Source organism: Aegilops tauschii, chromosome 2, assembly GCF_002575655.3.
Source record: "Aegilops tauschii subsp. strangulata cultivar AL8/78 chromosome 2, Aet v6.0, whole genome shotgun sequence".
NCBI classification, from domain to species: Eukaryota; Viridiplantae; Streptophyta; class Magnoliopsida; order Poales; family Poaceae; genus Aegilops; species Aegilops tauschii.
Window position 1 is genome coordinate 632,409,313 of NC_053036.3, and position 72,089 is coordinate 632,481,401.

At 46.6% G+C, this 72,089-nt stretch overlaps 1 protein-coding gene and 1 pseudogene across 1 annotated transcript; both read right to left on the minus strand.

Moving 5' to 3' along the window:
- Window positions 1-17,338: 17,338 nt before the first annotated feature.
- Window positions 17,339-19,438, minus strand: LOC109734816 (F-box/FBD/LRR-repeat protein At5g22660-like; annotated as a pseudogene).
- A 633-nt stretch (window positions 19,439-20,071) lies between these two features.
- Window positions 20,072-27,533, minus strand: LOC109734814 (uncharacterized). Its single transcript, XM_020293996.3, has 12 exons — window positions 27,402-27,533; window positions 27,245-27,298; window positions 24,980-25,144; window positions 24,733-24,873; window positions 24,336-24,475; window positions 24,082-24,168; window positions 23,815-23,946; window positions 22,395-22,547; window positions 21,304-21,405; window positions 20,888-21,055; window positions 20,711-20,790; window positions 20,072-20,519 (listed from the first exon to the last, which is right to left on the minus strand). The coding sequence occupies exons 1-12, from the start codon at window positions 27,445-27,447 to the stop codon at window positions 20,474-20,476; spliced, it is 1,314 nt and encodes a 437-aa protein (XP_020149585.1). The 5' UTR covers window positions 27,448-27,533; the 3' UTR covers window positions 20,072-20,473.
- Between the last annotated feature and the right edge of the window lie 44,556 nt (window positions 27,534-72,089).

Genomic DNA, 72,089 nt, shown 5'->3' on the forward strand with positions numbered 1-72,089 from the left:
AGTGCACCTTTATAGCCACCTAGTTACGTTGTGACGTTTGGTACACCCAAAGCATTCCTACGGTATCCAGGAGTTGCACGATCTCATGGTCTAAGGAAATGATACTTGACATTAGAAAAGCTTTAGCAAACAAACTACACGATCTAGTGCTATGCTTGGGATTGGGTCTTGTCCATCACATCATTCTCCTAATGATGTGATCCCGTTATCAATGACATCCAATGTCCATGGTCAGGAAACCGTAACCATCTATTGATCAATGAGCTAGTCAACTAGAGGCTCACTAGGGACATGTTACGGTCTATGTGTTCACACATGTATTATGATTTCCGGATAACACAATTATAGCATGAACAATAGACAATTATCATGAACAAGGAAATATAATAATAACCATTTTATTATTGCCTCTAGGGCATATTTCCAACAGTATATATACTTAAAAAAGACGTGTGGTTCCCTGATAACCCACAAGTATAGGGGATCACAACAGTTTTCGTGGGTAAAGTATTCAACCCAAATTTATTAATTCGACACAAGGGGAGCCAAAGAATATCCTCGAGTATTAGCAGTTGAGTTGTCAATTCAACCACACCTGAAAGACTTAATATCTGCAGCAAAGTTTTAGTAGCAAAGTAATATGGAAGTAACGGTAACGGTGGTAACAGTAGCAGTAGTGATTTTGTGTAGCAAGCGTAACAGTAGCAACAGAAAAGTAACTTAGCAAAGATCAATATATGAAAAGCTCGTAGGCACCGGATCAGCGATGGATAATTATGTCGGATGGCATTCATCATGCAACAGTTATAACATAGGGTGATATGGAACTAGCTCCAATTCATCAATGTAATGTAGGGATGTATTCCGTATAAAGTCATACGTGCTTATGGAAAAGAACTTGCATGACATCTTTTGTCCTACCCTCCCATGGCAGCGGGGTCCTAATGGAAACTAAGGGATATTAAGGCCTCTTTTTAATAGAGAACCGGACCAAAGCATTAGCACTTAGTGAATACATGGAATCCTCATACTACGGTCATCAACGGGAGTGGTACTGACTATTGTCACTCCGGGGTTGCCGGATCATAACGCATAGTATGTGACTACAACTTGCAAGATAGGATCAAGAACACACTTATATTGATGAAAATATAATAGGTTCAGATCTGAGTTCATGGCACTCGGGCCCTAGTGACAAGCATTAAGCATAGCAAAGTCGTAGCAACATCAATCTCAGAACATAGTGGATACTAGGGATCAAACCCTATCAAAACTAACTCGATTACATGATATATCTCATCCAACCCATCACCGTCCGGCAAGCCTACGATGAGATTACTCATGGACGATGGAGAGCATCATGGAATTGGCGATGGAGGATGGTTGATGATGAAGATGGCGTCGATTTCCCCTCTCCGGAGCCCAGAACGGACTCCAAATCTTCTCTCCAGGGAAGAACAGGAGGTGGCGGCGGCTCCGTCTCATGAAACGCGATGAACTCGATCTTCTCTCTGATTTTTTTTCTCTGCGGATGTGAATATATGGAGTTGGAGTTGAGGTCGAAGGAGCCATGAGGGGCCCACGAGCCTGCTAGGCGCGCCCTGGGGGGCGCGCCTATAGGGCTGGTGACCCCGTGGCAACTTATTTCCAGGTAATTCTTTCGCCAGTATTTTTTATATATTCCATAAAAATTCTCCGTAAGTTTTCAGGTCATTCCGAGAACTTTTATTTATGCACAAAAACAACACCAAGGTAGTTCTGCTGAAAACAACGTCAGTCCGGGTTAGTTTCATTCAAATCATGCAAATTAGAGTCCAAAACAAGGGCAAAAAAATTTGGAAAAGTAGATACGACGGAGACGTATCAACTCCCCCAAGCTTAAAGCATTGCTTGTCCTCAAGCACTTCAGTTGACAAACTGAAAGAGACAAAGAAAAAGTTTTACGAACTCTGTTTGATCTTGTTGTTGTAATTATGTCTAACTCATATTCAGGTTTTCAACAAAGATCATAGGCTAACCACATTGCAATAACATTTAGGTCTCATGATGTACTTATATCAATGGCATAATCAACCAGCGAGCAATAATAATAAGTTTCAAATGTCAACACTTGAATCAAAACAATCATGATACAATTTGAATAGATGGTATCTCACTAGCCCTTTCTGAGACCGCAAAACATAAATGCAGAGCACCTCTGAAGAACAAGGGCTGACTGGAAATTGTAATTCATGGCAAAGAAGGGGCGACGACGGCGGCGGGGCTCCTCCTCGCGACGGCGGAACCGGAACACGATGTGCCAATGCATCCAATCGTCGTACACAAGTATGATGGTGGCGAGCACGCCGGTGATGCTGCCCCAGATCTTGGCGCCGGGACCTGAAGAGCCCCCGCCGTCACCCGTGGAGGTGGTGGCCGCTGGAGGAAGTGCGGCCGCCGTGCACGGCCCTGCCGTGTAGTTGACGGAGGGGCAATCAGACCCCTTCTGAGAACAGGAGCAGACACAGCAAGCCTGCGTTGTGGTGGCGGCAGGGTCAGTGGTGGTGGTGGTGGCATTGGGTTTCATGGGGGGAGCCGACAAGGAAGGGGCTGGACGAGGCCGCCTCGTTGTTGTTGTTGTTGGTGGTGGTGGTGGTAGTGGTGTAGAAGATGACGGCACACGGTGCCGACGCCGGGCAGAAGGCAAGGCAGGGCAGGCGCTCTGCGGCGGGCAGTTGCAGGGCGGGCACAGGTAGTTGCAGTACTGTTGCGGCTGCCTTTTGGGCCAGGGGCGATGTAAAATAATTGTTTTTCATATTAAACTTTTATACTTATTTAAACTATGTGTATCATATTATATTTGTAATTAATATATTTTTCGTATTATTAAGCCACATAAAAATGTTTTTAAATAGTAGTTATATTATTCATTGGTATTCAGTTATAATGTATATTATTGAAAATTTTAATTCTATAAAATGAAAAATTTATGATTTAACAAAAAAATTCTTTATTGTTATAAAATAATTTTTCTGATTTATTTTTCTAATATTGCATAAATGATGTAGTGTATATGCATTTGCATATCTATGTGTGTTTTTATGTATATTTTAATATTAGTGAATATTACAGTAGAGATTTCTAAATCATATACACATTAATAGTGGTTAAATCATATATATAAAGATATATTAACAAATATTTTAATAGTGGTTTCTAATGTATATTAGGCAGTCATATTGCTAGAAACTTCTAGGGCATAGAAATTTGGACTTGCAAGCTGGTTCAGTAATAAAGTCATTGAAGAAGAAAAAATATTTGTTTTTTATTATACTTTTACGTTTGGTTCGACTACATAACATGTTTGTCAAGATTTAAATGGTTTGATTTGATACAAATGAGATGTCCTACGCGTTTATCAAATTAAAAATTGTGTGTTGGTTTAAACATTGAATCTATAATTTTCATTATGATATTAAGACATCCATATTGTAAAGAGAGACTAGTGTATTTGAACTCAATTTCGTCGGTCGGATTGGTTTGCATATGCAAGGTATAACTTATTAGCATGTGGTGTGAACTTATGCTTCTGCGTACATTGCTTAGAAATGTAAGTTTTAGTTGGGCCCTCCCATATTGGGGCCCGGGGCAGTCACCCCTTTTGCCCGGCCCCGGCCCTAACCGCGCCGAGGAGGAAGATCGCCCTAGAGAGTTTCATCGATCCGGAGGGCAAACAAGCGATTGCTTGCAGCGACCTACAAGTAGGTGGGAGTGGCTCAAGAAGAACAGGGCATGGAGACGGAGAGCCGCCAGAAAGAAGAGGCCAGTGATCGGCTCGGCAGGCTAGCTATCTACTAGTAGTATGCGGCTAGAGGAACCGCGTGGTCGGTGCGAGGAGCAGAGCAGAGCAGTGGTCGTCGATTCCCTCCCTCCCTCCCTGTGAGTGTGTGTGAGGGGCCGGGAGTTGCCAACGACTCCGGTCTGATAGACAGCGATGGATGGAGAGGGAGGTAGCTTCGTCGATCGGGGTTCCCATTCCATTTTCTCTCGGACTCATAATATTTTCCTTCCTATTTGGTATAATTTTTATACCCAAAGAATAAAAGACGCATGGATCGACCGGTGGCCAGCCGGTCCGGTCCGTTCTCTCCAACATACCGCCGGTCGTATGCCCACCCCCTCCCACTGCGTCCCTCCCTCCCTCTCTATGAAGCTGCCGGAGAAACTTCGATTCGGCGGCTCCGGGAGGCGCGCCGGCGAGGCAGGCGGCGGGGGACGGGGGAGAAGTCGCGGCGGGCCTGGCGGCGTCGATTTGAAGTGGATTTGGCCGGCGGCGGATAGGCGGCGGCGGCCGATCGCGCAGAAGGGGTGGGAAGTGGTGGTTCGCGGGCGGACGTGATTTTACATCTCCTGGAATTGGAGATGCAAATCTACACCGCAAAGTGGTATAGAATACCTCTCCGGGAGGTGGAGATGTTTTTTTTTTTTTTTGCATCTACATCATATGTTGGAGCAGCGTTTTTGGGCCTCGGACATGCAAAAGATAGTTATTTTTACATCTACATCTTTTATTGGAGATGCTCTTAGTGGTCTAAACGCTTTTATATTCTTTTACAGAGGGAATACTATGTATCCACATCCCCGGAAACCCAAGCCTTGCCAGACCTTCCTTTGCAGCTCCAGCCAAATGAAATTATAGCTTTTCATCCTCAAACCTCTCTAATCAGTTTCCTCTCAAAGCACCAAGTTTCAACAAATTTTGGCTATCTCAAGCGTTTGCCTCCACCTTCCGATGCCAAAATCCGTCCACCCGCAGCCCCGTCTTCCCCTCCCCAAATATTTCCTCCCTCGCGTCTGCCAAAACACCCCCCCCCCCCGCCCCGCGCGCGCCAGCCTCGCCTCCCTCTCCCCCATCTTGTCCTCCCTAGCCAACACCGGAATCGAGAGCTCTGGCGGCCTCATGTCGTCAGCAACGACCACGACACTACTGCATGTGACGGTGCTCCCATTAGCCACCGTGGGTAACCATCATGTGTACTCAATTACTTAACGAGCGGGGGCGGTGAGATTTTATTTTCTTTGATTCTTTTCCTTTTTTAATCTATTTTTATTTCAAAATAAATAAATGATTCATTATTTTTGGAAACATTTTTTGTATTACCTACCCCATATGAGTGTTGTTCGCACATTTTCAAAAAAATTCATGATATTTTGAAATACTTCACCTATTTTAATTAATGTTCATAAAATGCAAAAGTGTGCGAGCTTCTTAAGGAAATGTTCATGCTTCTTGAAGAAAGTACATATAATTTCAAGAGGTGTTCATGCATTTTGGAAAACAAATGCTCATATAAATTTTGTAAAATGTATTCGTACAAAGTGTTCACATTGAAAAACCGTTCATGTAATTTTAAAAAAGAAAATAAAAAGTAGATGAAAAACAGAAGTTTCAACCACTGGAAAGTGTAATATAATCTAAATTTATGCTATTAGATTATATGACATTTGAAATTGCTAATGATATACTTCTTTGTGATGTATGCTAACGGCCTGGATTCAATTTCATGTTTTGTTATCCTATCGGACCACTGGAAAGTATCACATTTCAATGTATTGAATTTCACATTTGCCACCAGGTATGTCACATCTAATTATAGTGCCATACAATACATGTTTCAATATATGTATTCCACATTTCAATATCACCTAGTACAATTTCAAATATCATTCCAATGCATATGACTCAAACTCAAACTAAGAATTGCGAAATATGTATTACAATGTCAGATCTCAACGTGAATGGGATGTGATTCAAAAGTTGGAATGTGAAATATGGATATCAATGTGAAATGTGGATTCCGGTGTCTTATATAACAACATGCCATTGGAATAAGCATTCCACCTTTTGTCAGCAATGCCATATTACAATGTCAACAGTTACAATTAACAAAATAGAACTGGCATCTAAGTCATTAAGTCTAGAATGTGATTTATACTAATTTATGCCATACCAATGACAATTAAAAAATTTGTACACACATCGTAATGTCATTGAACTAGCGGTTCACCTAGTTAAATAGCACATTTCCTATTGTAGCATCCGGCAACCGTAAATAATTTTGTGTTGGTAACGTTGTCAACTGAAAGCAACTCTCGGGTGGAGCAAAGCCGGGGAGCTTGAGAAATCAGCCAGAGTTTGTGTTGGTAACCGTAAAGGTGCATGCACGAGAGACCATTGTAGCATCAGGCAACCGTAAATAATTTTGTAGTGTCCGGCTCGCTCAATCAATGGGGGGCACTATGTGAAGTTGGACCCAAAAACCTGCTGCAGCAGTTGTATCTGGTCCTCGACCACACTTTTCTTAAACATGACTTGATTTTTTTAAGCAAGAACGCCAGCATATATATGCACATTGCTGGGCAATAATTATACAAACCGCATGCGCTCAGAGTGAATTATAAAAAACCACCATATTGACGTCTACATTTACAGAAAATACTCATTTACGAATTTCTGCCACCAACCACTGATTTTCGGTCTAATCTTTTGCAGAAAACACTGATCGGTCTCTTTGGACATTTTAACCTCGATTATGGCATGTGGGCCCCGCAAAAGTTGACCTAGGCCACGACGGCGGTGCAGTTGGGCGGCGAGCACCTTGGCCCCAGGCCGCGGCGGCGGTGCAGTTGGGCGGCGAGCACCTTGGCCCAGGCCGCGGCGGCGGTGCAGTTGGGCGGCGAGCAGCTCAACGCTCGGCAGGAAAGAGCCAAGCGGCCCTTCGGTGCACGCGACGCGCTTTGCCATGTCCAGCGTACAACAGAGCACACGCACGACGACGGCAGCTGGGCAGGAGGAGGGAATGGTCGATCTCGATCTGGATCGGGGTAGGGGAGGCGGGAGGGAGTATTTTTTAGGGAGGGTTTTCTGGGGAAAAGGCCAGTCCAACGTCGTCGATTGTTTACCGTTACGCCACATCTCAAATGCGGCCCCACGTCATAGTTGAGGTTAGAATGCCTAAAAAGAAAGAATCAGTGTTTTCTGCAAAAGATTAGATCGATAATTAGTGATAAGTGGCAAAAATTCGTAAACGGATGATTTGTACAAAATTAGGCGTCAATGCGGTGCCTTTGGGCAATCTAATCCACGCGGTGAAGCTAGCGCACCACCGGTGCAAGCAGGCTCATGAGTAGAGCTAGCCAGCAAGGTCAATGAACCACCACCGGCTTCTAAAAAAAGCACGAGGGAGGGAGGGATGGAGGGAATCGCGTCTATCAGCAGATGACGCAAGGGTCGTCCTGGGCATGTGGTAGCGTGCTCGGGCTCTTGTGGTCGCCATCCAACATGTCTACATCCAAGATTGGATTACTACTCTAGTAGTACTACTTGTTGTCCCATTGCAAGCATCATTACTCTACTCTACTGTACAAACCAATTTAACCAGATGAGTTGAATCCCAGCAGCACAACACAGCACAGCACAGCACAGCAGGGCGTATCGATACATGCATGGAATTGGGCGGCGGTACATGTTGCATGCTCCGGCGGCCGCGCCACCATGGTGCGCGCGCACGGCGAGCAGAGCGACCGGTGTGGATGTCGCCGCTGTCGCTGTCGTTCATGTGTCCGTTTCATGCAAATAGAGTTGGGTATGTGTTGCACCGCCTCGTCTCGCAGCTCCTGTACATCCACCGGCATAGATCAGTATTGCGACGCGGCGAGCGCTCGTGAGAACCTGTAGACTCCACGGGCTGCATGGCGAGGTAGTGGTGGGACTTGGGCATGTACACGACTGCAATGCGTAGGTGTTGCGTACACCCATGAGGGCGAGTGTGCACAGGTGCGTGCTGCGTGCTTCTGTATTAAAAAAATCACTATGCACATGAACACTAAAATGTTTCTGTTAAGATGGCCTGCACGTGGAGCTGCCGCCATGAGATCTCAGGTTCGATCCTCATTGGTGCATTTTCCTCTTGATTTACTTAGGCCATCTTCAATGCTGACCCTCAAAAACCTCATGCAACTGTCCGAATCACTTCACGTCGTCTGGACCGTAAAAGTCATCCAACGTGGGCCTGTATCGGTCTACGGGGCGGTTCGAACGCTATTTCTCAGAGCGTCAGTGCCCGCATTCATGTCCGGTCAGAGCGGACACGACCGCTCACTGACGCTGACATTGAAGTGACTTGCCGGCCGAGAGAGCGCCGCTTCCCGGTGCACGCGAGTGCCGCACGTTCAAACGGCATGACAACCGCCCGTCGGTCCATCTGCCGCCCACATTGCTGGTACGCAGTTGCCGAGGCATCTCCTCCGGCGCCGCCCGTCCGTCCCTCTGCCGCCCACCATTACTATATAAACCGCAGCCACGGCCATAGCCACAGTCATCCACCTCCAATCCCTCTCCACACCACTCCCACCATGGATCCCTCCCATTGCTGTCGCCGGCTGGCGGGACGGCAGGCAGCCGGAGGACGCTGCCGACGATGAACCTCCTCCTCTGCGCTACCCTCGTTGGTGCATTGCACCATGATCATCGGCGAGGCCCGTTTTCATTACAGGGACATTATGCGGGAGGAGCGGGAGGCAGGCCGGTAGTGATACGGGCGGCACGCCTCGCCCGAATCTCCTCCTCCACCTGGAACCGGTGCTCCGGCATTAGCATAGCATAGCATATGTGGTATTCTTTTGCGGAGCCGGAGGACATGGGAAGGGCGGCGGAGCAGGAGAGAGGCCGATGGGCTCGGGCTGTACTGTAATACCCTGTATGCGTTGTTACACGGCCATAAGAATTATACACACAAAGCACGCGGTGAAGACCACCGGTTGCAGGAAGGTACTGAGCAGAGTAGCCATCAAGTAATCCAGTAGCTAAAGAAGCGGGGGATGGAATCGCGTCGCAGTAGGGCGGCAGCTAAAAAAGCACAAGGAATCTGCGTGGATGAGGGGAGCAGAGCAGATGACCACGTAGGCAGATCGGGTATGGCTCCTCCTCCTCCTCCTCCTCCTCCTCCTGGATCGGCACGGTCGGGGGCAAGTAGCATGCATGTGCTGGTTTGGCTTGCTCGCGGCCTTGTTGTGATGGCCATCCCACACGTCCACATCCATCTGGTAGGTGTCACGCTCCTCGCATCGCGCGCATGGAGCCATCAGCCATGGACCGTCCGACTCGGCCTCGGCTACACAAAAATTGTACTCCCTCTGTAAACTAATATAAAAGCGTTTAGAATACTAAAATAGTAATCTAAACGCTTTTATATTAGTTTACGGAGGGAGTAAGTACTAGACAGTACACGCACCATTTGTGAGGCAGGCAGGGTTTCCTGGTCCCATCGCATCTGAGGAGGCGCCCATCCATGCATGATACTCCCTCCGTTTTTAAATATAAATCTTTGTAGAGATTTCACTAGATGAACTACATACGAAACAAAATGAATAAATCTACACTTAAAATGTATCTATATACATTCGTATGTGGTTCATAGTGAAATCTTTTTTTGCATTGACTTATATTTAGAAACAAAGGAAGTAGATGTCGCCTCTGATCGACTTGTGGGGCAGCCGATCGAGGAGGAGTCGAGTCGAGTCGAGTCTCGAACGATTGATTATACTGTTATTACTGCCAATGACTTGCGAGGCAGGCAGGGCCGGAGCCTTTTTTTTTGGGTCCGTTGGTGGTCCCCTAGCTATCTTAGCTTGATGGCTTTTGCATGATGGTGTGTCTTGGTTTGCATCTTCATCTGCAGAGAAAAAGAGGGAGAGGCGACGTACGGGGAAGACAAGACCAACCGACACAAGTGCCTCCTTTCTTCCTTTCTCAGGCCCGGGCGCAAGCGCAGGCGCAGCAGAGGACCATGCGAATATGCGATGCATGCATGTACACGCGGGGAGGTGCTAGCTCGCTCCTTGTCACTTCCTTCCTTTTTAGTACAATCAATCCACCTCACAATTATAATTATACGACGACCGATCGAGTACTAGTACTACTACTTAAGGGCGTGACATCTTCGTCCACGTACGTGATACCGTCTCGCCTCTCCATCCAGGATCCTCATTTTGACAAGCCCAAGTTTGATTCATGTCTGCGAGGTTCTACTAATAATTTCCTACTTGTTGTTTGATGGTGTACTCGCATATCCCTTTAATTTCGTTATTTTCATCATCATTCACACAATTACATATTAATTGTGCTTCAATATCTAAGTTAAGTCCTCTAGAGTCTAGAGAATAATATGAATCTAGTTACGAGACATGACAAGAAAATTACAAGGAGTCGTACATAAGTTGATTATAGTTAGATTTTTCCACTAGTGAAATGCCGCATTTTAAAGTTTGGCATGGGGCCCTGAATTTTGTCGGCCCAACCATGCTCCCTCCTTCCTTCCTTCAGGTAACACCACTGGTCCCTGCCTCCTCCGACGACTGGAGGGGGTGGGGATCCCGGGGTTTTGCTCCGAGTGCAGATAGGGTAAGCTTCATGTGTGGGACAGCGATGCTTCTGACGGTGACAACAACACCGCATACAAGAATAATGCCTCAGCTCCAGTTTCGCCTCGACAGCGGTGTCGACAAGCCGATGGGCTTTGTCTCCTGTAGACCCTTTCGGTCTGTGGGTTTAGGTCTTCACCCGATGGCCGTCGTCCCAGGCGGTGTCACTGGTGGGCGAGCGAGAATGGCGGTTTCAGATGTGGGATATTGGATTGATGGCGGCACATCTGACGTTTGGCCTTGTGTGCATACTACGTTTGCGAGAACATTCGCATGATGGCGTCCGAAAGGAGCAGATCTGATAGACAGGACTGGGTACGTTTGCTAGAACACTATTCACAAATCTTACATGATTGTCGATATCTAGTCACACAACTAATACACATGCATATTGATCTCCTTCTTAACAGTTCAAAGAGGTGCGGGATAAGCTCCTATCAGAGGAGCGCATACGAGCACTTCAAGAGGAAATAGCGGGATTTTTGCTCGACCAGGTCATAGATCCCAAAGGAGAATACTATTACCAGCTACCGCCCCCATGAACCACTTGTCATCGTGCTCCGAAGGCACCAAGGCAACATGTAGGAGAAATTGTATATATATATACATGTGTATGTGTGAATAATTAATGGTGGTCGTGAGACATTCGATTATATATATATGATCAGTTCTACGAGAAAATCTATTTATATATATGCATAACGTGTACAATATGTAGTATCGTAAAATACCAGCAAACAAAAAAGAATTAAAGGAAAACACAAAATTAATGGAAAAATAAAAATTAAAACCAAACCCCCCCCCCCCAAACATTTAGTACCGGTTGGTGCTACCAACCGATACTAATGGTCTACCAGCACCTGGGCCTGGCTCGTGCCACGTGGTGGCACTTTAGCGCCGGTTCGTGCCGAACCGGTACTAAAGGGGGGGGCTTTAGTCTCCACTCCATAGTGCCGGTTGCAGAACCGGCACTAAAGGCCCTTACGAACCGGTGATAAAGGCCTGTTCTGCACTAGTGCCATGCTCCCTCCTTCCTTCCTTCAGGTAACACCACTGGTCCCTGCCTCCTCCGACGACTGGAGGGGGTGGGGATCCCGGGGTTTTGCTCCGAGTGCAGATAGAGTAAGCTTCATGTGTGGGGCAGCGATGCTTCTGACGGTGACAACAACACCGCATACAAGAATAATGCCTCAGCTCCAGTTTCGCCTCGACAGCGGTGTCGACAAGCCGATGGGCTTTGTCTCCTGTAGACCCTTTCGGTCTGTGGGTTTAGGTCTTCACCCGGTGGCCGTCGTCCCAGGCGGTGTCACTGGTGGGCGAGCGAGAATGGCGGTTTCAGATGTGGGATTGAGGATTGATGGCGGCAGATTTGACGTTTGGCCTCGACGGCGTCAACGGCTAACGGTGGCTCCGGGACTCGAGGAGGGTGCGGACGATCCCCAGTCGACGCACCACCACGACAAAGGCCATCCCGACCACGGGCTTCTTCATCGACTCACAACGCGTTTCTGGGCTATGGCTTTTCCTACGAGTCCGGTGATGGTTAGCGGCACAATGGTAGTTGCAGGAGTACCTGAGTTTCTTCTGCAAAGTTCTATGACCACATGTTGTCTTTCGACCCATTCTGGTCGGTTCCATGTGTGCGCTTGTATTCACCTGATTTGTGATTAATCATACATGCAGTTAACATTAAAAAAATCATTGCAAAAGGCTAGTGTATTGCTGCTATGCACTCTTATTTATTTTTTTCTCTCCCATGCACTAGCTAGTACTAGGACTACAGGTAACAGGACAAGACCGATACTCTAAAAGAATGACACCACCATTACTCGCATGAACTCAACTAGGGAAGTCAAAAAAAATGAGCAGTGGTACTAGTTGCCAAATCATCTTGAAAATGTTGTGTACCATGTGTGTGTGTGTGTGTGTTGTTGCGACCACTTTGGAGTGTCTGCCACAACATTGCTCCATGTTGCAAGTGCTTGCAACAATTGATTTTTTGGTTTGAATATTGCATGCGTAGAATATCATTGTTCTTGACGTTTTTTCTGCAAAGCAGGATTGTCATACTGCATGGTTGTGTGATGGTGCATGCTGCAAGGCAGGGCCAGACACACGATGTTGCGATGCTCCGAAGCCAACCACGCGACACTACATGATGCAAGTAGGAGTGTAGGACACACAACGCTGTAGGGTCGAACATCTCTTCTTCTTTTTTTTTTGCTGCAACAAAGCCTACCGCCCAATGCTGCAATGTTGTCCAGCGCCGGTTCAGGTCCAGGATATACCAAATTAATACACACTATAGGTTCGCCAAGGACAAGATTTAAACGAAAAGACAAAGAGGCCTAAGCTAAAGATGGGCAAGGAATACACACTATAGGCTCGCAGCACCGGTTGCGGGAAAGGTACTGAGCAGAGTTGGTAGCCACCAAGTCAGTCAGCACACCAGTAGCTAAAAAAGCGGATGGAATCACGTCGCGGTAGGCCGGCGGCTAAAAATGCACAAGGGAGGGGAGGGGAAGGGAAGGGAAGGAGGGATGGAATCTGCGTCGATCAGGGGAGCGGAGCAGATGACGCACGTACGCAGATGGGCTGCTCCCTCCTGGATCCATCTGGTAGTGGTAGGCGTCTCTGTAAGTGTGTGTCACGCTGAGTGAGATACGGACGGGTCCGCTAGCTAGAGAATACATAGTATGAATCTAGTTATGTACGAGGCATGACAGGAAAATTAGAATTACAGGGTTTAATTCAATGTATCATAAAGGGGTTGTGGATAAGTTGATTATAGTTTGGAGATTTTTTCTACTAGTGAAACAGGCCGCATTTTAGAGTTTGGCACAGGGTCCCGAATTCTTTTGTCGGCCCGTCCCTGCTCCTTCCTTCCTTCCTTCCTTTGGGCAAAGCCGTTGGTCCCCGCCTCCTCCAGCGACCAGAGGGGTGGGGACCCCGGGGTTTTGCTCCGACCGTAGATAGGGCAGGCTTCATGTGTGGGGCGGCATTGCTTCTGACGGTGACAGCAATGCCGCATCCAAGAATAATGCCTCGGCTCCAATTTCGTCTCGACGGCATCCATAGCGGCGTCAAGGAGCGAGCCGATGGGCGGCTCAATCTCCTATAGACCCTTTCGGTATGTGGGTTTGGGTCTTCACCCGGTGGTCGTCGTCCCAGGCGGTGTCATTGGTGGTCTCTTGTAGACCCTTCCGGTCTGTGGGTTTAGGCCTTCATCTGACGTTTGGCCTTGACGACATCGACGCCTGATGGTGGCTCTGGGACACGAGGAGGGTGGGAACAGTCCCCGGTCGACGCACCAGCACGACAAAGGTCGTGCCGACGGCGGGCTTCTTCATCAACTCACAACGTCTTTCTGGACTATGGCTTTCCTACGAGTCCAATGATGGTTACCGGCAGCAATGGCAGTTGCAGGAGTACCTCAGTTTTTTCTGCAAAGTTCTGTGACCACATGTTGTCTTTCGACCTATTCTGGTCGGTTCCGCGTGTGTGCTTGTATTCACCTTATTTGTGATTAATGATACATGCGGTTAACTTAAAAAAAAACTACAAAGGCTAGTGTATTGCGGACAAGGATCCCCTGACGTAGCCCATCCTGCCATTGAGACACTGATACATGGGTCCCATCAAGCACGGGGCCCACCTGTCAGCGACCAAAAGGCAGGGTTAGCTACGTAAGAGGATCTGTGTCCGTGTATTGCTGCTATGAACTCTCTTTTTTTTCTCTCCCATGCACTAGCTAGTACTAGGACTACTGGTAGCTACAGGATAAGACCGATACTCTAGAAAAATGACACCACCATTACTCGCATGAACTCAACAAGGGAAGGCAAAAAAAAAAGAGCAGTGGTAATAGTTGCCAAATCGTTTTTAAAATGTTGTGTACCGTGTGTGTGTGTGTTGCGACCACTTTGGAGTGTCTGCTACAACATTGCTCCATGCTGCAAGCGCTTGCAACAATTGATTCGGTTCGAATGTTGCGTGCATAGAATATTTTTGTTCCTGACGGTTTTGCTGCAATGCCGGATGGTCATACTGCACGGTTGTGTGACGGTGCATGCTGCAAGGTAGGTGCTTCACGATGCAGGGTCTGCTGCAAACCGAGACACAATGTTGCAATGGCGGCCAATCAAAGCTTTCGCAAACTGGACCGACAATGCTGCAATGCAAGAAGTTTTATTTACTGCTCCGAAGCCGACCGCACGACACTACATGATGCAAGTCGGATACACAATGTTGTATGGTCGAACGTCATTTTTTTGCTGCAACAAAGCCTACCGCCCAACGCTGTCCAGCGCCGCAACAAACCAGACATACGACACTGCAATGCCAACAACCATTGTTTTTGTAGCTCATAGCGACAAGGTTCAGGTCCAGGATATACCAAATACACACTATAGGTTCGCCAAGGACAAGATTTAAACGAAAAGACAAAGAGGCCTAAGCTAAAGATGGGCAACGATTGGAAAACGAAAAACAGGATATCATGAACCTGAGGATCCAAAAATAGCAGTCTTCGGTCGATGCCTTCATTGATCACTTGGGCTCTGAGATTAGGCACAGGTTGGTTGTACTGAGGAGATATATCCATCTTCATTTCATGTTCAAAACAGCATGCGGAGACTTGATGGACAAGTTCGCTTAAATTTTCTTCAGAGGGTAAGAGGATAGGCTCGGCAAAAACTCCTGTAGCATAGTGTAAGATTTCTATCTATACAGGCCCAAGAGAGGAAGTAATCAGAATAGATCCTGCATGAAGAGCATTAAGGATCCTGCTTGAAGCAATGGCAAAAGCAGTGCCAGCCAAAGTTACCGCAATAGCTGGAGAGGACAGCGGTGGTCGAATAAGGTGCAGATCCTCTATGATAACCTTCTCAGATGCTCTGATCTCCTTAATAGCGTTGACGAAGCCAGCATCAGAGTCTTTCAAGCCAACGGATGTGTCAGCAGTCTGTTCTTCAGAGATGTAAATGGAAGCAGGGGCAAGCATAGGCTCCGGCTGAACAGCAACAGTCATATCAACTTTTCCAGGATAAGGAGGGAGTTCAGGGTTGACAGGGGATTTAACTACTATCATTTTGACATCAAGAAAATGTACATGAGCTCCAAAGAGAGTTAAAATTGAGCTTCTCCCTACAGAACCAGCGATCATCCTTCGGACCACGAATAGAAAAGAACAAAAAGGCACACATAAACACTTCATAATTACTATGGGAAGCATGACGTAGTACACCAGAGGTAGAGGCAACACATACAGGCAAGCAATAGGCAACAAAACATCAGTATCAAATATTTCTACTGGTATTCAAAGACCAAACGTCCTCTAAATCCAAAAAAAAAAAATCATGTATTGTTCAGCTCTCAGAGAAGGTTCATTGGCACCAAACACTACATATGTAAAGCAAATCATTACTGAAACAGATCTGCGTTTACATGTAGAGAAAATGCAAGAAGAAAAACATGCACCACTAAACACTCGCGAGGAAAGCAGAAGCAGCCTCTCTAGTAGCAACTTACCAAATAACGCGCAAAGTGGCAAATCTGCATAAAGAACTAATTTCAGTGTAAAGGCAGATTTTTCAATGACAAAGAACACAAGAGAATCAAGTAATGTAGTTGGATCGATCAATAAACATGTGTAATTTGAAGATGCGCCTCAGTGAGAAGTGGCGTTTCCTGGTAATCTATACCACAACAATGACAAAGCTGGGTAATAGCGGAGGCACGTGATTAAACTGAAATTACACGGGAAACAAATCACAGGGAACTAATGGTCAATACTGAAAAATGACACTCCTGCAGATCCACACAAAATGGTGAAACCCCTTAATGTGGCCAGTGCCACTATAACCTCACTAAGTTCACAATCAAGTCAATTCCATGGTATCCATCAACTAACTATATTTCAACACCAAGAAAGATACGTGCAAGGAATATGTAATATATAGAGAAAACAGAGAAAACAAAGTGAATCATACCTGAGATAGATGTTAGTTTCCATCAAGATACCCTAGATAACTGCTACCTTCTTCATGTAAAAAAAAACATATAAATACCTCACTGGAATACAATAACTCCTACCTTCTTCATGTAAAATGGCAACGGCATAAGAGTTTGAGCATAATTCTAAATCCATTTAATTGGTTCAAACCCTAGATGCCCTAATCCAGAGGCCTTGTATGAGATCGGAGAAACGCAAAAGGAATTCAGAGGATTGTGCCTGCGAGGTTCGAACTCCTAGTTTCGAAACAGGACCAGGTGACCACAAATCAAACCAACTCCAATAGCTGGATAACATAATTGATTTGCAGCTCAACAGATCAGAAATGCAGGCTCAGACTATCAGTCTCTCTCGCTCTCTGATTTCTGTTGACACACGCACGCAGTTTTCAGAACGATGGCTGCTTCAGAGTTTCAGAGAAAAAACAGAGGAGACAGTAGTATTTGGTTCCGGACAACACATGCCCTTTTCTTCTTCTTTTTCAATTAGCCGAATGACTAAACATGTACGCCTAAACTGACTTAAACACTGAACTGAACCGCCGCACCCAGCTGGTTCAACTCACCAGGACAGAAACACATTCTGTCACCTGTGCAAGTTGGCTTCAATTGCAGGCAAACCACAACACGCCGCTGCACTTCGGACCACGGAGTTGTGCCATTCACACTAGATAATCAGGATTCATTTGCGATAATCAGGATTATTCAACTCAATGACACAACAACTAGTTTAACTCTAACAAGAAGAACATACTAGATAATCAGGATTCACGCACACGAACAGCAAACAGAATAATAAGCTAAAGACAGCCAACATTCCAACGACCACCTTGTAGCATGATACTGGTACTGGTACATATTTAGCGCAAGTTTTGTGATGTAACATCACGGAAGCAACTTGCTAGAGAAATGACATGAACTGCAAATAGATAGATACTCCCTCCGTCCGGAAATACTTGTCATAGAAATGGATACAAATGAGTATATCTAGAACTAAAATACATCTAGATACATTCATTCCTTGGACAAGTATTTCCGGACGGAGGGAGTACAAGTTGTCTGATAACAATCAGATCTAAGTACCTGCCAGAATGCCTTCTAACAGAGGAACAATGCTACTAATTATTAACCTTACAGCAGCGATTCATAATAGTCTTTCAAGTCAAAAGGGTCAGCGGGCAAAACCTCTGATGCCAGCCTGACGCCATAAACCGGACGTGACCCGTCGCTGTATATGCTCTTGTATACTTGGAGTTTGCAAGCTCCATTTGCCCATTTTGCACAAGTCAGAGGCTTCAGCATGGCACTCACGTCAACCTCCGAAGACAAGTAGACCACAACCACCATCTTCTCCAGCACCCGAGCCTTCTCAGCGATGAACTTAAGGAAAGCAACTTCATTTGTCGACCCTCGGAACTCACGGAATATTAACTTCTTCAATTGCTGCCGGATACACGTTATAGGACCGCCCTCCAGCCAAAACTTGAGACCGACCTTGCCGGTAGGCTCCTCACACGCCTTTTCAGACTGCAAAAAAAGAAGGTATCAAATTGGATCATAAAGCAATTAATCTAGCAAAGCACGCTACGTATATAGATAGTGGTAATGTAAAATGGTCTTTGGATACCTGGATATGGAGCGTCTCAACGTTGGGAAAACATCGGAGGAAGTTAGGCACTTTCTTGAGGTCACTGCGGACTTGGAATTTAAGTTCCAAGGCCAGGATCTTGACACTCGGGACAAGGGTGCTGGTGCTGGTGCTCAACTTAGTCCCAGCCTGCAATGCAAATGTTGAAGAAGATCATATTTTGGATGGCATGGCACACATGTTACTGACAAATGTATACATATGAAGTTATGAACTAGTAACTACTAGTACAATGTAATGACCTTGATAGCGGTGTTGCCAATCTCCAAGTCATGCTCTCCTGGCTCAAGGTATCCAATAACACGCAGCTTGGGCGCATGGCCAACCTTAACCCTGCAGCACCTCCGGGACTTACTGCCGAGGCGGAGGCCCCATGACTGCAAGAGGCTCTCCAGGCGAGGGGCGTCCACCACCAAGACCTCCGCCACGATGGAATAGCAGAGCTGGACGCAGCGCACGCTGTGGCTGACGAGGCGGAGGCGCACTGGGACCTGTGACAGGATGATGGTGAGGATCTCCAGGACGGGGCTTCTGTCCAGCAGGAAGGCGAGGTCGCGGTCCTCCATGGCGACGACGGAGAGGCCGAGCTCCTGGAGGTTGGGGAAGGCGCCGGAGCGCGGGACGGCGGCCGTGTCGGGAGCCTCCAGGCGCTGAGGAAGAGGCGGGTGAGGGGGGCGCAGCGGAAGAGCGTGGCGGGGAGGCGGATGTCGAGCGGCCACGGGCGGTTGATAAAGGCGAGCTCTTGGACGCCCTTGGCGGCGAGGACGTCGAGCCAGCGCGCGATCTCGCCCCGGTGCGCGTCCATGGCGGTGCGTGTGAGGTGGACGCAGCGGAGGAAGGGGCCCGGGTGCGCCGCGAGCACGCGGGTGACGAGGTCGGCGACCCCGGGCGAATCCTCCTCGCCGACACCGGGGATCCACCGGCCGTTGGGGAGGAAGTGGGCGTCGGCGACGACGAGGGGCGCCGAGCGCCAGAGGGGGCGCCAGCGCGAGGCGAGCGCCGCGGTGCGCGCGCCGTCCGCGGCGGGGAGGCGGGAGATGATGTCGCGGAGGAGGCGGTCGGGGAGGGCGCTGATGCGGTCGGCGCCGCCGGGGAGCCAGGCCGCGCCGGCAAGCGAGAGAGGGGCGGCAGGGGAGACGGGCGGCATGGGGAGAGAGCATTGGACGACGGTCCTCACCATGTCCATGCCGGGCCCCAGCGACCCGGGTCCAAGGCCGTCGCTCTCCAGGTTGGCCTCCAACCGCTCCATGCTGACGCCGATGAACGGCTCCGGCGGCGAGACGCGGCGATTTGACATGGCCGGCGAAGTGGTGTGGACTGTGGAGGCGGTAGTGGCTAGCGAGTGGAGTGAGCTCGTGCCAGCTTAGGTTGGGCATGTTCTTCTTGGGTTGGGCCAAATGTTGGAAGCAGGCTGGTCGTGGCCCAAAATATGTGAACATATTCAAAAAAAAAATTCAAAATACATTTACATCTTTTTTCCATAGAAGATACATTTACGTTCACCATTTATAGGAAACACATCAACCTTTGCAAAATCAAATAAATACAATTTGAGAATTTATTTGATGGATGGATCTAATGATGAAAGATATTTACTTCAGCTACTCTTTTTTCAATTACCAGTCATCAACAAGAATGTGCTAACCTGCACATTTTGGAGAGCCTAAAGTGGCTTTGGCAGGGCAAGAATAAATCCCTGGCATGTGTTTAATTAGCCCTAAAGAGATGTACAGTAATAAGCGACTTAGGCACCCTGTTTCGAACCTAGAGTCTGTCCCTGGCCTCTAGATATTTATTTACTCCTCTAGATTAGCAGTTTGTCAGATTCTTCTGAATTTCTTTGGAATCTCTCCATTTTCATACAAGGCCTCCAGATTAGGGCTCCAAGGGTTTGCACCGATCGACTGAGTGAAGATCTCCGATCAAACACGAGGCAAATGATAGTGTTCGTAAATGTATTACAAATTTACAATTGAAATGATCAGCGAGCAACATTGTTGAACAGAACTTCTCATGCATGTTCAGAGAGTGACTGAATGACCCCTAATAAACTGTTAGAAGATGCAAATGGGAGGGTGTCCGAAAAATCAGCAAATATTCAACAGATAGGGCATTTGTGCTAGATCCAACGACTCTAGAGTTAGATTTTAAGGTTAGGTACAGCACATTTTCACACCAAATCCTCTCAGCATGCACTCAACAAGTAGCAGTGGTAAGAACTCTAGAAATTCAACGACTCTAGAGTTAGACTTTAAGTTAGGTACCACCAGCACGTAAGTACCATCACATTCAGTTGATCAACTACTCTAATAATCCAAGCCAAAAAAGAGCATTTCCCTAACAAAGCATGCTTCACTTATCAGCCTCACCGTGAGCTTTCATTAATTCCCTGGCCTTCCTGTACAGAGTTAACCAAAATGAAACAAATTTCAGCTGAAATCCCAGCACCATCAGATATATGGAAGGATGTCACTCGGCAGTCGGCACGCTGGTCCAGCGTGCAGCTGCTGGTCATTAGTATGGAAGTATATGTCGTTCATGCACGCTAGACGTATACTGAAAAGAGATGAATACAAGACAGTAGATTACCGTAGCTCTCTCTCGACATCTGTGTTTCCAGGATCTAACTTTTGGGCGTCCAGGAGAGCATCACAAGCTTGTTTATACTCCTAGGCATAGAGCACGTCAAAGGAGGAACATGAGCGACTATATAGACTGAACAGAGTGGGGAAACACAATGGCAAGCTGGACCATGTAGTAACTCACCTTGAGTAGCATGTGAGCTGCAGCCTGACGGTAGCAAGCTTTCACCCAGTTAGGTCGCAGCATTCTGCATCTGAGAGCATCTGACAGAGCACCTTCACCATCATCCAACAGCAGTTTGCAAAGACTCCTGTTCGCGTACAATGTTGCACTCGGCGCGACAGCTATTGCCTATGGTCAAACATAACAGGTTATACGATTATCATCTGTGGCAGGTTAAGATTAGTCCCGCGGATTTAATATTAATCCAATAGGAATACATATTAATGGCAAATTAACACCTAATAAGCAGGAAACTAGAGAACAATAGTAGAAAACTGGTTAGCAAACAAACAATGTTCTGCTATTGGTTCCCTGTTAATAGAAAAAGGTTACCTTCTAAACCACCATACTCCATAGACAAGGTTTAAGGGGCTTACCACACCATATGCTTTTGATGCCAACTTATAGTCCTTGAGCCTGAATGCCTGATCTGCATGTGACTTGAGTACAGCTTTTGTTTGTTCAAGGTGCCTTCCACCCTGAATGATAGAACATTGGAAGAAAAAAATGTAGGAATGAAGCGTCATTTCAAAGATATTCCAACTAAATAGAAACTTAACAACTCTGTTAGACATTCTTTATAGCTTTGTATCTAGATATGCTTATACAGCAATGCAAAGTGCACATTTGGTAACTTCTCAAGTATACTAACATAACAAATGGCAGAAGTTGCTCACACAACAAGATTTTAATCACAAGAGGAAAAGGTCCGACATTATTTATAATTAATATGTCAAATTATTACTATATCTACTCCCTCCTTTTCGGTTTATAGGGCTTATCTCAAAATTTTAGATTTCTCATTTTATAAGTCTCAATTTGATGGTTCTCTACCACATGTTCAGATTTCAAGGTGCATTAAATCATTGCATGCAAGTATTAAGAGAAAATTAACCAATGCATGGACTTCATGCATGCATGCATTGCAATTGATGCATTAGTAAACATAATTTTTTGAGGAAAACGAGTGCATTAATTGAGTGTTTTTGCAAACTACAAAAATTATTCCACCACTCACCATCTACCTTGGTTGATGAGATTTTTGAATTGAGCCCTATAAACCGGAAAGGAGGTAGTATATCTATACCAAAAAAAAGACCCAAAGGGGCAGATCCAACTAATCTCGGCCCATCAATTCATGTCAATCCAACGACCAAGATTGCTTCAATGACAAATGCTCTACATGTTTAACATGCAATAAATGTTATACCAAATATCAATATCAGCGATAATCACATAATTACAGTGCAATTAATATCTTACCTAATACCAATGTGCAATTAATATTCTACCAAATATCTCTACAAATTATATTCTACCAAATATGAATGTGCATTGCACGTACGCTTACTAGTATTACTAAAAGAGCATATACATGGGTGTATTTCACAGTTCAAAACTTCACATCCACAATATAGGAGACATGCTTTGGACTATGTACAAGCATTATCCAGAATAAATAACGTACCAGTGGCTTTGCACGTTCCAATTTTGCATGCGAGATGATTCCATCTATACTCCAGTTTGGGATGGTTGGAATTGGGGATGTCAAAGGAAACAACATTTCAACTTCTTCCATGCAGTCACGTCTAGCAGCAAGCTCTATCGGTAACCTACCATACTGTGCAACAAAAGGAAAAATGTCAACTTTTTTGAAATTAACTACTCCCTCCATTCCAAAATTATTGTCGTTCTGAACTAAAACCACAACAACAATGTGGAACAGAGGGAGTACATAATTAAAGGACCCTTTAGAATGCAGTAACAAAATTTGAACATTATGAAAAGATCAAAAGATATAAACCATATAGGGAACTATAATAACCATGGGAGAGGACCAGGGTCTACATAATACTGGTACCAAATGTCTCAACAAGGATTCATCCCAGCAAGCATTTCTAAATTCTAGTAGCAATTCAAACAGTCAACGTACACCGACAGCATACCAAAAGGCCTTCCTTCAGCAAGGGATTAAAAACAGGTATTTCAGCAATAGTTGAGATTGAGAGGTAACAGGGATTTTTAGTGCCATACCTTTTATGAATCCCCATGAATTATATAGATAAAACTATAGGAGAAAGTAGCTACATATGAATTTTAAAATTGTTCCATGATTATTTAAAGCACGAATATAATTTGACACTTCAGAGTAAATGAATGAATACCAACAATTGGGATGAAGAAAACAACATAAAGTAAGCTGAATACATACATCCAAACACAGCCTAAGAGAATTCAAGTTATTTTGGTGATTGCTGGGTGAGTACATTTGACAAATGTGGCTACCCTGGATGCTGTATTATGAGATCTCAGTATCTCATCAAATGTTAAGCACCGACCTCATATTAAATAGGGAAACACTTGGTATATCTTGGGTACTTTTGGGTTCAAAATAAGGACATTCACCGTCTTCAAAACCATTTCACGCTAATGATATACAAATATACAAAGAACAGAGCATGTAGTTCACTTGTTCTACAAGAACTCAAAATGTGCTACTCCCACTGATTCAAATTTGAACTAAAACCACGACACTTATTGGATCAGAGGGATATTTGATGATATCCTTTTCTCCTAAGTCAGATTTCTTTAAGTGCAATTTGGTTTGATAGATGTTGGTAAATTTATTATAATTTGATGAAACTTACAGAATTTGACAAAACTAGAACGTCAAATATTTCCGAACAGACGGAATAGTCAGCAACGAAGATATGCATCGTTGATATGAACAGTTAAATGGAAGCTCACACACATACCTTTTGCCTACACATGCAATATTTTGGTAGGTGTGTGCAACTTCTCATGGCATAGTCAAAGCCTAAAATCAGCTTAAATTCATATCAGCATAAGTTCGAATAGCATAGATCTAGAAAATATAGAGAACATACAGCATCAGGAATATTAGGATCCGCTCCTGCCTTTAACAGAAACTTCACAAAGTTGGTATAGCCTCCCCACCCTGTAGTGAACACTAACGGAGTCATCCGAAGGGAGCCCCCTCGATTGACATCAGCACCAGCCTGTAAAAAGGATTGTGGAATAGAATGTTTCACGGCTCCCTCTCCATGTAGACCGACACAAAGGCATGGCAAAGATGGTAGATTAAGCAAAATCGGAACAAAGCAATGAAAAGATATAGAAAATAGAATACTGGCCTTAATCAGCAGCTTCATGCACTTCAAAGAACGATACAATAAAGCACCCATCAGGGCAGTACCCAATCCGATGACAGTGGTGTTAGGCTGCGAAGAGTAATAATTGTTATAAAACACAAAGGAACACAAAAATAGAATATGAGCTGTCAAATGTAAGTTGTCAATCCAAGTAGCCGACAGAATAAAACAAGCTACCTATGCAAATCAACTCTGAAAACGAAAAATGAAAATAAGAAATGGTAAGGGTTATATACATCTGCATGGTGTTCCAACAAAATCTTCACTGTTTTATCATGTTCATTGGTAGCAGCTTGATGGAGTGGTGTACCACGGCCACAGTCTATGTCAACAGGTACTCCTTTTGAGAGTAGGAACTCGGTAACCTTACAGCTTCCTGCGGTGAATAACATAATTACACAAGTCATGTGGCTACACATAAGAGTGTACAGCAGCAAATAACTGCTACTATAGTGACCACCATCACCATGGTGTAAATCATAAATGGGGCAAATTTATCCATATGAAAAATGATCACAAATATATTTTCTTCTTCTACGATATTATTGGAGTAAGCATACCCATAGTGTCTTACACAGAGATACGCATGGTAATATAAAACAAATTGCATGGGTGAGGGGCCAGGGGAGCTACCTGTGCATGCCGCATGGTGGAGAACTGTGCGTCCTTTAGCATCTGATTTTGTTAGATCACCACCATGATCAAGCAAATACTTCACAGTAGAAACATCGCCAGACTGAGCAGATAACATAAAGGGTGTCACGCCTGCAAAGTCTGCAATCAAAAAGCACAACAACGCAATTCAGACATCTCATGGTGCAAAACATAGACATGACAGGTGCCAATTTCCAGAAAAAATAAGGAAGAGTTAGAGAAAGACCTACTACTCCAGGAGCAGGAGCATTCACATCTCCCCCGAGTTCCTCCACCAAGTATTTGCAAACCTCAAGATGCCCTTCGGCGGCTGCGATGTGCAGCACACCAAGGCCATAACCCATGTCGAAAGAGAAGATCACCCTTGGGTCGTCGAGGCTCTTTACAGTACCTTCTCCCAAAGTAAACACCCGAGCATCAATACACTGATGAATCAAACTGCCAAATCATAACTAGCTAGACAACCAAACGAAAAGGAACCCACATGTGTTGTATATATGGACAGGAACCTCACTAAGTCCAGCAGGGATGCAATCATGCAAAGTGGTGAGCTTTAGAGTACCCTTCATCCCTCCTTGGTTCAATCAAATGAAGTATATTTGTGATTTCGGAAATTCAGTTGACTAGATCGAACTAAAGAGGGTTGGAGGGTACCCTAAAGGCTTCCCATCTCCACTCATGTCAAGGGACTGGTTCACGTCCTGGACACACAGTCAATCAGTGCATAGACATGACAGAAAGAATAGTGATCTGATTGTAAAGTCATAAGATGTGCCCCGCCCGTGCAAGCACTTGTTTTGACCAAATTCTGAATAACTCGCCTTTCCCTTTGAACAGTCCAAAAGACCACAATCGCAGACAAAGATTATTTAATGCAGAGAATTATTACCAGATTTCACACTTAATCGACTAGAATGCAAAAGCTGACACCAAATTAACAAGACAATCATAGTACTAGTCTACATGCAGCATAATAATAATAATAAGATGACCCACCATCATACTGCTCCACACAAGTGCAGAAACGCTCCCCAATTCAGAGAGCAATTTTTGTTTTCATAATTCAGAGAAAAATCGCAGCGTGCACCTAATTTTACACTTAATTGCGCGCAATACAGAATAATAACAAGATAGCCTGCCATCATAGCACTCCACGCAAGCGCAGGAGGAAACCTAAATTACGATAACAAGGGGTCATTCCTAGTGTCCTGCAAATTAAATAGGACCCAAATTGGTGCGGCTAAGGAACAATGGTGGCATTCACATAATCTAGCCGCCGGAGATTGGACGGCCACCGTCATACTGCTCCACACAAGTGCAGCACACCAAGGCCACCCATGTCGAAAGAGAAGATCACCCTTGGGTCGTCGAGACTCTTTACAGTACCTTTCTCCCAAAGTAAACACCCGAGCATTAATACACTGATGAATCAAACTGCCAAATCATCATAACTAGCCGGACAACCAAAAGAAAAGGAGCCCACATGTGTTGTATATATGGACAGGAACCTCACTTAGTCCAGCAGGGACGCAATCATGCAAAGTGGTGAGCTTTAGCGTAACCTTCATCCCTCCTTAGTTCAATCAACTGAACTGTATTTGTGATTTTGGAAATTCAGTTGACTTGACGGAACCACAGAGGGTTGGAGCGTACCCTAAAGGCTTCCAATTTGCACTCAAGTCAAGGGACTTGTTCACGTCTTGGAAATGTTGGCGTACAAAGACTTTGATCAGCCAATTTCCACTCAGTCAGTGCATAGACTTGACAAAAGGAATAGTGATCTGATCGTAAAGTCATAAGATGTGCCCCATGCAAGGACTTGTTTTAACCAAATTCTCAATAACTCGCCTTTCCCTCTGAACAGTCCACAAGACCACAATCGCACAAGAAGATTTCATAATTCGGAGAATAATTACTATATACACCAAATTTTACACTTGATTGACTAGAATGCGAGAGCTGACATCAAATTAACAAGACAATCACAACACTGTTCCACACAAGTGCAGAAAGAAAATTGCGCCAACAAGTCCCCCACCCCAATTCAGAGAACAATTCTTGCTTTCATAATTCAGAGAACAATTACAGTACACACCTAATTTTGAACAATTCTTGCTTTCATGATTCAGAGAACAATTACAGCATACACCTAATTTTACAGCTAATTGCCTACAATACAGCATAACAAGATAACCCACCATCATAGTGCTCCACACAAGTGCAGGAGGAAAGGAAAATTAAATTACGCTGACACGGGAGGGGTCATTCCTAGTGCCCTGCAAATTGGTGCGGCTAAGGAACAATGGTGGCATTCGCATCATCTTTCAACAACATTATGTCATGTAGCCGCCGGGGATTCGACCGCCGCGGCAGCCGGAAGCAAAACCCTAGCCCGACCGAACAGATTACGGCCTCTCGAGGCGGGGAAAAGCTCAGGAACGTGGAAGGGGACGGAGGGGGGGGGGGGGGGGGGGGGGGAGGAGAGGCTGACCTCTGAGGCGCCGGAGGTCGCCGTCGAACGCCGCCCGCATGGCCGCGTCCTGGCCTGCACACACAAAGCGCCCATACTTAGAGAGAGAGAGAGAGAGAGAGAGAGAGAGAGAGAGAGAGGAGGAGGAGGAGGAGGAGCTGGGGGAGGCTGGCCGTACTGGTGCCGTTGCCGGAGCTGCGGGTGTAGACGAAGGGCGCAGCCATGGGCGGCCGTCTCGCTCTGGCGCCGGCAGAGCCAGCAGCAGCAGCAGGGAGGCTTCCGGAAGAAGGGAAGGCTTTGCCAATTGCGAACGAGTTTTTTCTTTCCTTTTCTTTTGAATGGACTAGACTGGAATGCAAGCGGGGTTTTGGGCTTTTGGCCAGCGCTCTGCTTGGTTTGGGGCTCGCTGGAGGCTGGACCCGGTGCACGGCTGTGGCTGAGGCCGCGGGACCGACGCCAGCTCCTGGGCGTACGCGGACCCGGTTCACGGCTAGGGTGTGTTCAAGTAACTGGGGCTGATTATTCTGTACGCAAGGTCGATGACATGGGTGGCCCACATGCGCGTTTGGAATCTCAGCAGACGGGGGAATGCTGGTCGCTGGGTGGCGGCGGGCAGGAGCATCTCCACCCGTTTGGCCCCCGACGCAATCGGCAAAAGGAATTTGCGCCGGCAGTTTTTTTTAAACATCGGTACAAACACAAGCGCTCATATACACGCGCATGCATTCATCTCTATGAACACATATATGCACACTCTACCTCTATAAGCATCTTTGAAAGACTGAGCCGGCATATCATCTTGAGATTTTTGAAGTCACCGTAGGCGCCAACGGTTTTTTCGCCTTGTGGGCGATCGAGTTACCAGCTGCGCCCCCAGATTTCGGCCCCAGACGCCCAAAAATTCAAACTTGTCTTTCCTGCTGCCAAAAAAGGCCAAAAGTTCGGCGATCATCATGCCACAAGTCGGCGATCATCATGCCATAGTTCGGCAATCAAACACACCCAAAAGTTCGGCAATCAAAAAGGAAGGAATCATAGACATGGAACACATCAAACGGCAAGCTCCTCTGACGTGGGACTGGTCGGGGTCAGCGTGGGTGTAGTCGGGCTCGGCGTCGGCGTGGCTTCTGTGCTCGGGCTGGTCGTCAGCGTTGGTGTCGCCGTGGGCATAGGGGCGATGGTCGCCGTTAGCCTGGGCATCTGGTTCAAGATGAGGTCGCGCTCCACCAGGTACCATGCCTTCACCTGCTCGTCCGTTGTCGACATGTCTGCCACCATCAAGAACGCAAGGTCAGTGTTCCTCTTCTTCGCGGTGACGTTGGTCCTGAGAAGCTCGAGCTTGACGTCCTGCTTGGTCATCAACGTCGACCACCTCGCGTCAGATTTCTCCTCCCTCTTGGCGGCGATGTTCTTGGCGTCGGCGATGCACTGCTCGATCGAAGATTGCAGCCGTTCGGTAGCGGGTGCCGCGTCCCTCACCGCTTTGGCTGTCTTGTTGCCATTAGGGTGCCCTTCTGCCGCCGCCGGGGCAGGTGCGTCCGTCTTGTAGGTCTCCTTGACCTTGGCGAGACTGAGCCGGACCTCCCTTCACTTCTCGCATGACTCAATCCTGGAGAACGCGTGAAGGAACTTGAACTCTTGGTAACCATTGTCCTGGCGAAACATGTTGAACATCCGAACCATCTACACAACCGAGGAGAAAAAGTGACGGCGAAGTACACGGCGACGAACTGGGCCGGCGAACTATGGCCATACCTGGCCCTCGACGTTGGCGCCGCTTTCCGGGTGAGCCGCGACCTCCTCTATGATCCCATGCCACTTGTTGCAGGCCGCTAGATGGTCGCCCAGTGATTCGCCATGGCCTTCTCGCCGTGGTCCATGTGGATGTTGGTGAAGTCGGGGTCGACCAACTTGCGCTCGTCGAACGCCGTCTTGGTCCTTCTCCAATACGTGGCAACGTTCTGATTCGAGCCGATGATCGGGTCGATGCTGACGGTCTTCCACGCTTCGGCGAGGCACTCGTCTTCCTTGGACGTCCACTTGAAGCGAGGTTCGCCCGGCCTGGCGTTGGGCGCCCGCTTCTTCTTTCTCCCTTTCGGCGCTGGTTCCGGCTCCGCCTCCGCCTGTTCTTCCTCCTCCACCTCCTCCTCAGCGTCGTCGAGCTCGTCGTCCATGTCGACGGCGGTGTCCATCGTTTCGTCTTGTGCGCAGGTTAGAGCCACGCCAAAAAGCTGCAGGTTGAGAATACCCATTAGCTCCCTTGCTGGTAGGCATGTAGACTCCGGAACATGGCAGCAGACAGTGACCTCCATTGATCTCTTCCTCCCCTTTCCACAAGAATCCCATGCACTTGTGGTTAAGGATCTTGATTACCTAGGCTGGGAGCGGCAAGAGGGAGTGTAAGTGATTGGGTAGGGCCACCAGAACTGAGCAGATGAGAGTTAGCCATCCACTTGTGGCCTGCAGACGTGACTACGAACCCTCCTATTTTTGGAGCATTTTCGACAATGAGCCAGAGGTCTGTCCTCCGCAGTCTACCAGGTGTGAGCGGTAGTCCGAGGTAGACAATAGGCAATGGCTTGAGGCCGCACTGCAAGACTCTGGTGTCTGTAATTGCAGCAAATGCAGGAGACGGTGCTCTTCTCAAAGTTAATGTTCAGGGTCGAGGTCTCACCAATCAGCTGGAACAAGGCCGCGATCACCTGGAACTCCATGGGGAGGGGTTTGAGCAACACCATGATGTCATCAACATATATTGATATACACGACACTTGGTTGTGCAGCCCCAGGTCAGAGAGGAGGCCATGCTCCATGGCCCACTGGATGGCGGCGTGTAGCACGTCCATAGCTAGGACGAAAAGAGCAGGGGCCAAGGGATCCCCTTTGTCGAACGCCTCGCATAAGGCCATCCCCAAATAAAAAAGAGAGCATGTGAGCAATGCATGGTCAAAACCACCAGGTACAAAAAACTATGTCTACCAAGCTATCATTTTAATTTACTAACCATTAGATGGTACATGCAGGAACAAATTGTTTGATTATCCTTGCCTATGCTGCGGAATGCTTCGTTTATGTGTCCAGCAAAGAACAAGCATACATTACAGCAATCCGGCTCAACACAACCCCGTAGCAGTGCGGGCTTAGAGAAAGACTGTTGATATGAGCTAAGAAAAAGCTGAAAGCAAGTGCAGGCCACCCGCTGAGGATCTTGTCATCAGTTGCTCCCTTCATGGCTTTCATCATTTTGCAAACTGAGGTGACCATGGGGTGTTTTGTTGGCCCCGTGTGGTGGAAAATCTCATTGAATATCTTGACCGCCTCCTTTTCGATAGTATACTTCAGACATGGCCCTCTGTCCGGTAAACCAAAAATTTTGTGCACACTGGTAGCGTCAACTAGGATCATGCCCCTTACTAGAAAGACCAATGCAGAATTGCCTGGGTCATACAAATGGACTAGGAATTTGGTCAACTCCGAAAGCAATGTGTCGACTAAGTTTACTAAGACTCCTAACATCTGCTTGTACAGGAAAATCCTTTGAACAAGCGCCAGATCCTTATTCATCTTGACAAACCTTCTTGGTGAGGCCCTGATCATCCCAGGCTGTGAAAGTCGATGGGGGACATTTGCTTCATTTCCTTCCCCTCCAACTTCACTCTGCTGAGAATGTTAACACAAGGGGGAAAGAGAAATTAAAAAGGGAAACGTTTGGCATCGGCGAACCGGCCGAACGCTCGGTCGGTGCCCGTCACTCGCTCGCTCTTTTCCACGTACGCTAGGTGGGCCTCAAGCGAAACGTTTTGTTTCTTCTGTGCTTCTTCTTCCTCTCGCGAGCGCCTCCCCCTGGAAGCATGTCCCCTCCCCCTCCCCCTCCTCCCGAGCCGCGACTGGGCCACCACGGTCTCCATCGCCGGCGGCCAGGCTCCCCTCGCCGGCTGCCATGGTTGCCTGCCGCCATGGCCAGATCCATCCCCTACCTCGAGCCTTCACGCGGGCGCATCCCCTCCCCCCCCCCCCCCCCCCCCCCGGGCTGCGACTGGGCGACCACGACCTTCATCGCCGGCGGCCAGGCGCTCCCTTGCCGACCGCCATGGCTGCCTGCCGCCATGGCTGGATGCACCCCGCGTATACTAATGTTGCAACCGTCACCTAGAACAGCTTCAACAGCTGTTGAAAAAAGCTTCAACCATAGACAGAAAAGGTTCAATGGAACTGCACAACAAGGGGAAGCTGCAACCGCAGTTGGATTTTGTTACTACTGGCGAAGTTTTTTGCTACATCCATCAAGCGGAGCTGCGACCTCGCGACGATGACAACGACGATTTTTTGTTGCAACCGTAGTAGAATTTTGCTACTATCGCTGAAGTTTTTTGCTACATCCATGTAAGGCGGAGTTGCGACCTCATGAAAGACGGCGACGGTGTTTGATTTTTGCTACAACCATAGTAGAATTTTGCTTCTACCGGTGAAGTTTTTTGCTACATCCATGCAAGGCGACCAACGACCGGGGTGACCACGGGAGATGCTGCAACCGGCGACGACGGGGTGCTACCACGGTGATGTCCATGTGCTGCAACCCTGCGGTGGCCGGGGTGCGCGACGGCGATGACCGAGGTGACCGCGGACTGCAACCACAACTTTTTCTGTCGCCGATAGCCGTTTGAAGCTTTTCCCATATACGGTTGAAGCTTTTTATGTCAACGTTGGCAACTTTTCTCTGGTTTGCAGTGTCTGGTTGGAGCTTTTTTTCCAACGGTCGAAGCTGTTTTCATACACGGTTGAAGCTTTTTTCATCCACGATCGAAACTTTTTTGTAAACGATTTGAAACTTTTTTCATTCTTGAGCGGCACTTGATTGAAGCTCTCTCTATCATTTGGTTGAAACTTTTTCAATCTAAGATTGAAGCACTTTGCGCGAGCGGTTGCATCTCCTCCTGATTCGCAGTGCCGGTTGAAGCTTTCCCATATAGAGGTTGAAGCTTTTCCATCCAGGGGTTGAAGCTTTTTTTCTAGCGTATGCAACACAGGGGGTTTGCGACGGTTCTTCAATGGTGTTGATTGACTGGGTGGCCGTCGTCGTCGGCTGCAGCGAGCATCAACGGCGAGGGGCGGCGGTGGAGCTACACCCGTCGCCGTGGAGAGTTGCAACGGCTACGTCGAGAGCTGCAATGGCAGGCCAATCTGGGAAAAGCTTCAACATCGACGAAGACAACCGACGAGGGTGGGGACTGGCGACTAGGATGGCCAACCGGCGAGGATGGGGACTAGTGAACGCGGACGAACGGCGAGGGTAGGGACCGGCGACGAGGACAGCCACCAGAGGGGACTGGAGGCGCGGCGACGAGGACACCGAGTAGGAGCTGCAGATCTAACATGAGGTAGAAGAAGCCCAGGACGAATCGTTTTTTTTTGCAGCATCCAGTGGCCACGCGGGCTCGCATCCAAAGGCTGGGGCAGGACCGGCCGAAACTTTTGGCTGATGCACCAGCGCCTAGCATCGCCCAATTAAAAAATGCCAGATGCAGTCAAGTTTTTGTGCAACTAAAGATAAAGAATGGTGCCAACTCCAATACAACATGAGTCATCTGAATGCAAACTGCACCGAAAAAGTTTCGCGTTCTACAAGGTTGATATATATATATATATATATATATATATATATATATATATATATATATATATATATATATATATATATATATATATATATATATATATATATATATATATATACACACACAACACTAAAGCTATGAATAATGCAAAATACTACTCCCTCCGTCCCGAAATACTTGTCGGAGAAATGGATAAAATTGAATGTATCTATAACTAAAATACGTCTAGATTCATCCATTTCTCCGACAAGTATTTCTGGACGGAGGGAGCATAAGGTACATCTACACCTTGTACATATGCGGATGCGGACAAAACCCTCACCGAAAGAAGTTTCAATGAGCCGGTTAAAAAACTTCCATAAACACTACTGTTCACCACAATCATTTTCATGTGCAACAACAAAAGTAAGGGATGCCAACTACTACCAATCTAATGTGCAACTGTAAAAAAAAGATTCCAACAAAGTCAAATTGAGATACCTCGGCAACTGGTGCAGAGGAGGAGCCGCCTGCATCGGAGACTGCGGCTTTCGCTTTTTGTCTTGGACGCTTTACAAGACGGCATTGATCACCATCCTCTACCTCTACATGCATAACACATAGAAAATCGGGAAAAAAAGAGGAATAAAAACATAAACACAAATGCTAGAAACTAGTTGCACACATTGAAAATTGTTTCCATACATTTCCTAAAGTAAGAAAACGACTGTTTAGGTTGTGCATGATCCTTACCTCAACTTCCGTGCCCTCATCAACATGAATAAAACTGTGAAGGTCCGCACATCATCTCTTTTCTGGTTCTGCCGATTAGACTCTGGTGCATTCCCTGCATGGGACAAAATAGAACCAAGTTTAAATAAATGAACAGGGCACATACATTATGCTTGCTCAAGCCTTTGTGCGAAAAAATTATAATGAAAAACAGAACATGCATATCATCACTAGTAGAAAAAGGGCCTTTCGTCCTGGTTCATAAGGGCCTTTAGTCCCGGTTCTGGAACCGGGACTAAAGGGTCGTTACTAAAGCCTCCCCCTTTAGTCCCGGTTCTTACACGAACCAGACTAAAGGCCCTCCACGTGGCCGCTGCCTAGAGGTCCACCTTTAGTCCCGGTTGGTAACACCAACCGGTACTAAAGGAAATTTTATGATTTTTTTTGAATTTTTTTTGAATTTCAAATTTCTGAATTATTTTAACCTCTAATCTCTAATCACCCCTCATCACTGCTCAATTTAACCTCTAATCTCTAATCACCCCTCATCATTCCAAATCATCTAACTTCCCGGACGGTCACCCATCCTCTCACTACTCCAGCCTGAGCACGCTTAACTTCCGGGTTCTATTCTCCCTCGTTTCCAAGTCTATGCACTTGTTGTTTTCCTGACAATAGTAAGATGTCAATCCTATTAACCCTCAGGAATTTAGCTTGAGCATTAAGTCACACATTTCACTATTTGAGTTTGAAACTATTATTTTAAAAAACAATAATTATTTAGTAACACTAATATTTCTTGAATAAGTAATTTGACCATAGTTTGACCACAGTTTGACCAGATTTGACCAAAATTCAAAAAAACTGAAATAATTATTTAGTAACACTAATATTTCTTGAATTATTAGTTTGACCATTGTTTGACCATAGTTTGACCATAGTTTGACCAGATTTGACCAAAATTCAAAAAAACTGAAATAATTATTTAGTAACACTAATATTCTTGAATAATTATTTAGTAACACTAATACTTCTTGAATAAGTAGTTTGACCATAGTTTGACCAGATTTAACAAAAATTCAAAAAAAAAAGAAATTTGAGCATAACTTTTTTCCTTTTAGAATTTGAGGATTCTAAAAATTTGCAAACAGGCCATAGGCTGTCAAAATCGGATGCGTATTTTCATGCTGAACATTTTGATATATTATACGTTTTTTTCTGACATCGTATGCAAAAGTTATAGCCGTTTTACATTTTTCCTACACTTTTTGCAAAACATGTCCAAATTTAAGTTTTTAAATTTTCCTAACTAGTACATGTAGTAACATAACTACATCTGGAAGGATTTTAATTTTTGAAGTTTTCATCATTTTCTTTTGCTTTTTACAAAACTGAAAAGGCGATGGGGGGGGGGGGGGGTAGAGTTTGAAAATGGGACCTTTAGTACCGGTTCGTGCCATGAACCGGTACTAATGCCTCAAACCCCATTAATACCGGTTGGTGGCTCGAACCGGGACTAAAGGTCTAACCTTTAGTACCGGTTGGTGCCACGAACCGGTACTAATGGGCATCACACCCTTTAGTCCCGGTTCGTGGCACCAACCGGGACTAAAGGTCCCATTTGAACCGGGACTAATGCCTGTACGGTGCCCTAGCCGCTCGAACCGGGACTAATGCTCACATTAGTCCCGGTTTGTAATGCAACCGGGATTAATGCTCTTTTCTGGCCGAACCAAAGCCCTATTTTCTATTAGTGCATGCACATGGGCAGAAAAATTGCCCCTCCTCCGCTTCCACCGGTATCTCCCTCTACAACCATTTTCATTGCAAAAAAAGGTTGCACACATGTCAAATCTCATTTGCACAGATCATTTCTTCAAGTTGCACACCCAAGAGGTACAGTTGCACACAAACAGGAAAAAAAGTTACACTCACAATGTCAATTCGATTTGCACACATTACTTGTTTCAGTTGCACACACAAACTGGTACAATTGCATAGTACCACCAAGTAGAATGTCAGTTTCCTATATTTTTGTGTTTCAACATCACTGCCCCATCCCCAAGCCAGGTGACACTACAATGTTTGTGTTTGTGTGTAACTCTTACATCTAGAACTGCCAACTGGATACTCCTCAGTTTGCAAGTAGACAGAGAAAAAAACAAAATCAAAACGGATAAAATACTCTACGGATTTCTCTACTCCCTGAAGTTGCAAACTGTCTATGGTTTGGGGAAAAAACACAAAATCAAAATAAGAGGCTAGGTTTGGGGACGCCGCATCGAAATCTCTCGGCGTAGCTACGCGATGTGAATGCGCCTATTTGAAACGGGATCTAAACGGCAAAATCGCATGGACCGTTGCGATACATCTCCAAAAATGAGGAAAACGTCCACCGACGGGCACCGCGGTAAAGCACCGCCAGCTCTCGATTCGCTGCAGTAACCGCTGCTTCCCCGTCGACGAGGACTAGCAAAAGGGGTACTAGCAAATAGGGACAGCCGCGAGGGTAAAAAAAGAGAGGAAGGCGAGGGTGAGCAGTGACCGTACCTGAGCCGGCGACGAGCAGCGGATGCCGCTCGCTACGCCTTCGCCTTCTTGCAGCTGCGGTTGCGGTGGCGACGCCGGTGTACGAACCCCCGACACCGGTTACGAACCCCTGGTGAATCGCGTAGGGAGAGAGAATGGAGAGAAATGAGGGAGGGGGAAGCGGAGGGAGATGGAGGCGTGAGAGGGGAGAGTGGCAACATGCGTACAAGTATTTACCCAAAAAAAAAAACAAACGACCATACTACCCACTCGTAACCACCATAAGAAAAAACCCGCTCGTAACCGGCTTAGTTAGTCGGCTGCCTCAACTCTCCTCATTCACCTCGCCGGGACCGAAGAATCCAAGATCGCCAAGATACAGGGGTCTCCGGACCTGCCGACAATCGCGTCTCCTCTGGAGCCAAACCAGCGCCGGCGAGCACCCATGGACCAGTTCCCCGACGGCCACCACGTGCGGCGGCGGAGCCGCGGCCTCCCGCGCGAGCGCGACGACGAGGATGGGGAGGGCGCCGCCATACGCCAGAGTCGCGTCTTGCTGAACGGGGCTCTGGTCATCCATTGCGGCGTCCTGCACACCGGGGCTGCCACAGGCGCGCCCTCACGAGGTGGCGGCGCGGACCTCCGCCCCGGGGAGCTCCGCCGGAGCCTCGCGCCGCTCGACGCGCCTCCCGCGGTCGACTTCCACCACGAGGAAGGCGTGTACACCGGCGCAACCTACGGCTGCGACCTTGGTTCCCAGTTCTTTGCGACTCAACTATCCCGGCGAACACCGATGGACCAGTTCCACGACGGCCACCATGTGCGGCCACGGAGCCGCGGCCTGCTGCGGGACGATGACGACGACGGAGAGAGCACCGCCAGACGCCAGAGCGGCGCCTTGCTGAACGTGCCACCGGCCATCCACGGCGGTGGCCTGCGCACCGGGGCTTCCGCGGGCGCGCCCGCACCAGGTGGCACGGGCCTCCGCGCCGGGGAGCTCGGCGGGAGCCACGCGTCGCTGGGCGCGCCTCTCGCGGCCGACTTCCACGATGGCGACGTCGTCTACCTTGGCGCCTGCTTCTTTCCGACTCAGCGATCCTCGCGGGCACCGATGGACGGCGACGGGCAGCACGTGCGGCCGCGGAGCCGCGCGCTCCTGACCGACGACGAGGATGACGGCACGTACGCCAGCGACGTGTACAGCGGCAACCTCGCCGCCTCGGGCGGGTCTCGTGCTGGCCGCCGGATCTTGGTGAGTTCCGATCCTTGTGCGACTTGGTTTGTTCATGGGTGTCAGATTGAGAGCAATTCTTCTCCCCTTCTTTCTGAATCTGCGGTTTCTGAACGATTGTTTGCGACCAAATGCAGGGGCGGCAGCAGTACTTGGTGCGGCGACTCCGGCAGCGGCGGGGTCGTGCTCATCCGCACAGGGAGGCCGGACTGGGAAGTTTGCTGCTTCCGGTCGGCAGACGATGGCAACGACGCTATGCCCAGCACGAGTGCTAACGCCGTCACGCCGGGCACCGCTGGTGAGAGCCTCCCCGCATGTCTCTAACTGCAGTTTTGTTATGCAAGAAATTTTTGTCTTGATCCATCACTGGGATTGTTCATCTCTGTTTTGTTTTGTGTGGATAGCTTACAAGAAATTTACCCTACAAAAGTGTTGAGACAAATTTTAGTGTTGATTCAATTTGGTATGTTGCTAGATAGGCTAACTAGCTAGGAAGCTGGGAGCTAGATAGGTTAACTGAAATTGTAGTGTTACAGATCAGCTGCCATCATTCATGTAAATAAGTTGAAAGGAAATCATGCATGCTACTCTGATAACTGGATTCCTCTTTAATTTCGTGGTATGATCTTTTAGTACGTAGCAGACTAAAACCGAGTCTGAAAGTAGTGTCAAATTTGATGTAGAGTAGACTCCACGTTCAGCAGTGGCCATGCAAGGTATTTTTTGTTGGGTGTGCCATTGTGTTTTTTGGAGCAATAATCCTACAGCTAGCTATTGGGTGCTAAAATGTGTTTCTTGGGTAAGATTACAGTCCGGTTAGACGAGCCGTATATATGTCTTATTGTTAGTTAGTATAATTGCTAGATAGAGTTTCGCACAAGTGCAAGATTTTAGTGTAGATACTACTAATTGCCGGCCGTCACTAAAAGGAAGTAAAATATACTACTAATTGCTCTAGCTTCAGGTGAAGTCGGGGGAGCGAAGGCGGCGATGGACGTGATGTTGGCGCGTGGGAGGTACGGGGGCGGGGTGGCCATCCGACTCAGGGTGGCCACCGACATTGGGGCCACGTACTGGTTTCTTGAGATGAAGGACTGGATCGGCGAGCTCATGGGTTCACCACGGCAGTATCGGCCGATGGGCTGGATAGATATTATGGGACGTCCAATCGGCCAGGACAAGGGTGAGTGAGTCCGTCTTGCACTGATCAAAGGAATCTCATTTCATTTCATTTGAATTTGATTTGAACTTCATTTCATTTCACATGCATGCATGCATGACAGGCTCGTGCGCGCTGAGCGCCTGCCTCATGTGCTTGGAGGCCCAGCACCGGCTGGCGTTTGAGAGGAGGCACGGCAGCGATACATTTCCGTATGCCATCCCTCGTGAGACGGCCGCAGACTTGCTGGTGACATGCAAGAAGTCCGGCGTGTGGACACGTAAGGAAGGCGCCATTGTTGGCAAGGTGCTGGAGGTAATACAGCGGAACGGCGGGGCTGTGGCTTGGCACGAGGAAGGCTTGGAGCACTGCAAGCTACAGATCAAGTCATGGGAGCGACTGCCCTCACTATCCAGCTCCAGCCTCGCGCGTATCATGAGCACAGAGGGGCCACTCATTGGTTGCTTGGACGTTGTACGAGCAGATTACTACGCCCCTGGCTGGCAGACGCGAGTGTACACAGGAGGATCGGGCAAGAAGAGGGCGGTGGGTCACGGTCTGGTTTGCATGGAGTACCGACTGGACGGCGAGCTGATACGGGTGGTCGACAACCACAACTGGCAAGGGCCTGTCCGGTGGATCTCCAAGACCGCCTTCAGGGGCTTTACCCAGATCAAGGTTGAGCCTCTGGACGCCGGCGCTCTCGGCATTCAGGTGAGCTGGCGGCGCCGCCTGCTGCGCATGCTCTGGAGGGAAGAGACCTTCTGGTGGCGCCAGCGCCGTACTCTCAGCGAGGTTTGGAACATGCACCACTAGCTACTCTAGGTTGGAATTTGGATATCCATGTCATGTATGGTGCTCCTGTAAAGAATGAATTGAACAAAACACGCACGTCCCGTACGTCCAACCTGAGACTTCTTTGCGCCTAGCCTGGTCTCCAACGTACGTCTTGAGTGCTTTCACTCCAATCACCTGTACGGCTGTACGTAGGACAATTGTGTACATATGACTATTATTGATTCCTTACATGCATGCAAGACCCTTCACTTGATTGGCACACTTAGGACTAGCGTGGCAGTTTATAGATTCTAAATTAATCAAGCAACCGTATCATCTATTCGTGTACAAGTGATCACTTGGACCAACTCTAGCCCATCTCCTAGATTTTAGAGGAGCACATTTGCTCCTCTAAAAAAATGTCGTTTCTAACCGAACCCCAAAACTTTACGGAGCAAAATAATTCCAAAGGCACAAACACACACAAATTCGGTGCTAAATTAGGTTCAAAATACTACATAGAACTTACTTAAATGACATTTGGTGCAAATTCTAAATATTTGACATACAACTTAAAACAAAATTTAAAATTTAGGCTAGAATTTTAAACCTACTCCGACTCTTCCCTCAACCTCTTCCAATCCCATCTGCTCTAACCTTCGATCATTGGGTCGGGGCCGCCGCCGTCACCTACTTCATCGCTAGAGAGGTGGTCCTCCCTGCTGCGTGCTCCACGTACAAGCAACGGTCCTCCTAGACACGCTCCGGCTAGCATTGGCGGAGCTTCGCCATGTACGTCTCTCCGGCTTGCTCCGCTCTGAGATGCTTGCGGGCCTCACAGTCCTCCCACCTCTCGCGTGAGGTGACCACCCAAGGGTCCACCGGCTCAAAATGGCATAAGGCAACCGAAAGGGGAAGTTACGGCGGCCAAAGGCGCCATACAGGTACACCGACTTGATGTCATGTGCACGCGCCGCCTACTGCGCTGAGTGGAACGATCCTAGCCAGTGGGTCTTGCCGATGTCGCGGTCGTAAATCTCGACGATCCATGTCCCCCACGTGCGCTGCCGCACACCGATGTATTTCGGCTTCGGCGGCGGTGGGAGTTCCGGGAGGCAGGTGTGGCACCAGCACAGGAGGAGGAGGACGGGATAAGGAGGCACCGCTGAGCAGGACGAGGAGGCGCCGGTGCGGCATGGATTCTCCGACCGAGCATCGCGGATGCGTGGATGGGAGCGGCATCGACCGGATACGACCATTGTTGCCGGTTACTCTTACATTTATAATAAACTAGATGATGCCCCATGACTTACCACGGGATCCGTGTTGAGACTAATGCATCAATAAGTTCTTAAAAGCAACTATAACTAATGAAAACACAAATGAAAGAGTATTCTTACTTTATATTGTTTAAAGAATAAAACATGCAAAGTATGTGACAAAATGATGTATAAAAAGAGGAACATCTTGGATTCGACATAATGTGACACTATCCTTTAAGAAAAATGCAAAGCATAAACTATTTGCTCCAAGGTTCCAATACATATACAGTTCATGATCACACAAAGATTGACACAACTATTTAAATTGTAACTAACATGCATGGCTTTATTTCCCTGAAAAATAATACATGCAGGACTTCATGAAGTAGTATGACTTCATGATCACCTTAATGTGAGAAGTGTAACTTATGAGTACATGCATTCATTCTAATGTCACACGATTTTGATCTGATGGCTGCAAATAGTTAAGGTGATGTGTAATGTCGAGAGAAATCTAGTAGATACAGACTAAATTAACTATCTATTAGATGCACACATCATAATAACAAATAAAGACACTATGCACCGGAATGAGCAGATTCGCTTGGCTTGCAAACATGCGCTTAATTGTGCTGGGAAGACTGCAACTAAACTGACGCACGAAAGAAAATCTACACCTTAGTTATTTTTTCTAACATCGTACAGAGGCAGTCGCTCATATATACGCGCATACACTCACCCTTATAAACGCGCACACACACCATAAACTTCACTGTGTCATGCCTGGCCAATCCATTAGTCCTACATAGAAAGACAAATGATGATGGTCCTACATGGAAGACACATGAGGCAAGGCTACATATACAATAGGGGAAGCACAGGGGAAAGGGATCGGAAGAATAGTGAATCCTCTTTGTCTTCTCATCCTCACCTCCTACTTCAGCTATCTCCCCCCTTTTGCTTGCTGATTCCTCACCCTGATCTACGTGTATCTCAAATAGGATCCAAATACTAGTAGAAATCCTCTTGTTCATGTCCGACATGCACTTGGGTCATGGCACAGTGGTGAATGTTGTTTTATCTTCCTTGGCCATTTTCTATTTCAGTTCTCTCAAAGTATACAAGTAGGTCATTGAAGAGGCTGACAAATATAGAAGACACTGGCCTTAGAGAGACTGTGAGCTAACAAAGAAAAGCCCTCCTCATGTGGTGCTCCACAACCACCATCACCACCACGCCGTCGTGTTGGTTGTGATCCCATCTACTTCTCCTCTCCCGCTTGCTGGATCAAGAAGGAGGAGACGTCATCGAGCCGCACGTGTGCTAAACTCGGAGGTGCCGTCCGTTCGGTACTTGATCGGGCGGATCGTGAAGGTCGACTACATCAACCGCGTTGATAAACGCTTCCGCTTACGGTCTACGAGGGTACGTAGACACACTCTCCCCTCTCGTTGCTATGCATCTCTATGGATAGATCTTGCGTGTGCGTAGAATTTTTTTTGTTTTCCATGCAACGTTCTCCAATGTGAGTAGCAAGAAAGTGCAATTCCAGAAGTGGTTGGGCGCTTCTAATTGTGGTTCATTTATGTTAGTTCATCTTGTACTTGCTTTACCAAATGTAACCTTCTCATATCTATGCAGAAATTTTGACAACGAAGAACAAGGACTGGAGTTATATGCAGTTTCTTGCCAGAGCTATGCCCTTTTTTTAGTAATGACTAATTCGAATGAGTACCAATGGCGAAATTGTAGGCCTACGGAGTACTGGCTGAGATTCTTATTGCTGGTGAGCTTCAGGTGCCTAGCAAGAACTTTGCAATACTAATTGTTGCACGGGTATCCTCACCACCGGCTAGCAAGAAGATGGTATGATTGCCCAATGTTGTAAGCTTGATCCAGAAGGAGCTGCTCAATGTTGTAATTGTATGCTGTGGGTGATAGAAACAAAATCTATCTGTTCATTCATGTCTTGACTGTACTTCAGATTCATCTCCTTTGGTTGAGTGCAACCTCCTCAAACATATCCTGTTACTTTTTGCTTCTAGTACATTTTGTAAGACACGTACGCACATGTGCAATAGAAACTCAGAACATGCGTTGGACTGTTGGACCGTGTTCATTGCTCTGTCCATTTTTTCAAGGAAATACGACTTCCTGATTCCTGCACACGTTTAGTATGACTTATTGTGCTATTTACATAGTCCGGAAACGGGCACTACATGTGTTGTGGGAATTTATTGCCAAAGTGCCTTACAGAAATTGTAGCTTTGAACTGGAAAAACTGCTCTCTGTAATTCTATCATCCATTCTGATTTTAAGGCAAACATATGAGTTATCTTGTTGTTCTACGTAAGTTCCATATGCGATGTTATGAATTTTGCCTTCCAGGTCAACTACGTAGACATAGTTTTAATGACTAGATGAAGTTCATTTGTCAATAAAAAGAAACTTGTGTTAGGGGATGCAGTCTTGTTTCTCTGGTAAGCAAATAAACAGTGTGATGAACTTAAAGTTTTTTTCTTTCTTTCTCTTGTTCATGAAGTGTTTTTCCCTTTTATACAGTACATGTGATGGTGGTTAACTAAGACTTGGTGTAAGGAGAGCCATTATGCTTAATAACAAGGCCCTTTTTAAAGCTTTCAGTTGCAACCGCTCAAAGGTACAAACCATCTGGTTCCTTGTAACACAGAAGTGTTTATCACATCTGATTGATCATATTCTTTATATTCTTAAGTAGTATTAAATTGCCCAACATTGTAAATATGATTTTGGATGGTACATTAGGGTGCTGACAAGGAGTTTACGGCCGCTCTCTAAAAATGTCAGTATGATACAACCCTGAATATATTTGTTGACATTTAATTTGAGCACATAAATATGAGTATGTGACTGTAGATGATCAGCCATCAAAATTGTACTCCCATGGATGTACAGCCATAAAAAGGATGAGTAAAATTGTGCACTAAAACCATAAAAAGTTATCTTTTGGGTAAGTTGTACTTGAGCTCCCATGGCCATGGATGTACACCCATCATCCAAGCCATCCACACTATGAGTATGTGATTGTAGATAATCAGAGATTAAAACTTGTTCATACAAAGATTTTGAATGTGAATTATCTCACTCTCTGCATATTGTTGCATCCAAACTTGTTGTTCGTATTGTAAGTTCATGAAGAGCTTAAATCGTCCATTTTGTAATGGAATGTAGTTTAAGACTAAGTGTTGGAGTGAAGATGTTAATGAGAGGTTTGTCCCTTTAACCTCAACATGTTTTTTGTACAGTACTTACTGAGTTTTACCTCTTATTTTGTAGGTGATCTAGAATTATTACAGGTACTAATGAAGTAGCTCCCACTAGGTGGACTTGCTAAAAATGGAGAAGCCTGCTGATAGGCTTGTTAGTTGAGCATATCAAGCATTGAAGTTCTTAGTTATGCAGAATGCTATTATCTCCGGGCCGCCTTGCAATATTTTAGAAAATTGTATTTTTTTCTGGACCTTTTATACAGCCTGACCATGAATTTTGCTTTTAAATGCTCCTGATGAGTGTGTTAAGACTTTCCCTTACATTCATGATTATACACCCTTCAATTAGAGGGACATGCCAATCCACTTTACGTCTACCAAAAAAAGAGTGTTTTCACAGAGCCTTACAACTGAAATGCATTTTTTTCTTATAATTTAACCTTTTTGGTTAGGTTACTTTTTGAAACATGTCACAGTGAAGACAATGTCTTAATAGAAAGGTGAGATGTTCATTTGGCATTGGGAAAGCACGTAACTGACATTACCTTTGTTACAAACTGCATATCTTTGCTGCATAGGATCCATTCTTCAGCGACGGATCGTTCTACTATTCGTGCAGTGGTTTCTAATATTAAAATTGTGGCTGGTGCCTTCAATTCGGTGACCTTCAAGTAAGTACATCGGCATTTGAATATTGCTGCTCATTTGTTAGCTAGAGCTTGTATGTATTCAGTTAGTCCATATGTTTTCTATTCTGGTCTGGATTTTATCCGGGGAACTCTGTGTAATATTGTTGAGTAGTCAATAAATTTGATTTTCTCTCAAAAAAGAAAATGAATTTATAATGAGAGTTAACTTCTAATTTGCTCCAGCTATAGAATTACTAAAGATGGATTAAGAGTTGTGCCTTTTAGTTAGCATCAATTTATATAGTAGGTTGGTAAGATGGGAGGATGTTACAGATTGTAATACCCTCCAGGTGAGATCAGGATAGTTGGTGGTTCAGTCTCTATCAACATCCAGTTAGATCAGGATAGCTGGTGGTTCAGTCTCTATCGGCATCCAATTCAAAACCAACTAAACTATGCCCTCGACATTTTTTTGGCAATTTAGTGAAGACAAGATGGCCACCACTAAAACTCCCGCCAGTATTGAGAAAGTAAGGTACGTTGATAGAGAATGTTGGGTTCGTTGTTGCACTGGATGAGCTGGAGATATTGTTCAAAGTTGTACAGAAAGCAAATGTGGTAGACTGGATAGTTTTGGTCAAGCCTTGCTACATGCCTTGACTACTATACTAATGTAATATATGAAGCTGTTTCAGGGTTGCCACACAGGTTTGGATTTTCTGTCCATATTTGCGTGTTAATCTGAGTAAAAAATATTGTTACACAATTGTTAAACATTTTTCATTACCACTCTTATGTTGGTACATTTATTATATTTTTATTTATTTTAATGATATGTTTTCTTACTAAGATGAATGATGATTTTTTTTCACACGGTAGTACGTGCGTTGAACATGCACGCTTAATTATCTTGGGAAAACTGCAACTAAATTGATGCAACAAAGAAAATCTACACTCTTTTTTCTAACACAATACAGAGACAACCGTTCATATATACTTTTTTTTGCGGAACCCGTTCATATATACGTTGCATACACTCACCCTTATGAACCCCCGCGCGCACACACACACACCATAAGCTTCAGTGTGTCATGCCCGGCCCATCCATTAGTCCCACATGGAAAGACAAATGAGGCTGGTCCCACATGGAAGACACATGAGGCAAGGCTACATATACAACAGGGAAGCACAAGGGAAAGGGATTGAAAGAATAGTGAATCGTTTTTGTCTTCTCATCCTCACCTCCTACTTCAGCTATCTCTCCCCTTTTGCTTGCTGATTCCTCACCCCCGATCTTCGTGTATCTCAAATTGGATCCAAATACTAGTGGAAATCCTCTTGTTCATCTCCCACATGCACTTGGGTCGTGGCACAGTGGTGAATGTTGTTTTATCTTCCTTGGCCATTTTCTATTTCGGTTCTCTCAAAGTATACAAGTAGGTCATTGAAGAGGCTGACAAATATAGAAGACACTGGACTTGGAGAGACCGTGAGCTAACAAAGAATAGCCCTCCTCACGCTGCCTGGGATCTAGGGTGTAGACGGAAGTATAAATGTGGTCTTTTTTCAAAAAAGAGGATAACCCTTGGCCTCTGCATCGAGCGATGCACATAATCATATATGAGTATTTATTATTCAAAATCCAGTAGCCGAACAACATCAACCTGAAAAACATAAGAAAAAGGAAACCCCAATGCTGCATGCCTTGCGACTGTAACTCCAACAGACAACCACAAACCCTATGGTAAAATACAAACCAAAAATGAAAAATACACGGCTCCTATGCTACACCTTTAAGAAGGAATCTTCGTACGTGCAACGATGATGGTGAGTCGAACCCAAGGTTGATCTCGGGGTTTCCATCCCCAAAGTCAAGCTTCAGTCCACCATTTTTAGCAAAGACACGCGTGTCAACATATCTTGGTAAGAGGTCTTGCGTTTCTACGTGCCAAACAAAACAATGTGCTAGCTTAGGCATACGTATGTATTCCAACATGCATGCAGGGCTCCCTACGCCGTTGTCCGGTGAATCGCTGCCAATTCTTCCCTTGCTCGCCGGTGTGGCGTCGTACTGCTTAAAGGAGGAATGGGAAGAGAGAGAGAGAGAGAGGACTAACGTGCGAGAAAAAAAAATCTGTTCTTTGTGCTCCACATTGCAGTTGATGCAAAGAAAGAATAAAGCCTACGTTTATTTTTGTCCCACAAAAAGAATTTTTTTTGAGAAAACAAAAAGAATAAATTTTTATTTTTGAGACAAACCAACAAAGCTTTATTCAGCCATCACACAGTTTACAGGGACGAACAAAAGATCTCGAGGGTGACCCAACCATACATGGCGGCCAACCCCGAGCATTAACGCGTGCTTTGCTAGTCTGTGAGCCTCGACATTCGATGTTCTAAATTCATGGCTAAATAAACAAGAAAGTAAAGAGGTAGATTGTGCTTTAATTTCCAGCACAATTGCTGCGTAGGATGAAGCTGTTCCTCCTTTAATGGCTTCGACGGTCTGCTTGCAATCAGACGCCACATGAACTTGCTGAATGTACAGGTCATTAGGCAGTGCTAACGCCTCTCTGATCGCTAGAGTTTCCAGAACTTCGGGATCATCAATATTTCTGAAAATTACTGCCGAAGCTCCCTGATAGATTCCGTCAGAATTACGTGCAACAGCGCTCACCGCACCAAAACCTCCCGCTCTAGGAGTAGCTGCATCAACATTGATCTTCACATGTCCTGTCGTCGGTGGTATCCAGGAGGTGGGCCTTGCATGCTCACGCGTCGATCTCAGAATTGGCTTCTTCATCATTTGGAGTTCGAATAGATAAACTGTAATGAAGCTGTGAGTCGCAAAAGGTGTTTGGAAAATTCCCTCGTGGATTACCTTGCGCCGTGCATGCCAAATTGCCCACATAGTAACAATAAGTTCCGTGAAATCTTCAGCTGGTAAAGAATCACTCATTGTAAAAAGCCAACCCTTTGCACTATCCTCTCTATTCGCGCACATGTGTTCAACCAGCTCCTCTTTGCTCAAGGCCCAAACACTTCTCGCCATGGTGCAATCAAGCAACGAGTGTCTCCAGCTATCTTCAACTCCGCATAGTGCACATGCATGAGTTGTCGACATGTTCCGATGGTATAGTACATCCCCCGTCGGCAACGAATGTTGAGCCAACCCCCATGTGAACACCTTGAGTTTTGAAGGGACTCGCATAGACCAGATGGAGGCCCATCCCTTCTTCTCGATGGCACTGTTGGAAACATCATGCCCTTCCTCCAGCCATGCTTCTCTACTCGCCTTGATACGTGAGATCATCCTGTAAGCGGAAGAAACAGAGAACCGGCCTCGAGGATCTTCTGACCATGCCCAAAAATCACCAATCTGTCTCGTGCATAGAGGGATCTTGAGGATTGTTTCAGCATCCAGGGGTACGGACACATCCCGCACTACATCCTCTCGCCATGATGCCGTAGTGGCGTTGATAAGTTCTGAAACATATTGGGAGGGTTTGCAACCCTTGAAGAAATAGGCCTCATCAGCCCGTCCCTGGGCAGCCAGTTATGCTCCCAAATATGTGTTGTAGTTCCATCGCCTACCCTCCGAATAATTCCGTTCAACATGATGTCTCGCCCATCCACGATGGAGCGCCAAATCTGCGAGGGTGATGATCCAAGTTCAGCCTCAATAATGCTAGTGTTCGGGAAGTAGATAGCTTTCAGCAAGCGCGCACTCAAGGACCCCGGATCTTGAAGTAGTCGCCATGCTTGACGAGATAGCAGAGCTAGGTTGAACAGTTCCATGTCTCGGAAACCAAGACCACCCAAATTTTTAGGATTAGTCATAACATCCCAAGATACCCAACACGGCTTTCTTTTTCCACGTTTGCTGCCCCACCAGAATTGACGAATGAGTGAAGTTATGCTCTCACAGAGACCCCTTGGCAATCGAAAGCAAGACATTGAAAACACAGGGATAGCTTGTGCTACTGATTTAATCAGAACCTCCTTCCCAGCAGCAGACAAGAGCTTCTCCATCCAACCCTTGATCCTTTCCCATACCCTATCACGAAGGTATTTGAATGTACCATTCTTTGACTGACCGACCTCCGTTGGCATTATTGGGAATCGTAGCATAATTTAAAATTTTCCTACGCTCACCAAGATGCATCTATGGAGTGTACTAGCAACGAGGGGAAGGGAGTGCATCTACATACCCTTGTAGATCGCGAGCGGAAGCGTTCCAATGAACGTGGATGACGGAGTCGTACTCGCCGTGATCCAAATCACCGATGACCGAGTGCCGAACGGACGGCACCTCCGCGTTCAACACACGTACGGTGCAGCGACGTCTCCTCCTTCTTGATCCAGCAAGGGGGAAGGAGAGGTTGATGGAGATCCAACAGCACGACGGCGTGGTGGTGGATGTAGCGGGTCTCCGGCAGGGCTTCGCCGAGCTTCTGCGAGAGAGAGAGAGAGAGAGAGGTGTTGCAGGGGAGGAGGGAGGCGCCCAAGGCTGTAGTTGCTGCCCTCCCTCCCCCCTTTATATAGGCCCCCTGGGAGGGGGGGGGGCGCCGGCCAGATCCCATCTAGGGTGGGGGGCGGCGGCCAAAAGGGGGGGAAGGGGTTGCCTTGCCCCCCAAGGCAAGGGGGAAGCCCCCCACCCTAGGGTTCCCAACCCTAGGCGCATGGGGGGAGGCCCAAGGGGGGCGCCCCAGCCCACTAAGGGCCGGTTCCCTTCCACTTTCAGCCCACGGGGCCCTCCGGGATAGGTGGCCCCACCCGGTGGACCCCCGGGACCCTTCCGGTGGTCCCGGTACAATACCGGTAACCCCCGAAACTTTCCCGGTGGCCGAAACTTGACTTCCTATATATAATTCTTCACCTCCGGACCATTCCGGAACCTCTTGTGACGTCTGGGATCTCATCCGGGACTCCGAACAACTTTCGGTTTTCCGCATACACATATCTCTACAACCCTAGCGTCACCGAACCTTAAGTGTGTAGACCCTACGGGTTCGGGAGACATGCAGACATGACCGAGACGCCTCTCCGGTCAATAACCAACAGCGGGATCTGGATACCCATGTTGGCTCCCACATGTTCCACGATGATCTCATCGGATGAACCACGGTGTCGAGGATTCAATCAATCCGGTGTGCAATTCCCTTTGTCAATCGGTATGTTACTTGCCCGAGATTCGATCGTCGGTATCCCAATACCTTGTTCAATCTCGTTACCGGCAAGTCTCTTTACTCATACCGCAATGCATGATCCCGTGATTAACGCCTTAGTCACATTGAGCTCATTTGATGATGCATTACCGAGTGGGCCCAGAGATACCTCTCCGTCACACGGAGTGACAAATCCCAGTCTCGATCCGTGCCAACCCAACAGACACTTTCGGAGATACCCGTAGTGCACCTTTATAGTCACCCAGTTACGTTGTGACGTTTGGCACACCCAAAGCACTCCTACGGTATCCGGGAGTTGCACGATCTCATGGTCTAAGGAAAAGATACTTGACATTGGAAAAGCTCTAGCAAACGAAACTACACGATCTTTTATGCTATGCTTAGGATTGGGTCTTGTCCATCACATCATTCTCCCAATGATGTGATCCCGTTATCAATGACATCCAATGTCCATAGTCAGGAAACCATGACTATCTGTTGATCAACGAGCTAGTCTACTAGAGGCTTACTAGGGACACATTGTGGTCTATGTATTCACACATGTATTACGATTTCCGGACAATACAATTATAGCATGAATAATAGAGGATTATCATGAACAAAGAAATATAATAATAACCATTTATTATTGCCTCTAGGGCATATTTCCAACAGTCTCCCACTTGCACTAGAGTCAATAATCTAGTTACATTGTGATGAATCGAACACCCATTGCGTCCTGGTGTTGATCATGTTTTGCCCTAGGGAGAGGTTTAGTCAACGGATCTGCTACATTCAGGTCCGTATGTACTTTACAAATATCTATGTCTCCATTTGGAACACTTTCACGAATGGAGTTGAAGCGACGCTTGATATGCCTGGTCTTCCTATGAAACCTGGGCTCCTTCGCAAGGGAAATAGCTCCAGTGTTGTCACAGAAGAGAGTCATCGGGCCCGACGCATTGGGAATCACCCCTAGGTCGGTAATGAACTCCTTCATCCAGACTGCTTCCTGTGCTGCCTCCGAGGCTGCCATGTACTCCGCTTCACATGTAGATCCCGCCACGACGCTTTGCTTGCAACTGCACCAGCTTACTGCTCCTCCATTCAAAATATACACGTATCCGGTTTGTGACTTCGAGTCATCCAGATCTGTGTCGAAGCTAGCGTCGACGTAACCCTTTACGACGAGCTCTTCGTCACCTCCATAAACGAGAAACATATCCTTAGTCCTCTTCAGGTACTTCAGGATATTCTTGACCGCTGTCCAGTGTTCCATGCCGGGATTACTTTGGTACCTTCCTACCAAACTTACGGCAAGGTTTACTTTTTAGCAAAGGTCATGCCAAAAATATCCGTGATTTTCTGCATGACTTGTGCTAGAAACTAGGACATATGGAGTACCCGGAATTTGCCAGAAGGGGAATGAATCAACATTCCGACCAAATATAGGCCCCTTTTTTCTTTTCATTATATCTTTTATTTACAATTGTTGAATAGGAAACATGTCTACCGACGCCGAAGTCGCGGGTGGTTCTGCTCGCCTCGAAGACCCCATTGAGGCAACAAATCACTATTTCGATTACCTGGACTAACACCAGATGGGGTTGCATGGTGGCGGCGGTGGCACCAACCCCGACACCGACACTGGCACCGGCACCGACACCACCCCCGAGACTGGCAACGCTGCTGTCGTACCCGGTAAAGCACCGAAGAAGAAGAGGACACGAAGACGAAACGAGCTTGGCATCGGACAAATTGTGGTCACAGAGATGCACCCCAAGAAGTTTGAGCCAACGGCGCCGGAGGAAGCGCGCTCGTGCTGGGGCAATCAACTTGGATGCATCCTCAGGGAAACCGCTAACATCAACGACGAGAGGTTGAGGCGGATACCACATATGGAGAACATGCTCCTAAAGAAGTTGCACAATAGGTTCTTGTTCCCCGGCCGCAATGAAAAAGAATATGAAGATCCGTGGAAAGACATCGCCATGACAAAGATAAACGACAAGGCGATGGTGACGTTCACCAACGACTTGTCCTCCTGGAAAGTTCAGGTGAAAAAAGCGATTGCGAAGAATGAACCGTGGTCCAAGGTTCATGCTGACAATACGTCAATAACGGAAGAGGACTTTGCAAAATTCAAGGAGAATTGCGCTAAAGAAGAAGTCAAGGCAAAGTCGGAGAAAATGAAGGCGCTCCAGGCTAGGAACATGCCTCCCCACCGCCTCAGAAGCCGTGGTTACGAGGGGAAGAGGACCATATGGGCAAGGGAGGACGCCGAATGTGAAAGTCACGGAATCCCAGACCCCTTGGCGGAGTTCACCGACCCGCTGGAGCATGACTGGATCATGGCCCGGTACAAGTGGGACAAAGAAAAAAAGCTCTTTTACACGGACCCGATCATGAGGGACTTCATGAGACTTCTGGTAATTGTTATATTACCACATTATCATATTATAGCTTCCAATCAATTCGAGTTGAAGAGTTACTCTCATTAGAAGGTGGGCACGGGTAGCTAATCCGCTCTTCCTCCTTTTGTTCTTCGCTCTCCTCCTCATCTTTTTCATCCAATGAGCTCACAGTTTCATCAATTTCTTCTTCCATAGACTCCTGCAAAATATTAGTCTCTTCTTGGGCAGCGGAGACTTTCTCAATAAATGCATCAATATCAGAATTGAATTCATAATTGGCATAGCAATATTTAAGGATAGCCAAATTTTTAGGTCTATAAACAACATCATAAAGATTTTCAAACTCTTTGAACATAGATTCAATTTCATAAGCACCCATAAAAGCAACGAATTCTTCTATTTGTTCCACATCATAGTAATCATATATACCATTAGCATAAGAAGCTAAGGTTTTTTATCATTAAATTTGCATGAAAAGGGAAGGTGTGGAGCCTTCATCCTAGAGCAACAAGTATAATCATATCTCAAGCACACTTGCCGAGCATACCATTTCAACATATAAATTTGATCCCATAATAGTTTCCCTTTTTGAGTCAAGCGACAATCCCTAAAGTATTCACGTTGGTCCAACGTGTCTCCCATTACATAATTGAATGAAGTTTTCTCAGGATTATCAAAGTGGTACAAAATATTTTTCACATAATGATCATCGAGGGTTTTAGGAGGTTCCCCATCTCCATGAGCAGCAAGTACACCTAATTTTTTTGGTATTTCGTGTTCCATATCCATAACTAAAGATAGAGAACAACTTAGAACAGCAAATAAAAATTACTTAGTGATAAAGCAAACAAGCACACACGAGAATATTCACCCCACGCTATTGCTCCCCGGCAACGGCGCCAGAAAAAGGTCTTGATAACCCACAAGTATAGGGGATCAATTGTAGCCTCTTTCGATAAGTAAGAGTGTCGAACCCAACGAGGAGCTAAAGGTAGAACAAATATTCCCTCAAGTTCTATCGACCACCGATACAACTCTACGTACGCTTGGCGTTCGCTTTACCTAGAACAAGTATGAAACTAGAAATACTTTGTTTGGATAGGTTTGCAAGATAATAAAGAGCACGTAAATAAAAGCTAGGGGCTGTTTAGGTAAAGAAGCAATAAAGTAAATAAAGCGAGTGTGGAAAAGTGGTGGTAGGAGTTGTGAAATTGTCCCTAAGCAATTGACTACTTTACTAGACCGATAGCAAGTTTCATGTGGGAGAGGCCACTGCTAGCATGTCATCCCTGACTTGGAATTCTATGCACTTATGATTGGAACTATTAGCAAGCATCCGCAACTACTAACGTTCATTAAGGTAAAACCCAACCATAGCATTAAGATATATTGGTCCCCCTTCAATCCCGTATGCATCAATTTCTATGCTAGGTTGAAGCTTCTGTCACTCTTGCCCTCCAATAAATAGTCCTATCAACATACAACTAACCCTATGGTGTGATCCACACGCGCGCTCAGATGATGGGCACCAAAGGACAGCAACATAACCACAAGCAAATTAAACCAATCATAGCAATTCATCAATCACCGACTGGACAACGAAAATCTACTCAGACATCATAGGATGGCAACACATCATTGGATAATAATATGAAGCATAAAGCACCATGTTCAAGTAGAGGGTACAACGGGTTGCGGGAGAGTGGATGATGTCTACTACACAACCTTCTTCTTGTAGACGTTGTTGGGCCTCCAAGTGCAGAGGTTTGTTGGACAGTAGCAAATTTCCCTCATGTGGATGACCTAAGGTTTATCAATCCGTGGGAGGCATAGGTTGAAGATGGTCTCTCTCAAGCAACCCTGCAACCAAATAACAAAGAGTCTCTTGTGTCCCCAACACACCCAATACAATGGTAAATTGTATAGGTGCACTAGTTCAGCGAAGAGATGGTGATACAAGTGCAATATGGATGGTAGATATTTTGTAATCTGAAAATATAAAAACAGCAAGGTAACAAGTAATAAAAGTGAGCGTAAACGGTATTGCAATGCTAGGAAACAAGGCCTAGGGTTCATACTTTCACTAGTGCAAGTTCTCTCAACAATAATAACATAATTGGATCATATAACTATCCCTCAACATGCAACAAAGAGTCACTCCAAAGTCACTAATAGCGGAGAACAAACGAAGAGATTATTGTAGGGTACGAAACCACCTCAAAGTTATTCTTTCGGATCAATCTATCATAGAGTTCGTACTAGAATAACACCTTAAGACACAAATCAACCAAAACCCTAATGTAACCTAGATACTCCAATGTCACCTCAAGTATCCGTGGGTATGATTATACGATATGCATCACACAATCTAAGATTCATCTATTCAATCCAACACAAAGTACTTCAAAGAGTGCCCCAATGTTTCTACCGGAGAGTCAAGACGAAAACGTGTGCCAAACCCTATGCATAGGTTCATGGGCGGAACCCGCAAGTTGATCACCAAAACATACATGAAGTGAATCAATAGAATACCCCATTGTCACCACGGGTATCCCACGCAAGACATACATCAAGTGTTCTCAAATCCTTAAAGACTCAATACGATAAGATAACTTCAAAGGGGAAACTCAATCCATTACAAGAGAGTAGAGGGGGAGAAACATCATAAGATCCAACTATAATAGCAAAGCTCGCGATACATCAAGATCGTATCACCTCAAGAACACAAGAGAGAGAGAGATCAAACACATAGCTACTGGTACATACCCTCAGCCCCGAGGGTGAACTACTCCCTCCTCGTCATGGAGATCGCCGGGATGATGTAGATGGCCACCGGTGAGGGATCCCTCTCCGGCAGGGTGCCGGAACAGGGTCCCGATTGGTTTTTGGTGGCTACAGAGGCTTGCGGCGGCGGAACTCCCGATCTATTATGCTCCCCGAAGTTTTTAGGGTATATGGATATATATAGGCGAAAGAAGTCGGTCAGGGGAGCCACGAGGGGCCCACGAGGGTGGAGGGCGCGCCCGGGGGGGGGGGGGGGGGTGGGCGCGCCCCCTGCCTTGTGCCTTCCTCATTGATCCCCTGAGATGCACTCCAAGTCTCCTGGATTGCTTCCGTTCCAAAAATAACTCTCCCGAAGGTTTCATTCCGTTTGGACTCTGTTTGATATTCCTTTTCTTCGAAACACTGAAACAAGGGAAAAAACAGGAACTGGCACTGGGCTCTGGGTTAATAGGTTAGTCCCAAAAATAATATAAAAGTGCATAGTAAAGCCCATTAAACATCCAAGATGGATAATATAATAGCATGAATACTTCATAAATTATAGATACGTTGGAGACGTATTAGTGGACCTCTGTAGATAGAGGGGCGAAGGTGATGGAGATGTTGGTGAAGATGATGGAGGTGTTTGTGTAGATTGTGGTGATGATGATGGCCCCCGGTGGCACTCCGGCGCCACCGGAAGCGAGGGGGAGAGAGCCCCCTCCTTCTTCTTCTTCTTCCTTGACCTTCTCCCTAGATGGGAGAAGGGTTTCCCCTCTGGTCCATGGTCTCCATGGCAAGAGAGGGGCGAGAGCCCCTCCGAGATTGGATCTATCTCTCTGTCTCTCTCTGTTTCTGCGTTCTGGTATTCTGCCCTTTCACCGTTTCTTATATATCCGGAGATCCGTAACTCCGATTGGATTGAAACCTTCGCCCAGATTTTTCTCCGAAAAATAGCTTTCTTGCAGCCGAAGAAGAGCAGCAACCACCTTACGGGTGGCCCACGAGGGTCAGGGGCGTGCCCAAGGGGCAGGCGCGCCCCCTGCCTCGTGGCCACCTCGGGCACCGTCTCGCGTTGATTCTTCCTCCCATATTTCCCAAATATTCCAAAAATATTCTTCGTCCGTTTTTATTCCGTTTGATATGGGGTTTCTGCGAAACATAAAACATGCAACAAACAGGGACTAGCACTGGGCACGGGATCAATATGTTAGTCCCAAAAATAGTATAAAAAGTTGCCAAAAGTATATGGAAGTTGTATAGTATCGGCATGGAACAATCAAAAATTATAGATACGACGGAGACGTATCAGGGCCTTCATCACTGGCTGAGCTCGACGCCCTCACTGTAATTACGCATCATACCCTTTTCAGTAGCATGTCTATAGTCTTCCGTTTCAGTTGCCTTTTGGATGTTTGACATCGCAGACATGTCTCCTTCGTAGGCCGACGACACCCCGTGCACCCTACTCTACGACATCAAGGGCCAGAAGGTGGCCGTGGGAAAGGCAACGTTCGTGAAGCCAAATGACCGCATGTTACACAACCGAGAGATGCCCGATGGCGTCTTCAAGGTTAACGTGGCTAGTGTCTTAGCGGGCTTCGAGGATTTGCCTCCTCCGGTACCAGTCGATGACGACGAGACCCCTAAGATGATTGGCGCATGCAAGAGCTGTTTCTTGCCTTGGCCCAAGTCTCTTCTTCATCTCGAGGCTCCCAGTATCATGCCAATGCCACCTTCTCAAGAAGGTATGAACACCACCCCACCTACCACATTACATGCACCTGTCGTGGCGAGTGATAGCAGACGCGAGGGAGAGCCTCCATTAGTGCCAGATGATGTAGCCCCCGTTGTTAAAGAAGCAAATGTTGATGATGACATGGAGGATGATGATGATGACCCAGACAAGTATTTCAATACCGCCTATGATGATGGAGGATTGATGGCTCAGGACGGCGAAGACTCAGGCTATGAGCGTGGAGATGATGACTTGATGCTTCCTGATTTGCTGGAGCCGGAACGTCCTAAGGCGGAATGCAAAAAGTCTCTCTTCAAGCAATCCTCGCAGGAGACGCCTCCAGATGCCGCCTGTACCCAGCAACCCCCCGACGCCCATCCACTGTTTAGCCCGACGACACTGGGGTGGTGGTTAGGGAAGGTATGGTGGGCTCACTACCGCCACACACCAAGAAGCAAAGGAGGAGATTGGACAAGAAAGGCCCTAAAGGAGCCAGAGCTGCTTCAAGCAGCCAGCCGCCTCTGGAGCCCCGGGTGGTAGACATAATACCTGTCGAAGGTGCGCAGCGCTTCCATGTCGCCGGCCAGCCGATCCTACCTGCGAAAGCGCTAGAGCACATACTGAACAATGATCCAAGGAGAATCCATGAAGATGTGCTAGCCAGAGAGAAAAGCCTTCTGGTCGCGGAAAAACCAGGATACCCGCTTTACGCGGCTCAGGTGCCGGGTGGGAGGTTGTACGTCGAGAGGTGGCCCGCGAATAAGTTCATCCTGCGATTTGACTACATCTACGACATGTTCCACATGACCAAGCTGGATTTCCAGTTCATCCGCATGTATGCGCTGTATCTGAACTACTTCATCAGGGTCGAGAACATCAAATATATCTGTGTCGCGGACCCGTTCTATATGCGCGAGAGCTTCTTGGCAGTTTGCAAAGAGCACCGTGACTATGCGAGCAAGTACCTCGGCGAATTCATGATCGCTAATAAGGACAAGGAAGCGATTCTCGTGCCCTATCATCCCACGTAAGTCATCCGCACATATCCTTTCGTAAGTGTTAATCATTGCTTTGCAAGCATGGAGGCTAATTTCACTACAAAAAAAATACACTTCCGTGATGATACGTGTTTGTCACAGTAGGTCGCATTTTTTGTCATGCATGTACATCCATGACAAATTTATGACAGAATCAAGATAGTCATACCTGTGCTGTCGTAGAAGTGTTCCATGACATTACCAAAATTATCATCACGGAAGTGTCCACTTCCATGACGATAAATCGCGCGTCACAGAAGTGCTTTCATCAAGGGTGACCGACACGTGGCATCCACCGGAACGCCGTTAAGCTATCGGGTCGGGTTTTGGATCCGATAACCCGTTAACAGCCCCGACCAATGATGATTTTCCACGTGTAAAATCATCATTGGCTGGAGGAGACACGTGTCAGGTCTGCGTTGGCACAGGTGTCACTCATCCAATGGGCGAGACGAGCCTATGATATGTTGACACGTGGACCGGCCCATCAAGTTTAAATGGGCCGGCCCAACTGAAGGCCCACAAGATTTTCCGAACCATAATGGGCCGGCCCAGCTAAAGGCCCATGAGATTTTGCGGACCATAATGGGCTGGCCAAGCTAAGGGCCCATAAGATTTTGCGGGCCATAATGGGCCGGCCCAGGTAAAGGCCCACAAGATTTTTGTGTGCCATAATGGGCCGGCCCAAGTAAAGGCCCACAAGATTCTTGCGGATCATAATGGGCCGGCCCAGCTAAAGGCCCACGAGATTTCGCCGACATTAATGGGCCGACCCAGCTATAGGCCCACAAGATTTTGAGGAACCTAGTAGGCCGGCCCATTAACTGGCTGCCATGTTTTGGGCCAAATGCCGGCCCATATTTGATCCGGTCCATTAATGGCCTGCCACGCTCCGGGCCTAATAGTGGCCCATATGAGATCCGGCCCGTTAAAAGCCTACCACGTTCTGGGCCAAATTACGGCCCAGATCAGGTCCGGCCCTTTAAGAGGCTTTGGGCTCAATTATGGCCCATATCAGATTGGGCCCGTCAACTGGACACTATGCTTTTGGGCCCACTTGCTAAAGGCCCACTTAGTAATTCGGCCTGATATTAGTTTTGGCCTGTTAAGGGCCCGTTTAACATTTCGGCCCTATATTAATTTCGGCCTGTTAAAAGCCCGTCATATAGTTGGGCCTAACTACGGCCTGGTTTGCATCCGGCATGCTCGCAGCCGATATCTGATTGGGCCAAACAAGGACCGAGACAATTTTGGCCTGTTAAAAGCCCGTGATTTGACTCGCGCAATCATGGGCCGGGCTTCATTTCGGGCTGCTGCCGGCCCGCGAGCTGTTCGGCACGTTTCAGGCCCAACCTACATCGTGATTGCATGACGACCCAATTATGTACCGTAATTTTATGGTTTGGCCGGTTTACTGCGAAGACAGGACATATATACAGTAAAATAACTGCAGCATCGTTAATAAGAAAAAACCTAGACTATACAATAAAGAAATTACGGCATATTACATCCACTGGGCATCAAAGTTCGCCACTATGATAATAAAGCACAAGCAGACAGCAGATTACATACACTTGGCATCAAAGATCGCCACCAGTGCAAATAAACACGCCGACAAAGTAATATACCAAACCGACAGCACTTCAATAGAGTTCAAGAAAGGTTAGCCCTGCTAGGGAGCTGCAGCGCAAGCAGCTGAGCAAGATGATGAGACTGCGCTTGTTCAACACTTATATCTTCCTCACTCTGAAAGATAAACAAGCAGACAGATGACAGGTTTTGCACATAAAAGTATCAGTGCTGACAATTCATCACAGTTCTTACTGACGAATAAAGTGACACAGTTTAAAATTGCATTAACACAATATGGTATTGTTCAGGTCAAGACATGGCAGGAAATGACATTGTGAAGGAGTTGGCAGCTTCACGACACCACTGGATTACAGATCAAGAACTCATAAGTATCAATGGTTAGTGTGCTGTCAATTTATACCATTTCAGATTGGCAAATAAAGAGACTGTTTAAATAATAGTAGAATGATATGACATTGTTCATAGTTAAGACATTGCAGAATATGACATTGTGCTGTAGTGGGTAGGTTCACCACACCACTGGATTACGGATGAAGAACAGAAGCACACATGCAGTGCAAAACAAGATCACTTGATCTGTATAGTTTAATTTACATGGTCTGAAGAAGGAACTTGGTTGTATAACTGAAAACTTAAATTGAGAAAGGACAGACATTTGTTTATGAACTACATAAAAAACTTTAAACAAGCAATTTGATGCAAACACCAAAAATAAACAGCTGTTGCAGTCATGCCTAACCAAATATATACAACAAAGTTTGAAGGCTTGAGATGGACAAACTTACATTATTGGTGAAGACAGGCTCTATAAAGGCCTTGTCCATGCTGATGGGGGGGGGGCAATTCAAGAAGTTTACCACAAAATCTTCTTCAAAAGCATTGCCTTTATTCTACATTTTGTTAAGAGTAAATATAGATGTGATAATATACGAAAAATGGAGAATATTTAAGATAAGATGAAGAGTGATGCTACATAACCAAGTAGCTATAAATGTAAGTGCAGCGATACAGGCAGAAGGTACAACCAAGAGCAATGCACAGCTAAACTTCTTCAGTACCAACCTTATGGTAAGAGTAAATATAGATCTGATGTGTAGAAAATGGAGGGCAAAGGAAAATAAGCTGCAGAGTGATGGTACATGAACAACTACCTGTCATTATAAGTACACTGATAAAGGACAGCATGTACTTACAAGAACAATGCAGAGCTAAAAAACATTGGCATTGGATATATTCTACACTAATGTAACCATTCATACAGATCAGATAATTTGGAGCGAACAATTGATAAGCAAGCTATCATGCATACTGCTGTCACATAATGAACCAGGTATGTATGCAAGTACAGTGATACAGGACAACGGGTACTAACAAGAGCAAAGTAGCGGGCAGCATATTTGCGATATCCTGTCGTTCTTGTCAAACCGGAATTCTTCTTCGAGCAGATTTCCTGCAAAAAAGATCCGTAAGGCACATGCGAAAAAGTAGAAGTTCAAATTGTCATGTGATTTCATAGACAGTACCTCATCCTGGGAACGAGACCAGTGCATAACAAGGTTTTTCCATTCAATGTCTTCTAAATTTAGCATAGGAGACTTCACCGGAAATTCGTTTATAGACTTGCCATCAAAGTGTGATTTCCTCAGGTAACACCGATACTGCTGCAATGCTTCCTTGAAAAGCACAAGCAAGCTTTGCTCGTCATGACTATCTAGATTGACCCTCGCCTAGTTACAACAATATAATGTAAATCATTGATGTGTTCAATCAGCAGAAAATAGGAAAATAATAACCATGAATTATAGCACTTACACGTAAGTTGGACAGGAAGATGTGAAAATGGTGTTTGTCTTCACAATAATCTTCCCATGATGGGAATATATGCACGTAGTCCCTAACAACATTGAAAGCATTGTCTTTTAAACTGGGAATAAATGGAATGGGGTTCCAATCTGCAGGAGTTGGCCGTCTCTGCAGTTGGGATAGGTTTCGGCCAGTGGACTTGCTGTACTTTTTGCTGGAGTGGGATTTTTCTGTGGTACAACTGGTGCTATGGCAAATGAAATCGGTATACCTTTTGCTGGAGTGCAGGTCCTGTGTGGTGGGGCTAGTGGTGTGGCCAGTGAAGTATGGGTACAGTCTGCTGGAGTCGGTCCTACGTTTTGTGTCACTGGTTGTACAGCCAATATAAGTGGGGTGCTGTCTGATTTCTCCGGCACCACCATGTTTTTCAAGGACTTTGCTGGTGCTCCTTCAGGTTCGGCAATCACCCTCTTCCTTTTTGATGTATGATGCACAAGAACAGCATTTGAGTGGAAAAACATGGTATGATGACAGATGGAATATGTATTGATAATGGATGGGCATGGCATCTCGACATATATGATGAGTAAACTAAGCAGATGGCGGTGCAACAAAGTAGAAGAAATGCAAGACAACATATGCAAGATACCCGCAATCAATAAAACATTGCCAAATTAGAACAGGCACCTTGATGGGTGAACAGGACAGGCCATCTGCCTTTGAATCCTCGAGGTTAGAATAGTCATTAGGATCATATTCTGAACAAGAATCAACATGTGGGGAGCGTATGAGTTTCATTGCATCCAGAATGGCACTCAATGCCTTGGTGCCAATTTTGTAAGTCATTGCAGTGTTTAGCTTCAAGAGTGGACTGCTGCTAGTGCGACACAAAGCAGCTACATAGATCATAGTGTAGATATAACGGGAAAACCTTAAGCATCAGAGTAAAATCAGCAAAGTGGAACTTGCTGGAATATATGTGCTAGTATTGCCGGTACGGCTAGAAAGGCTTTGGATACCAGCTCTCTTTAAGTGAAGGTGCGGTACTGTTAATATCAGTATAACTCTCAAAGGCGACACAGCTCTCCGCATTTCCTTGCTATTCTTATAGGATTCAAGTGGGCAGGCCACTACAAATCCTATTCCTATGTTTACAAGATCCTATGAATCAAAGAGGCTCAAAGTGTCCATCTCAACCGACCGTATAGACCTCTACACTGCAAATGTCCCTGCTCATCTTCAGTACAAGGAACATACTATACTACTATCATACTCCCTCCGTTCCAAAATATAAGTCTTGGTAGAGATTTCCACTATGGATCACATACAGATGTATCCAGATACATTTTAGAGTGTAGATTCACTCATTTTGCTCCATATGTAGTCCATGGTGGAATCTATACAAAGACTTGTATTTAGGAACGGAGAGAGTACATATTAAAGAAGAACGGAAGAGGAACATGGTAAAGAAGAGCAAGCAGATTTTGGATAATAAAATGTTGGTTGCACAGTGCCCACACATGATGAACCAGAGCGCATTAAGAATGCAACTCCCAGCTGTCTCTCGACCATTTCAGGTGGTTGGATGAAGATCCTACGTCTCCTAACCCTTCTTCTTCCTCGTCTCTGATTCTTCCCATACAGAACACCGCATAGGCCGCCGGCCGGACCACCGGCCCCCACCGCCTGTGTTCCTCTGCCACCCCCACCCCCCACCCCCGCCCCAACCCCCACCCACGTCGAGTTTTCTTCGTTCGACGAGGCCCCACAACCACCCGAGCCCCTTCGATCGCACCGGCGAACTCCGGCGAGCTCTGAAAAATCGACTGACCCAATTTTGAAATTTAGTCTACTATGATTTAACTACTGTGGAATATAAAAGGGGAAAACCATAAGCATTGGGAGTATAGTGTTGAGCGTGCCATGGCGGATCTGAAGGTGCAAACCGGACAAAGGCAACTTCGCAACCAAGACAAGAAATCAGAGTAAAGCAGTGGCGATCTATTTTCTTGCTGCGATAAATAAGTTGAGCAGATACGAAAGAGTACCGCCTCTGGTGCGGCGCCGTGTACGCATCTGCTGAGAATTTGACGGTGCTGCAGTAGCGATGGCTGTCGGCGGCGTGGAAGCAGATCTAGGAGGGTAGACGGTGGCGGCGGGGCGCGGTGGACGAGACGGTCGTAGGAGCGGCGCCGGCAAGGTGGACGACGGCGGGGATGAAGCGAGAGGACGAGATGCAAGGATCCCGGTCCGAAGCCGTGGATGAGAGAGGTCGATCTCTTGTAATGGACGGTGGCGTCGGGGTATCAGCTCTGGCATGGTGGAGGAGGACGGCGGTGGATGGGGTGGCGGATGGCGGTGGACGAAGGAGGGTGGGGTGGAGAGGGTGTTTTGGCGCCCACGTAGTACGAATGGGGAAAAGGGAGGTAGAGAGGAAGGGGGGAACCATGTATTCAGGGCGCGCTTGTCTCAAATGCGAGGAAATTTACAAACTTAGCCCCCGTTTCAAATTTCTACTACATCACAGCAACATTAGTCGGTTGGGTATAGGACGGTAATCTCGCATACACCGAATATTTGCCGACGAGAGCTTGTTTTTGGCGCCCACCATGTATGAATATGAATCGGGGAGGGAGTCGATTTCGGCCGAGGACACATTGTGTTTTGGCGCCCACCGTGTATGAATCCGGGTGAGAGGCGGTTATGTCACGTTTGGGTGAAATTACAAACCTACCCCTATCAAAACCTATAGAAATCCAGCAGATAGGCTTTGCGTGGCACGGATAGGCAGTAGTGATTTCCATCTCGCAGATTTTGGTTTTGGGCGGTTACTGCGACTTTCCCCGCTTCGTTCAAATTTTGCAGAGTGCACGTTTACCGTGCCAACTCAATTCAAATCCCGTTTGTATTCTATTTTTTTTCCGGGCGGGATCCATTTTCAATTGGAATTACATTCTATATACATCATTTTTTTATATATACTTTCAAAAGCACAACAAAGAATTCTGCTCCTTTATATGTATAATACGATTTAAAAATACAACGATCTCGAAATCTTAAGGTTGAATTTGAATTTTTTTAACCAAATTATGTTCTACTAAAATGTATGGATCAGTAATATCTACATATTAAATAACATAGATGTGCGTGAATTCTTATGAGTATGCATGTTTGATAGATCAATTTTGGTTCGAGTATGGATTACATGTATCATCATCTCGAATTCAAATATTTGAATCCCTTTTTTGTTCACTCCTTTCACGCCCATCTCTCTCGCATGCATGCTCCTTCAGGTAGCTATCACTCTCTTTTCTCCAGCTCACCCGCATGCTCACTTCATGTTTCTCCTATCCTCGCAAACATGGTCTCTCAACGTCTCGCTTGAGAAGTGTCACACTCTCCCTATCATTATACATTACACGGTTTTCATTATCTCTCACGTCTCTACTGTTCTCTGGTATCACTCGGTACCTAAGCTTTCTTTTTCACCGCCACACACACAGTCTCGACTCGTCTTTCACTTTGTCTTTCTCTCTATGGGATTCTCTCTCACACCCTATATGTCTCTACATATGACTCATACCATTAAAATTACTCTCTCTCTCTCTCTCTCTCCTATAGACACAACATTTGTTGCGGTCTCCTTTTCGTCTCCATCCCAGACTGACATTATTCATTTGTTTACCGATCATACAACCCCGACTACCGTCTCCTCTCTCTCTCTCTCTCACAGACACACACACAACTCCTGCTTCCACTCCCCTTCCCGACTACCGTCTCTCTCTCTCACACACAAAACTCTCGCTTTCGCACCCCGACTCGTATTTCTCTCACAAACATTTATCGACTAGCTAGCCTCTAGATAGGTTTATACACCTGCACACTCATGCTTCCACCATCGCATACATGTCTCTCTCCCGCTCCTTGTATCTATGTAGATTTTGCTTCCCTTCTTGAGACACGCCCTCTCAATCGTGCACACACACACTATCGCCTCATTTTATGCTGATACCTATCGCACACACACTCCTTGTGTCTTTGTCACACATGCACTCCGTCCTCCTCCACTCTCCCTCTCTCTCACACACACATGGGCTTTTTGCAACAACTAGCAAGATGCCCAGGCGTTGCACGGAACATCAAGATGCATTTGTATGAGTAGTTTATCTTGTGGGGGAAAAGGATGAACGAGGGAAGGCCTTATTTGCAAATGTGGAGAGGGGTGTGGGTATCTTTTTGCAAAATTGCCATAGTTTCCTTCCTATCCATCAGATATAGACCGGGCGGCCTATATTGCAGGATGGCAGGCACATGATCATCACCGACAATGCTTTTTATAAGAGTAGGGATAAAAAATAGAGTTCGTGATGATGGTGGGCCTGCCATCCTGCAATGTAGGTCGTCCGATTTATATCTGACGAATAGGAAGGAAAATATGGCAATTTACCCGCACTCTTCACCACATTTGCAGATAAGGCCTTCCCTCGTTCATCCTTTTCTCCCACAAGATCTTGATGTTCCGTGCAACGCACGGGCATCTTGCTAGTAAGAGTAGAAATTAGACATATACCACTTCTCAAATCTTGAAACCAACAACATTCCTCCCTTATCTCATCAAAACCGCCAAAGGAATATATTTTGAGTGAAACATAACATATTTTTAGTGATATACGTATTTCAAAACTAGACTTTTTTTCTATCAAATCGGTGAATATGTATTAATCTACTTTGATCGTGTGGCAACGCATTGGCACATTGCTAGTAGTTATTATAATTTTTTGGACACCAGACAAACGGTGGAGTACATATATGAAGAGAAGAGGCGCACGCACGCAGTCGGCCTCTCGCTGTCTCGCACATATGAGTGTTACGTAAAGGCGACGTTAACAAATAAACCCTAAAACCCTAGGTGCACGATTGGTGCATTCGCGGGTACCGGGTACGTGGTGGAGCACCTTTGTAGGAATAGTCAGCTCGCGTGATAGTTTGATCCGTAGGAGTTGATGGTCGGGACCACAGGTAAACGACTTGGAGCGCAGTGGCTCACCAGTTGCCACAGATCGAGTAGCCACATTTAAAATATCGTTTTTTTAGCGGGGTTAAGAGTTCCGATTTTCAATGGCGCCTTATAAGTAGTAAGTAGTTTTTAGAACGATTGGTATGGAGCGAAAATGGAATTCATAGTACTAAGTACCTCCTTGGCGTATGGTTGTATGGTTTTTTTGCGATGGAGGTTGTATGGGTTTATGTTGCGAGATGTTGAACCTGGTAGTTCTAGGGCAAATACTATGGTTTAGATTTAGATGCTGGTTTTCAGTAATGAAAATTGGAAGGGGAAACCCTTCTTTGATTAAAAAACTACTACCTCCATTCTGGTTTACTAGCCCCCATCGTACTTTGGGTCAAAGTTTGTCCACGGATTTTACTTGTAAAATGTGAATGGAAAACGAGATTTTGTTATACCCAAACAAAAAAGGACTGGAGGGAGTGATTGCTCTGACACGGACGCGACCTCTCATAGCGCAGGCATTGAACCGGTGCGCCGGCCAAGAGGGCTGCACTCGCTGCAGGCCCGGCTGAGCACGCCTCCTCGCCGCGTGCAACCAGCTTAAGACTGCCCCGCCTGCCTTCATTGAATCCGCGCGTGTGCCGGCAACACGTCCTTCCGCGAGCCGGCAGGCATTTTAGAACACAAAAAATGACTAAAATATAATTAATTTACGCATGGTCTTGACTTGTTGTGGTCGCCGTCTTCGATCTGCTCGATGCCCTCTTTGAAGATTGAGGTGTTGTGCATGGTGGGGTGCAAAGAAGCACAAGCTAGACTGGTCGCCGTATAACCTTGGATGGGGATGAATTGTGTGCTCGGGGGAGTGTGTGTGTGTGTTGTGCTGCGTGTGTCTCTGTGTGTGTGTGTGTGTGTGTGTCAGATATTGAGAGAAAACAAACCTAAGGAGAGAAATGGGTATTCACGAAGAGATTGTGCGGGCCTTGAGGTGGGCAGGGGCCAGGTGAGGGTGTCAAAATGTGCGCGTTGATGCATGTGTTGCATGCGACCGTGCGAGGGACGGACGAATCGAGAGAGATGGTTGTTGTGTTACGGATGCTCCTCTCTCTGTCTCTCTCTCTCCCTCTCTCTCTCCCTCTCTCTCTCTCTCACACACACAAGTAAACTAGAAGACCGTTCTCTCATGTATACACAACGTATCGGCATCTGTCTATGTCTCACTCATGCATGATCATTTGCACATTCACACCTCTCTATGTCTGTATCACACGCACACCGTCTCCACATTACCCTTCCGCCACAACACACATATGGACACATACACACGTTCTCTCTCAGTCACACACACAAAATCAGTATTAAAAAAACTAGGGCGCACCTAAAACATCCAAATCCAAATAAACACGAATTGGAGCTAAATTCAAATATATGGAAATATTGCAGCGTCAAGAACTTTCACAGGAAAAAAAGTTGAGTAATATTCGAGGATTGTTTTCACACACACAAAAAGTTTCGGTGGATGTCCTTCGAGCGCGACACGGTGACGCACCGTTCGATCGGCCGCGCGGCCGCGGTTCATGCGCTTGCACAGGATTCCGTATCATGGCTGTGGTACTAACTAATAAAAGCGCTGCCTAAGTCTAATGTTTACGTGTACTAGTACGGTGTTCTTTTAAGTTTGACCAACCTTATATATAAAACTAAAGTAAGCTCCCACACGCGCACTCATCAATATGCCGCCGCCGTCGTTGCGCATGCCGACGCCCGCCTGCTCCGGCCAATAATTTCTCGCCCATCACCGCCGTGTCGCCGCCATCCCTGTGCCATGAAGCCGAAGGCTCGCCCGCTCACGTCGTCTGCAGTCCCTCCTCGCGATGTCGCCGCGCTGCCAAGCACGCGAGCAGCTGGTGGAGCCGCGTCTATGCACGCAACATACAAAGAGGAGGACGAGCGCGTGCTCCAGCATGCCGGCGAGGAGGAACTAGCGTGTCATTGTCGTCTCCGCCTGCGCGGAGGAGGCGCGCATGGTGGCTGTCGCGGCGGAAGCCGGTCGCGCGCGCGTCGAGCCCGCAAACCGGGTGTGGACGCGGAATCTACCTTCGAGACCTTGAATGCCACGTGGATCCTGCAATCTGAAGGAGCAATTTGGGTCAGTCGACTCATGTGAGCCGTTTGATGCAACATGGATGGCTAGAAGGGCTTCTTCCACCTCTTCTATCGTCTTCTTCCTTCGCTCCGTCGAACCTCTTTCACAAATTGACTGACCCAAATTATACTACTAGTACGAACTTATTAAGTACAGTAGGAACACGAAGATACGAGCAGTAGTACCAACTGCAAGAAGAACAGTAGTAAGACATAGTACTAGTATTACTGTACGTACTAAAGAGTTCAAATAACGAGAAAGAACATAAACATAGTTCTGCTGGGGCCTCAGCACAACACACCCTTGAAAATAAACTAAGCAACTAATCCACTTGACACTGCAGTAGAACCAGCATGAGCGACGACACTGCCACCTACTCGGAGTCCGAGTCCACGTCCTCGACTTCGTCCTCGTCCCTCTTCCTCTTCCTCTTCGCCGACGCTTCTTTGCTTGAACCGGACACTGGGCTCTGCTTCTTCATCCAACCCTTGTAGATATTTAAAAAAAGGTAGGCATCCATTGCTGCGTATAGGATGTGATCTTCATCTAATGTCTTCGACTCCCATGCATGATGACACTCATGATGAGGTTTCTTCAGTTTAGCGTACGAAGGATCAATCATGGCTGCTGCCAGGGTCAGCATTGAAGGTTGAGAGGAGGACACCAGGCTTGCCTTCTGGAGATCGAAGGGCTGGCCTACAACGAGACCTATCCGACGCTGGACATCCCTGTCGTTCTTAAAGCCTATAGTAACAAATTTCACTCTTTTGTCCTTGAGGAAGTTCTTAAAATCCTGGCACTCAACGTCGGCATGGCATATGTGGTAGACCAAGCAAACGTTATGTACGCAAACCTAGATCACGGCGGGCTTCTTCCTCTCTTCGTCCTTTAGATCCTTCTCTTGTCCCAGGACTGTGGTGTACTCAACATCTAGCCCAGCGACCCACTCATCTGTTGAACTGTTGAACATGCGTAGGAAGTGAGCAAGCCATGCTGTCACCATCTCGGATCCACGTGTGTAGATGACGATGAACTGATCGCCGGTGATGGCTCTAACCTGGTACTCAGCGGCGACCATGGAGATTTGGGAGGCCATGGATTTTGGAGGAGGGTTAGGAGAAGTTGAACTGTTGTACCCCGAAAAAAAAACTGGGAGCGAACTAATGTGAAAGGACGGGACGACTGGGAGCGAACTGTTGTAAGGTAGAAGACAGGGACGAGTAGGGCATGCGAACGGCGTGGGGTTGCTGGCTTGCCTGGTGGATAAACGGCTGCATGCCCCCAAAGAGTTCTCGAGAACTATGCGGGACCCACTAGATGTCATGTCTACTAGACCCATATCGTAGGCCTGACGGTATAGCTTCTGCCTGTTTGCACGCCATGCCGGCGCGTGGATGTAACTTCACTTAATTCCGTCAAACGTCGCGCCTCCCATGACCTTCACCTCCCTCGCGCGGTCGCGCCCTTTGAGACTTCGACCGGCTATAAATGAGCAAATTTTTTTGCCTTTTTTTTAGACAAGCAATTTTTTTGCCTACTCCGCATGCATGATACTCCCTCTGGTCCTTTTTACTCCCGTCAACTGTTTGCAAAGTGTTTGACCAAATTTATACTTTTTTTAACACCACCTTATATTAATTAACCAGCCACACCAGTACACTCATTCGATACAATATTCACCACACAGGGCGGTACGTTATTTACAAGAATACCATCTAATCTATTGTCAAAGCTATACTTATCGATTAAGTGTGCCACCTTATTGGCCGAACGGCTAATCTTTGACAATTGAAGATTGTTGATCAACTTCGAGATGCTCAACGCTTTCATCTTCAGGTCACGCATAGCAGACCTGTCATAGTCCCCCGATGCAAGAGATGCTACCACAAAAGCGCAATCAGTCTCTAAAATTACAGGATTATGAAGAGAAATACCTATGTAGAGACCGGCAATGCAAGCCCTAAGCTCTGCTTCCTCCACGCTTTGACAGGCATCAATGAAATCCCACGACCAAATTTATAGTAAAAATATCAATATCTACAATACTGATTATAATGAGTATAAGAACTACGTTTTATAATGAGTGTAAAAATATTGATTTGACATTGTGAATGTTGACACATTTTTCTGTAAGTCTGGTGAAAGTAGAGGTACATTGACTTCAGACAAAACTTAAATGCACAATGCAGACTAGTTCCTCCGTCCAGGTGCGTGCCATGTCCTATCTTGTCATCACAACAAGGTTAGCTATTAGGCTGGCCATAGTGGGGGTAACATAAGTAGTATCATGCACTTGGGACTCGCAAACATGCTAATGTGGTAGGCAATTAAAGAAGAGAGAGATGGTTATAGTAACATAGGTAGATACCGTAACATAATAAATGTGATGCTACTATGTGTCATGCATGGCAATAAATGAGACCACCTATGATATTAATCTATGATACTATGCACTATAGAGGTAGTAACATAGACTAGTAACATATGCATGTTACTAGTCTAAGTTACTCCCCACTATGACCAGCCTTAGAGTACCACTACCTCCCTTCTAGTTTAAAGGGCTCGATTCAAAATTTTCACCTACTCTTAGCAAGATAGTAGAGGCGGTGGAATAGTTTTTGAAGTCTGCAAAAGTACTCAACTAGTGCTGTCGTTCTTCACAAAAAAATGTGTTTACCAATGCATGCATGAACACTAGTTACTCTAACCCCCCTCTCTTCTTTAATTCTTTGCCACATCAGCATGTTTGCTATTCCCGTGTGCATGATACCAGCTAAGATACCACCATTATGGCCAGCCTTAATCATCGCATGCAATAATTTAGTGCACCTTGAAATATGAACATGTGTGGGGCGTGTATGTTTTTAATGACTTGAGACTATACCTAGCCCGGCATGCAAGATGACTTATTATTCACCGTTCCCCATACCTGCAGGAAGCCTGTTCGTCTACAAATCTTTTCCTCTCCATGTGTGGAAACAATATGCCTGCCAAACTCTCCTTCTCCCTCCGGCGGTCCCACCACTCCACCCCGTGTGAAAAAATCTGCATGCATGACTCTCCTCCCCCATGCTCGTCCAATCCGTTGTGACCAGCAATATTTCCACCCGTTCGCTCCCCCGTAATTTACTCCAATAAATATGCCCACGTAGCTGTTACTTAACTGTAGGTGCATTGGGTCAATGACATATGGGCCCAACAGGGGTCTGGCCCACATGTCAGTGACGCAACTGGACCTGCAGTTAAGTCAGTGCAGCTCAGTCCATATCTTACGTAGGTGTGCCATTGCTCGCTATAAATACTGCGCCTCCCACGACACCGCTATCTCCTCCCCCTCACGTTCACGTTCATCGCTATCTCCTCCCCCTCCCTCTCACGTCGACCACCATGGCATCGCCCCTCCCAAGCCCTAGCAGCCCCTCGCTGCATCGCGCGGACGGTCACGCGTCGCTGTTCCGTTCCTCGCCGCCACTAGTCGAGGAGGACGCGTCGGTGTTCCGCTCCTCGCCGCTACGTGACGCGTCGCCGTTCTGTTCCTCGCCGCCACTAGTCGAGGAGGACGCATCAGCGTTCCGCTCCTCGCCGCGCCGCGACGCGTCGCCGTTCCGTTCCTCGCCGCCACTAGTCGAGGAGGACGCGTCGGCGTTCCGCTCCTCGCCGCGACGCGTCGAGGTGGACGCGTCGGCGTTCCCAATCTCGCCAGCACGCGCGCCGGAGGACGCGTCGGCTCCCCGCTACGAGGAGAACGCCGCGCCGCCCGCCGAGCCCCCCGGCCTTGAGGAGCTTTGGAAAGAAATGGATGTCGCCTTGTGGGAGGCTTAGCCTCCAGCAGAGCGCACCAAAATAGAGGCGGAGAAGAAGGCCGAGGAAGAGAAGCGCACCACGGAACAAGCTTCCTGGGAGGCCTATGTCGCGTCCGAGAGAGTCAGGCAATTGGCTCTTTGGCAGAAGGCTCGTGCAAGGACCGTGAGGGTGGCGGAGGACGCCGGTGCCGACGCCCTGAGTGCAGTCGGGCCCAAGCGCCTCATCTACGCT

Coding starts and splice junctions, on each gene's coding strand:
- LOC109734814 (XM_020293996.3), bottom strand. CDS start 27,447: ATGGCTGCGCCCTTCGTCTACACCCGCAGCTCCGGCAACGGCACCA. Junction 25,145..27,244: donor CGACCTCCGGCGCCTCAGAG/GTCAGCCTCTCC, acceptor CTTTGGGAGAAG/GTACTGTAAAGAGCCTCGAC. Junction 21,056..21,303: donor CATCAAAAGCATATGGTGTG/GTAAGCCCCTTA, acceptor GTTTGACCATAG/GCAATAGCTGTCGCGCCGAG.